Here is a 72,089-nt window from a genome sequence, read left to right on the forward strand (position 1 = left end):
TATTTGGTAATCTGTTGCATATTCATTTTAATAAACCAATCAATCTTTATATCTTTCGCGGGGGATTTAAATCCACCAACGAAATAAAGGGATCGCTGCGCGTAATGTTTATTTACATCGCGCTACATTGTCACGTGGTATTACCACTAACTCCATCTCGCCAACAGAGGGCGTACTTTTTTATGCGTGAAACTGCCGTGTTCTTGATGCATCCTGTTCATATGCATTGCAACCGTTAACTGACTTAAATTGTGTTCCAGATGAATTTTGTTCGTTCCGTTCTTCTTTTAACTCAAACATATTCTGAATCCACACCGCCCCCCATTAATGGATCTTTTTCTCACTCTTCAACAGTGAACAACTTTATTTACCGTGTGGAACGTCATCCCACCTCATGAATGGACTCCACCGTGACTACGCTTCTTGAGAGGTTGATATTAGCAGTGTTTTCAGCAGACTCTCAGGCCTGGATCTCGATTGGATTGAGCGCTTGAACACTTGAACACTTGACCCGAGTTGACGACCCCAAGGCCTTGACCCAATGGTGCGGACCCACGGAATTGGCCTGAGTCTTTGGCCCACGGCCATGCTCCGAGTATGTGGCGGTTTGACGGAAGTCGCCACACGGACTGGCCCGAGTCATCGACCATGCCTTGACCCGAGGTGCCAAGCTACGGACTTGACCAGAGCCGTTGACCCGCGGCCTTGTGCAACTTGAACACTTGAACACTTGAACACTTGAACACTTGAACACTTGACCCGAGTTGATGACCCCAAGGCCTTGACCCAATGGTGCGGACCCACGGAATTGGCCTGAGTCTTTAGCCAACGGCCATGATCCGAGTAAGTGGTGGCCCACGGCCTTGCGCCGGGGTGTCGTCCTACGGACTGGACCGAGTCATTGACGATGCCTTGACCCGAGGTGCCAAGCTACAGACTTGACCAGAGCAGTCAACCCGCGGCCTTGTGCAACTTGAACACTTGAACTCTTGAACACTTGACCCGAGTTGATGACCCCAAGGCCTTGACCGAATGGTGCGGACCAACGGAATTGGCCTGAGACTTTAGCCAACGGCCATGCTCCGAGTAAGTGGCGGCCCACGGAATTGGCCCGAGTCGGCGGCCCATGGCAAACTCCCGAGGTGCCGGCCCTCGGAACGGGCCCGAGTCGTCCTTCGGCTCACAGCCTTTTGCTGGGGTGTCGTCCCACGGACTTGCTCGAGTCGTCGGCCCACGGCCTTGCGCCGGGGTGTCGTCCTACGGACTGGCCCGAGTCATCGACCATGCCTTGACCCGACGTGCCGAGCTACAGACTAGACCAGAGCCGTCAACCCGCGGCCTTGTGACCACTACCGTGAATGCTCTTTGGAATTCTTGTGGTGAGTTTTATTTTAGAAACAAAAAGAGAACTGTATATGATGAAATATGATTTCTCGGGTGGTATTTTTACACCCCCCCCATGCAAAATATACAGTGCTTGATTTCCCATCAAAATATGTATTCAAAGTTTGCATTAAACTCGTTCTCAAATGCTATACTTTTCATTTCGAAAATTTCAGTAAAAACTGATTGTGTATGTCTTTGAAATGTCAGTATGAAATGGTGTACATAATAGATTTTGATAATTTTAACGATGGCTTTTTGTAATTTATGTGGCGGTAACCGAGCGGGCATTGCTACCGTATTGTATCTTGTTCGATCCTTGCAAATGTTAGCCAGGTTGTAGGCCCTTCAGTTTTCTCTGGTGCAAGGGGAATACCCAGCTTATTACTCAGTGTTTGAAATCCGACCAAATCCTGCACACGCTGTTGATGAGATGTTAAAATGATTAGAAAATCATCCAGAATATGGACTTTTGCAGAATAAATGGTTAACACTTTATATCTAGTTTAGATGGCACACATCCTGGGCCCACTTTCTTCAAAATTTTTATTGCGTCCTCCGTTGACGCATACTTGACTGTTGTGTTGCAATCTGGTATTCCATCGTTTACGGAACCGTGTTTAGGATGAGACAAATGATGAATTATTCAAAATGAACCAGGCTGTCTTTTAGGAATTAAACCAATCGAGCTAACGCAAAAATTATCAAGTGGCAAGTCTTGAAACGGCCCTGCGAGCCTACCTTGTCTAAGTTCTAACCCTAGTTTTTCAGAAACCACTTTTTTGATTTTGAAGAGCAGATTTTAAATTTGTTGCTGTCCTAAATTTTTGATTGCCTGTAAAACCTAAAAACAAATTGTAAAACCATGAATTAAGAATGTGTACTTAATGCCATCATAGCCTTGTAACATAGTTTGAAGCACATCTTTATTTACTGGTGTTATTGGTTTGTCCTGGGATAAATGAGGTCTGTCCCCTTCCTGTTCTGCTTTTAGGCTGTGTATAGGCCTCCTCTTAACAGGAACAATCAAGTCACATAACAAATTTAAATGGGCGATCTGACTCTGTTATTATGTTCGTGCACAAATGAGTTCTGGTAGCAGGGCTTTGCTTTGTGGGGTTAATTCAATGTTTTCTTTCCCCTTTCGAGCCCTGAACGGATGACCTGCTTGCTGGGCTACCCATTACTGATTCTTGAGGTTAGTTTTTAGTTACATGTACCTAAAGAATAAGCAGAAACAAGTTATCAAAATGGGTGATCTGGCGCTCTTCTATGTTCTCCCACAAATAAAGAGTGCTGGTAGTGTGCTGGTAGTGGGGCACTGCTTTGTGGGGTTAATTCGATCATTTCTTTCCCCCCCCCCACCTCTTGCTCTACCTTTCAGATATTTCTTAATAATGATAACCCAGTCAAAACCTAGAAAACTCAGAGTCATTGTGAAGATGTACCCTGGAGGAATGCTATCAGTCAAAACCTAGAAAACTCAGAGTCATTGTGAAGAATTATTTGATATTTTATAATGAGGATTTAAACGTACATACAGGCTGGACATTTGTCACAAAATGTCTCTCCCTGTTTATACATTACCCTAATCACATCATAAATTTGAAGCCATTTTGTAAACTGATATTCTCGTTTGACAACAATGTAAAATGGCTTAATAATGTAACTGGAAATGCCTATTAGAAACTGAATTTGTCCTAAGCACCTTTTTCCTAGCAGTGAAAAAAAAGAGAAAAAATACTAGCTCATCTTTTACCTTTATATGCAACATCCATAAACTTATGTAATTGGCCCATTAGAACCCTCCGATGCAAACATGCATACTCAGCCATGCTGTTACTCGGGTCAAAATCAGTCAAGTGACCGTTTTTTGACCCGATGGAATTCTATGCATAGTACTAAATTATTGACCTGTTTTGACTGCTTAAGTAACTGGCCATGAGAATGACTTGACCAACTGTGAACCGTAGAACAGTTGTTGATAATGAATATTTGCTGACTGTTATTGTCTCGTTAAAGTACTGTCATAGTCAGTAAGTTGATGGTATTGACTGTTTGAAACATGATCCCTGTCAAAACTGAGTGCTAAATTGCTGTTGACTGTTTTTGACTTGACAGTCCTTCTGATTTGAAAATCACAGGCGTGTGGAAAAAGGCACACCTGGACTTTTCTAGGTGTGTATTTTTTCTAGGTGTGTGATTTTCTAGGTGAGTGATCTGTGGTCCAGGGAAATTCAGGCATGCAATTGTTCACACTTCGCGGGAAGCTTTTAGGTGTGCGATGGTGTGGGGGTGTGATCGCACGCCTCAAATCAGAAGGACTGACTTGACAAAGTGCTGTCCACAGTTGGTGTTTGGTATTGACTGAAACATGATCCCTGTCAACCCCCCCTCCAACCCCCCCCCCCCCTACCTATTACCCTGTTTTCAAATGCCATGTAATTGGAAGCAGAACTTTTTGGGTGGGGGCCTATTGGTATTGTCAGCAATTAGTAAGTGGCTGGTATTATCAAACAGCTGTGGCTACTGTGTGGCTGTTGATTATTGTATTGACCAGATAAAGTATTGTCTGCAAGTGGCTGGTATTATCAAACAGCTGTGGCTACTGTGTGGCTGTTGATTGTTGTATTGACCTGATAAAGTATTGTCTGCAAGTGGCTGGTATTTTCAAACAGCTGTGGCTACTGTGTGGCTGTTGATTGTTGTATTGACCTGATAAAGTATTGTCTGCAAGTGGCTGGCATTGTCAAACAGCTGTGGCTGCTGTGTGGCTGTTGATTGTTGTATTGACCTGATAAAGTATTGTCTGCAAGTGGCTGGTATTGTCAAACAGCTGTGGCTGCTGTGTGGCTGTTGATTGTTGTATTGACATGAGTAATGTTATAGAGTGCAGCGCTACTAACTGGCGGCTCCTCGTCATGCTCTCCACCAATGTACTGATTTCCTCTTTCTTAGCGGTGTTTCCAGTCATGTCTTCATGTCAAGTTGAACTTTAGCACAAACTGATTAACTTGGTGAGCCAGAATATATGTAACATCATCTGGTTTGGGAGCATTTTAAGGGAGTTTTTCCTTCCTTTCCTGTGCATTTGGGGCTTTAGCAGTTTTTCTGCGCACCAAGACGTCAGGTATCTTTTGTGACTAGTAGATCACACCTTCTGCTGGTAACAATTGGATGTTCCTCCAGCACCAGTGCAGCACTTGATATGCTAATGAACCAATGTTGTCTCCCACTAAATTCAACAATGCCACTTAATGCAACAATGCCACTTAATGCGACTTACTTCAACTTTGACATGCCCATTGTAATTGGAAATCGCACATCAAGTCAAGACGGACCCCATCACCCTGATTACTTCAATCAAAATTCACCAGCCCAGTATGTAAATGCACACAAAACTTGGTTTATCCACATCAGTCTGTGACGGTCATACTAAAAAGCGTCAACACAGCATCAACACACTCCAAAGCGTCAACACAGCGTCAACACATCTAAAATGCATTAAAATTGACACAACCCATACAGTATGGACAGAAACAAGATTTTGGCTTAAAATCAATAGGTATAAACGTCCGAAAATTGCAATTTTCAGTTCAAGAAAATTGGCTCTCCGTGCCGCTAAGAGATCGGCTGCCATGTTGCCTCAGTGGCAGCACGAACCATTCCATTATGCTAAAGGGTGATAGCATCGTTCAATAAACCTCAGTCCCTCAGTCTCTCACAGATCAGAGTGCATCCTTCTGCATCAAGGCGCCCTCTGTTGTTTATGACAAGATAATGTCATAACCTACACACCCCTACTTGAAATGGTGTAGTCCAAGCTTTGTGCGAAGTCAAGATGGCGGACAACGGCCGCTCAAGTTAAAGGTCATTTTTTCGCGTGAAAATACTATATTTTTAACAACAAAATGGAAACTCAATCCAATGGAAATTCTCTTTTATTCTATGCTTTGCAATTCAGTATACCTTTTTTGGTCAATTCAGAATGTGTTTTGGATGTGTTGACAGTGTGTTGACGCTTCTGTCATGTGTTGACGCTGTGTTGACGCTGTGTTGACGCTTTTTAGTGCGACCTGTCTGTGAGATCTAAACCCTCATAAACTCAAGCTAGACACTACCTTCTGCATGATTAATGCCCGGTCAATTTGAAACAAGACAACAGAACTTATTGATTTTGTTTCTGAAAATCATCTTGATATCATTGGTATCTGTGAGACATGGTTATCCATCGCAATCTCCACAGCATTGATTTGAATCTCTTGTGCGCTGAGATTGAAGGCAACCATCTGTCAGCCCGATGCAGTGTTGCCATGTCAACGAGGCAGCCGACAGTTACAACTTCATACTGTCTCAACTCTTGGATACATTTGCACCAGTCAAGTCCCGATGTGTCACTATTCGGTCCGACACCAGTTGGTACACTGATTGTTCCAAGCTAAGCACAGACGAAGACAGCTTGAGCACAGGTGGCATGCATCCTCACTCGAGATTGACCGCCAACTACATCACCAACAATGCCAGCATGTGATCTCGCTGATCCGTAAGGCCAAAAGAACCCATTACTCAGAAATAGTCTCCTAGTGTTCCTGTGATCAAAAACAACTGTTTCCTGCCACCAACAAGCCTCTCCATAGGAATAAGGAATCTTCTTTACCACAAGTACGATTCCGACAAGTCACTGGCTGACCATTTCAGCCGTTTTTTTCACGTCCAAGATTTCTTCAATTCGTGATGCACTACCTCCCCTTGTTCCAGATACAGATACTTCTACCCCCACCCCACCAACACAAACTACACTGACCAGTCTCCGTTCTGTATCAATCCTTCAATCCATCTCAACCCAATGCTGTGTCTGCCCTGGAGAATCTTGAGGCTTGCATTGATGAGATCAAGACATGGATGATGACAAACAGTCTCAAATTGAATGACAACAAGTCTGAATTTATCCTGTGTGGCTCAAAACAACAACTCGCCAAGTTCAATGTCACCAGCATTAGGACTGGAGATTGCCACATCCATCCTTCCAACAAGTGTCGCAACCTAGGTGTCACTTTCGACCCCCACATGTCCCACATTGATCAGATATCAGCAGTGTCAAAATCAGTCAGATTTCATCTCCGTAATCTTGGCTTCATTCGGAAGTATCTAAATCGTACGGCCACTGAGCAACTAGTCCATGCATTTATAACTTCGCGCTTAGATTTTTGTAATTCCCTCATGTACAACCTGCCACAACACCAAATCAACAAACTTCAACGCCTCCAAAATGCCACTGCTCGCCTCATCACCTTATCCAGACGCACCACTCATATCACCCCGGTCTTCAAGTCCCTTCACTGGCTCCCCATCGCTGATCGCAAGATCCTCCTTCTCGCTTTCAAGTCACTACAAGGAACTTCACCGGACTACCCAACGGACAATATCACGAAATATCAGCCGTCACGTAGTCTTCGTTCGGCCGGAGTGCTACAGCTTACTGTTCCCTGCACCAATCACTCTTGGGGAAACCGGTCTTTCTCAATCACCGCTCCCGAACTCTGGAACAATCTACCCCTTGAAAATCGCCAGTCATCATAATTGTCTGTATTTAAATCTTCTGTGACAACTCATATGTTTACCTCACGTTTTTGTGTTGTTTTTAAATGAGTTGATGTTTATTACTTCTGTCACTAATTTCTGTTATTCAAATTTAACTTAATTTATACTGTAATTGTTTTGTATGTATTGTGCGCCATGAGCGTCTTGCTTGGTGGATATCGGCGCCTTATAAATGTTCATTATTATTATTAATATTTCCAAACATGTGTCAAGTGACACATTTTTGGAAATGTCTGTGAATTGCCCCCCCCCCCCCATGCATTGCTATTTGTACTTGGTTTGCAATAGGGCTTGCTCAATGACGTCCAAATCTGTAGGAGAGCTGCAACTGCGTATTTTACGCAATATATCATGCATTGCGCAGTGTTGAAAATGTTCCAAACATGTGCGCTTATTGCTTGAAATGTTTTTCGAATTTCGACGCGGCCGATACGCGTTATGCAATTGGATGCTCAGTATGTTGATGCACGCGGTTGGTCTGTAGGAAATGACGTCATTTTACAAGACCTATTGGGGAATGCACAAATGGGTGACAACCTTCTCGCATACTGCTAATTTCCAAACGTTTGTCAAGTGACACATTTTTGGAAATTTCTGTAAATCCGCCCTTCCCCCATGCATTCTAATTTGTAATTGGTTTGCAATTGGGGGATCCGAGAATGAGTGACAACCTTGCATGATGTCAATTTCCAAACATGTGTCAAGAGGCACATTTGTGGACATTTCTGTTTATCTGCCCCCCCCCCATGTGTTCTAATTCCCCCCTCCCCAAATGTGTCAAGCGACACATTTTTGGAAATTTTTGTAAATCCCCCCATGTGCTCTAATTTGTACTCGGTTTGCATTCGGGGGATTTACAAATGAGTAACAACCTTCTCGCATGCTATCAGTTTCCAAACGTGTGTCAAGTGACACATTTTTGGAAATTTCTGTTCTAATTTGTACTTAATTCACGAATGGTTGACAACCTTCTGGCATGCTGTCAATTTGCAGAAAACAAAATAAGATCCTTTCCAAAGATGTGTCAAGTGATACATTTTTGGAAATTTCTGTGAATCTGCCACCTCCCGAATGCATTCCCAATTTGTACTTAGTTTGCAATTGGGGAATCCGCGAATGGTTGACAACTTTCTGGCCATGCTCTCAATTTGAAGAAAACAAACGAAGATCATTTCCAAAGATTTGTCATGTGACACAGTTTTGGAAATTTTTGTAAATACCCCAATGCGTTGTTACAATTTGGGAAGCCACAAATGAATGACAACCTTCTCGCATACCTTCTTGCGTGTCAAGTGACACATTTTTGAAAATTTCTGTGAATTGGCTCCTCCCCCATGCTTCTAATTTGTACTTGGTTTGCAATTTGGGAATCCACGAATGGGTCCAAACCTTGCATGCTGTTAATTTCCATAGATGTTCATAGGAGTTATTAAGGAAAGTTCTGTGAATCTGGCCCCCTTCCCCAATGTGTCAATGGAAATTTCTGTAAATCCCCCCATATGTTCTAATTTTTGTATTTAGTTTGTTATCCACGAATGGTTGACAACTTTCTGACATGCTGTCAATTTGAAGAAAAGAAAAGACCATTTCCAAAGATGTGTCATGTGACACATTTTTGGAAATTTCTGTAAATCCCCTCTCCCCATGCACTCTAAATGCACTTGGTTTGCAACTTGGGAATGCACAAATGGGTGACAACCTTCTCGCATTCTATCAATTTCCAAACATGTGTCAAGTGATACATTTTTTTAAATTTCTGTGATTCCCCCCCCCCCCAAATGTGTTCTAATTGAGTGGTCCGGCAATAAAATCTTCTCAACAAAATACACTTAGGCCCCAGGCCTCTCTTGATATTCCTCAATGAAATCCGACTCAGCAGCCTGACTCCAAATATATCTTAAGATCCCCTGACTCCTGTCAGAGTCTTAATAATTAAAGATATCAGCTACAACTGATGTAAATCACAGTTACTAACTGTCTAGATATCCGCTCTCCGACTCTGGCTCCCCAAAGTTTTTCTCCCTACAACTTTGCTCCCCAAAACTTTGCTCCCCAGCTCAGCTCAGCTCAGCTCCCCAATTTCATCAAGTTGGCTCCCCCAACTCAAGTTGTAAAGATGACACATTCTCTAAGTATCTCAGCTCCCCAAACTGGCCAAAGCACTATGTGTAAATACAGTTAGAGATCAGCAGTAGAGTTTGCAGCTAGCAGTAGACCAACACCCATCAAAGAACCGTATCCAGAATGAACAAAATCTGCCCTATTTATACCCTATTGGCCCAGCGCGAAAATCAAAAGTACGCGCTAGTAAATAGGCCACGCCCATTTTGTAAAAATCACAGTATACTGAATTCACATAGCGATAGTTTCCCCTAAATTTCTCCAAAATTATACAGCAAAATATCGCACAAAAAGGCTTAAATTAATCTTCAAGACATGCCTTAAAGTAAATCTGTTGTAAAAGTGTGAATAAATTATACAGAATCCCCCAAATGCTCACTTTTACAAGTAGTGAATGAATGTAAACAAACCTTAAGTTCATTGAAGAAAATTCAGTGATGTCACAGATATGAATATTCATGAGACAGTCACTGACTTACCCAACCTCGTTCCCATGGGTACGAGATCTTGCTGCGCCATGTTGCCTCCCATCATGCCTTGCGCGATCTTAACCCCTGTAATTGTGTAATTTAAATGTATCAAAATGTGGCACATAATTAGGCAGCAGTTTATCCATTTTATGTGCTGACGCCATCTTTAAAATGTTAAAAGTTGTGATTTTGAAGAATCCATCCTTTTAAACATAAGGTTTGGACATTGTCCTATTTAGCGAAGATTTGTATTAAATGTATCAATCTTTGAAAGGTGTGCGCAGTACGCTCTGAATAGCCAGTCAGCATCGTTTATGTGTACATCACGGCTTGCAAGTTGCTTCAAATTAGACAACTTTACATCTAAAGAAGCTTCATAATTATTTAGTAAAACGTTCTAATAATATAAATTACATTTTAGAAGTCTCAGTTTGCTAGAAATAATTTTAGAACTTTCAGCCAATCAGAAACGTTTTAAGCGCTGCTCAAATGGCAGTCATGTTGGATTTTACCATCACACTATTTATAGCACAGCTGACATGTGTAAACAAACACGTGAGTGTACACACAGAATTTCAAAACTACCTAGAAATAATACCTGAAAAGACAACAGGAATTTTCTAGACAAAAATGCCAGATCTCTAGGAGGATATATGTAAGATTTAGAGTAATAAAACTTAAGTAAAAAGTGGGATTTGGGGGCATTTTCGTCACAGTATGATCCAGAAACCTAGTGTGAACTTGTACCATGTTACAAAGATGTTCTAAATTTTGTTATGTCATCATGACATCATCAAGTATCAAGTTACAAGCAATTTCAGGGCAAATTCTGACAAAATAGTTTGCGCTGTATCTTTTGAACTACATAGAGTATCGTGTTCGTTTTTTCGTGAGGTTGTAGACTATACCGTGAGAAACATTTCTTGTTCCAGACACAAAACCGCTTGACCTTCACTTCTGCTGTTACCGGAAGTGCAATAAAAACCGAATGCAAGTCAAAAGTGGAAGCATTTTACTATACACATATTATGAAAGTGAGGAATACCAGACACAAAAAAAGTGTGATGACATCATCATCCGAAAGGGCACCCCCTAGTGGCACATCAAATAGAGTTTTCTTTCTTTAATTTTAGAATTTGAAAAGGATCATATATCACCTAGACTTTTCACTTCAACACTAGAGGAAGCCTTCAGAAGCTTGGACTGGGAGAACAAGGGTGTCCGTGTTGATGGAGAACACCTTACCCATCTGAGGTTTGCGGACGACATCCTTTTATTGAGTCACGACCCAGAGGAACTGAATGGTATGATGCAAGAGCTCGATGCGGCAAGTAGAAAAGTTGGCCTTAAGATGAATATGAAGAAGACGAAAGTGATGTCCAATTCCAACACAGGCATAACACAATTTAAAGTGGGGAATGAAACACTGGACACAGTAGATGAGTACATATATTTGGGACAGAAGATCACATTTAAGGTTGGGAATTCAGAGGAGATTCAGAGGAGAATACAACTTGCATGGGCAAAATTTGGCAAGTTGAGTTACATATTCAAGGACAGACAAATACTGCAAAAGATGAAGCGTCAACTCTTAGACCAGTGCATCATCCCAGTTTTAACATATAGCGCTGAGACTTGGGCACCTTCAAAGAAATCAGAGCAAAAATTGCGAGTCACCGTACGGGCAATGGAAAGAATAATGATTGGGGTCACAAAGAGAGACAGAATAAGGAACGAAGATCTTAGAAGAAAGACAGGGGTGCAAGACATAATAGTTGAGATCAAAAAGAAAAAGTGGAGTTGGGCAGGACATGTCATGAGAAGAGACAACCACAGATGGACCCTGAAAGTAACGGATTGGACGCCATTATCATTGAAGAGGCGAAGAGGAAGACAGCCTAAGAGATGGCGAGATGAAATCTCTGATTTCATAGGGAAGAAATGGAAACAACTGGCAAGGGACCGAAAAGCATGGAAAGTTAGTGGAGAGGCCTTCATCCAGCAGTGGATTGAATTAGGCTAATGATGATGATATATTTAATTTAATTCTATCATTTGATCCCTGTCATATCTTCGTAGTCCAAGTAATGATATCCATTACAATGTTCATTACAATAACTCTAATGCTGTGATGTCATCAAACCGGAAGTTAGGTGTTATTAATAATACAAACAATTATATTTCCCATATTTTCATACATTATTTTCACTTCACAATGAAAATGTATCCTCTCCGAATTTATCAGTATTCACTTACCGCATTTGACTGATGATGTCATCAAATCAGAAATAACTTTTTTGCGCACATAGAATATTTACTGAAATTTATCACACTATTAAAGATACATTTTTTAACATAATCATTGATTGTACTGGAAAGGGAATTAATTTTGTGAACCTTTGTTCTACATAGACATATATTCCTAACTTAACTGGGCAGTGTATAACAGTTCAGTTTGTTCTTGGTTTTCAATTGGAGCATCCACAAATGGGTGAAACCGGCTGAATGAGAATCATGTCCCAATGCTGATTTGGGGAATGTGTCATGAGAGGGCGCAATTCAAAATATGACTCAGCAACTTTGGCATTTGAAATTCAGAATATTGTGGTTATGTTTGTTCAGTTTTCTTGAAATATAGAGCATTCATAGAGCCAAAACTTCATCAGGTTAGTTATTAAGCATCCTTGTTTAGATTTTAAGCACTAGTTTGCTGGTTGAAATGAAATTTAAAAAAAAATCACAAATTACACGTTTTAATTGAAAAACACGCTTTCAAGAACACGCTGCAAGAAACAGCTGTCGTATTGCAACTCGTTGTAACTGATTTTCAACTGTTGCCGTAGCTTCCACTGTAGAAACACGATGTAAAAAAACAGAATTCAATTTATTGCCTTCAAGAGAGAACTGCACAAAGATAGAAAATGTTTCATTTCCTTATGATTAACTGTTATTCCTGTTTTGTTATTTATGCTCAAACAGCTGATTGAAATCAACCAGTCTGAGTTAGTTCTCTTGGTTAGGGAGTTATTTGGGTGGTAACGAAGCAGTGGACCAGGCAATCAGTCGAGCACACCATTGAGACATGGATCAACCTCCACTGATTGACGGAGTTGTGCTGACTAAGATTGACACCATTGATGATAAAGTAAGTAGCAAGTTTATGTTCTGCATAGGCTTTGACCTTGGTTTGATTCCTCTTTTGTTCCATGGTGTAGCCTTAGTTATCCTTGAATGAATTGAAAAGTTTTTGGTTCATATCCTCTGCTTGATCCTCTGTTCTATTGATCCTGAGTCTTTGTACCCCCAGGTGACGATAACGCGACGCCATGTCCAGTCATGCAATGTCAATTCAGTTTGAGAGGTAGTCTGGTAAAAAAGGATGGTTGAATCGTGACATTACACTTTTTAACAAATTTAAAAATGTGATGACAGAATTTCAGAAAGTTGACTGGATATCGCCGCTAGGCATCATCATGCAGTTTGACTTCTCGTTGGTGCCGTGCAAGCGTGAAATTAAGGTTGTGATGCAAGATGTTTTTCCTAGGGATATCTTACATTGGGACGATGATGTTTGATGAATAAGATCATTCGGGAGCTCGTTTCAGTCTTCAATCGTCTTTGGAAACAAACTTTTGTGGTACGCTTGTGTGCGGCATTGCAAGGAAGCGTAGGGCTGATTATGTCTATTTCTTTGTTGTCGTTCTTCTGGGGTGATGTAATAAGGGATGTTAAGGGCAATTTCTTCATAGATGGAGCGGTAAAGCATAGTGACCCTGCTGACTGTTCTGTGGTGTTGGAGGCATGGGCTCACAAAACCAAGTGTTGTATTAGCTTTGCTTGCTATTTGATTGATGTGAAGAGACCATGACAAATCTTTTTGAATTTCAACTCCAAGGTATGGATGATTGGGTACAACAGAAAGGTTGGCATTCATCAATCTGTAGATATTATCATGATGATTTTTGCTTCTTGTCATATGTAGGGTGTGACATTTCTGTGGCTTAAATGACATCTGCCATTGATGAGACCAGCTCACAAGGCTATCCAGATCTTTTTGGAGTTGTTGTTGGTCATTGAAGTTAGCAATGCGTCGAAATAGTAGGCAGTCATCAGCAAATAACTTGATTTTGGTGTCTTTGCTAATGTTGTCACCAATGTCATTGATGTAGAGTAGAAACATCAAAGGGCCTAGTACGGTGCCCTGGGGGACTCCTGATGTAGGGTCTGATGTTTCTCCATCTACAACTACTTGTTGGGTTCTGTTGGTTAACCATGTTCTGATCCATGTCAAGGTGTTACCTCTAATCCCGTAGTGTTCTATTTTATGAAGTAATCTCTCATGGGCTACAGTGTCGAATGCTTTGCTGAAGTCAAGCACCTGCACATCTTTCTGAGCTTTGTTATTTTGATCTAGGTGTCGATGGATTTCTTCCATGGTGTTTATGAGTTGGGTTTCACACAAGTGATTAAAGATATGTTCCAGTAATTTGCAGGCTACCCACGTGAGGGAAACTGGTCTGTAGTTGCTTGGTGATGATTGGCCCCTCTTTTTGTATCCAAGGATTTGATGACTGTCACAAACCAGGTTCGACTTAAGAAATAGTTTTGGTTTCCGGGACACGTCACTGACAGAAAATTTAATGAATATTAAATATAAAGAAACAAAATTGCGCCCTCTTGCGACAATGACAGTTTTGTTTGGATCCAAGTTGGTAAGTGGCTGGTATTGTCAAACAGCTGTGGCTACTGTGTGGCTGTTGATTGTTATATTGACTTGATAAGGTATTATCTGCAAGTGGCTGGTATTGTCAGACAGCTGTGGCTACTGTGTGGCTGTTGATTGTTGTATTGACCTGATAAAGTATTGCATGCAAGTCGCTGGTATTGTCAAACAGCTGTGGCTACTGTGTGGCTGTTGATTGTTGTATTGACCTGATAAAGTATTGTCTGCAAGTGGCTGGTATTGTCAAACAGCTGTGGCTACTGTGTGGCTGTTGATTGTTGTATTGACCTGATAAAGTATTGCATGCAAGTCGCTGGTATTGTGAAACAGCTGTGGCTACTGTGTGGCTGTTGATTGTTGTATTAACCTGATAAAGTATTGTCTGCAAGTGGCAGGCATTGTCAAACAGCTGTGGCTACTGTGTGGCTGTTGATTGTTGTATTGACCTGATAAAGTATTGCATGCAAGTCGCTGGTATTGTGAAACAGCTGTGGCTACTGTGTGGCTGTTGATTGTTGTATTAACCTGATAAAGTATTGTCTGCAAGTGGCAGGCATTGTCAAACAGCTGTGGCTACTGTGTGGCTGTTGATTGTTGTATTGACCTGATAAAGTATTGCATGCAAGTCGCTGGTATTGTCAAACAGCTGTGGCTGTTCAATGGCTGTCTGGTGGCTGTTGACCAGTTAAAGTATTGTCTGCAGTTGGTAACAATAGGCCATATTCAGACACCTTGTTAGCTAAAATGGTAAAAGTTAAAATGGTCGCCCACCACAGGGGCCCATCGTAAAAATAAAACTGCCGAGCGTCCAGACATCATTTTACGTATAGCAAGTTCAACTCCAAGTAGTTTATCTCAATTTTTACGGTCACGTAGAACATCCGCCTTGGCAAAATCTGCGCGCTAAAATGAGCCTGAACTCTTCCATTTTCACAGTTGGCTACATGTAGTCTGAGCCACTCACCGTGTGATGTGAGTTGCCATGCCGTGTTTGACATCACAGCCTCGGCCGGTCATGTAGCATGGCACGCCGGTAAACATGACGACAGTCACTTGTCTACCGCTGCAATTTCCTCATTTTTTGGAAGTATCGTACATCGACCTTACATATACACCATTTGTGTTTACATTTTGGGGGCTGTTTTCTGTACCTTTCGTGGTACAAAAAAAATAAATATGTTTTGAAAAGTTGTTCGAAAACCAGTGTTTAAAACAAGACGTCACTGAACAGATTTCACTCAAGGTTTACTGCATCAACTTGCCCGCACAACATGTCAGTCACGTGAAAATACACGTGATATTAACGTTGCAATATTGACCATTCAACGCCAAGGTTTTCCTGGTAGTTGAATATATTAGTGTATTATGATAAATATGCTCTGGTTAGCGGTTGTTATAATAATAATTTGGGAGGCTAATCATCCTTTCTCACAGCTGGTATGCTGAATTGCGAAGGATGCGGCTACAACGTGGTCGGGCCGCTGGCAAGTAAAGGCGCCTATGGCTGCCGGCCAAATCAACCCATTATGACCACGGAGCACAGCCTGAGATCGAAAGTGTTTGATTTTTCCGGAGGGAGGAAAACCGGAGGGCCCAGAGAAAAACCCACGTGGCACAGGAGAGAACCAACGCACAACTCTACTCACATGCGATCCGCGGCCAGGATTCGAACCTTGGTCACCTTGGTGAGAGGCGAGCGCTTTACGCACAAGCCACCCATGCTACCCGAAGTTGTTGCGTTGGCATCTTCATGTTGCGTTGGCATCTACATGTTTGTCATCGCATCGTGAGTCGAGTACGTGCAAGTGAGCACGATGTGAAACTCGGACCATGTGGTCTGAAAACTTGCGGAAATTGGACTTGAAATTGGATTTTTTTAATGGTAGGTGAATTAGGACATTGTTAGCTTAATAGAAAAACACGCCACGGAGAAGGCGTTACGTAACTCCGGGTCACTGCGCTGGCTAAAACGGGCAGCGTTTTAGCTAAAATCGTTCAGACATTGTACTAGAAGATAAACTCATTCTGGTTATTTGCTAAACCCTCCCTCCGAGGGGGTTTAAGTTGCCGATTTATTTTCGAGTTGACCTCGATTCGGTCTAAATAAAAAAGCGTTCAGACATCATTTTGGCGAGAAAGTTACACTGAATCGAGTTCAACCAGTGTTTTAATGGGAATTCAAATCGGTGTCTGAACGACCCCATAGTGGCTGTTGTTTTCTGAATCATGATCCCTGTCAAAACAGTTGTGGCTCCTCTGAGAATTATCTGAACCCCAAAAACAAACACCCCCCATCAAACAAAAAACCCACAAAGGAAGTATTGTAATCCACCAAGCAATTACTCTGCTCTGTAAGGGCAGGCTTCAAAATTAACTGTTCGCGAGGTCAGCGAAGGTTCGCGAACTAATTTTGATCCCAAGTTAGGAGTAAACATCGAGCTCTCCAGGTCATTTGCATCGCATGACAATGCGCCTTTGTTATGCTAAAACTATGCTAATATGCTACAGCCGCTGAGTTCGCGAAGTGCGCGCGAACCTATCGTACGCGGAGTTCGCGTAACCAGCTACCGTTCAGTGCTCCAGTAATATTCAGGCTTTGTTGCATCGGCGGTATTTGTTATTAAACCAGCTAGGAGCAAGGCGCTGTGTTCCCGAATATTTTCCTGAGATTTGTTTTTTGATAGGTGGCAAATTTCCGACACATCGTTTGTTAAATGTTGACAAGTGAAATCGGAATGAAAATTCCACACCGCATGTTTCTTGACCCTGGCTTGGGCAATATTTTAACCCTGCAGTATTCATCAATTCCAAAGACTGCAATAATGTATTGTCAGGAAGCATTTTCCCTCAAAATACGATCTAATTAAATTATTTGTACATGAATTGCACTTCTTCTTTTTTATATAATTAAGACCAATTGTCGTGATACGGAAAAGTGTACTATCCATGGCTTATGATTTCTGCATTCTATTTTATTTATTGGAGATGTTATCTGCATGTAGTCCTTTCTTTTTTTCTTTCGTAATGTAGAATTAGTGAAGAATCCATCATGCCTAAATACGTTTATCAAATTAAAAACAACTTCAAGTTGCTCTCGATCCCCCCGGCCAAGCTCAGAGTTTCTCCTCGAAAATAAATACTTCCGTCTTTTTTGAAATGCCTTTTTTATAGCAATATCAAACAAATCCACTTTAGAAGGAGGTTTCAATATTAATTCTATTTTATTGCACCCAGACCAAATATTGGAGCCGAAAAATAATTCACTTTTATGCGTTATGACCGCAAATGCAATTAAAACATCAACCGTTATTTTAGAGGAATATTAAAAAGCCTCCAATTAGGATGGAATAAATCATTTCCCGTTTCTCCAAAAGAACATATGAAAATTTCGTTACAGAATTGGAAAGAAAATGTAATAGCAATAACCTGAAGAGGACGAGTAATCAACTTCCACCATGCAGTTTAGAAACTGTATCATGAACATTTACGAAGCCGACACACGTCACTAGATATCCTTGACAACAATGTTACTATGGTTATGCCTTGCACCAGTCAACTTATACATGGGATGTTAGGACGGGTCTTATTGCCTGCCAGTTTGGCGGGAACGTATTCACAGCATCGCATTGGTGGTGACATTCCGTCGTCATGACGATCTACCTGTCTGTCTTGTGCTAGATGAGTTCCCATGCTCTTGTTTTGGCTAGAAGCCAAACCAGCAATACCCTTTTCGCGCCAGCCATCTTTGGAGTTGCCGGCGGCTGTTTACTGTGCAGGCTGTTGGGCTCACGAACTACATGCTCAGCTCTGCTCCCGTAGTGATCCCTGCTTCAGTATAATATGGATTCTACTCGCCATGAAATTCTAAAGTATTTTTGTAATTAATTTACCATAACTAAGTTATCGGTATATTGTGATTCATCTTTTTTTCTTCTTCTTCACTGTGTTCAGGTGATTTGATGACGCTGAAATAACCAAATGTCCTTCCCTTCGACGTTTTCAAATTGCGGGGGGATGGATTTCGCCAGCTCATTAATTAGTTTTGTTAAAATGTCCAATTGTGCATTTTTGTATGTCGTTAATCAGCCAACTTTCATCAACGCTGCAGTCCCTGTCTGGAACAGACTGAGAATGTGCAGTTGGAGAGGTTAACATCAGAGAATGCTGGTGTTAAAAAGGCACAGTGCTTCGGGAGACCCATGGAGACCCATTCAGCTCTACTCTGTTGCGTATTTCCACTCCTTTGACTATTATTCACCCAGGCACTTTATATTTAAAAAAAAAACTCAACAGTAATAGATTGGCCTGTATTTGCTTTTGGATAGGGAAATTGTTAAAAACTAAAAATAAAAATCAGTGCTCAGTTTTTTTATTCTTGTATTAATTTTTTCCGGATTTTTTGGCTTTTCCGCAAAGTGTGGAAAAGCCTTTGTTTTTGTTCTCATTTTTTTTTTCCCTTCTTCTTTTTGTCGCCTAAACCCCATAGACTTTGTGCATGTTTTTTCTGGCCTCCACTTTTGGCATTAATCTTTGTCATACATCATTCAAAGTTTGCATAAGCATAGTCCTTATAGCAAAGATGTGTCCCGAAGATTGACGTCATGGTGACGTCATCGACTAATTTATTATAGATTTTTGAATATTTAATTTTTCCCATAGACTTTGTACACAGAAATTTAAAAAATATTGTCGCTTTTCAAAGGGCATTTTCGACTCTTTGCCAGTTATTCATTTACACCACTCTTTGTCCAAGCAAAGACCCTAATTCAAACAACATTGTGGAATGATGACGTCATGATGACGTCATCCTGTGTTTATTTATAGGCAATTAAATTGTGACACTTTTAATATTTAAAAATGCATAAGAAATCAACCGTACGCGTCCGCAGCATTCTGTTGCCGGCAAGTGGTAGAGTAGGTTTAGGTCTTCATTTCATTCAGTGTGCGTGCAATCACGTGACCCTTGCTTCCGGTCGAAAAAGGCCCAAACCGGAAGTGGCTTATTATTTGAAAGTGGTAATAGAAATAAACTTGCTTTTAACGGTGTTAGTCTCTTGGCCGATAGTATTCTTCAAATCATCTACCGATGACGTCATGCAATCTTCGAGCGCCCTCTAGCGACAGGTTGAAAATTAGCAAAAATGTATTTTGAATAGATGTCTGTGGCGAAGTTTGTCGGAATCGCCTAAATATTGGTGTATATAATGACCTTGACCCACTTAAGACGTGTGCGAAGTTTTAGGCGAATGACGTCATCAGACCGGAAGTTATAATGAAAAGACCCTTTTTCATTTGAAAATTCCTGAAAAATCAACCATGGCAGTTTTTAGCTGTTCCCAATTTCAATTGGGAACAGCTCTTGTTTTCGTTAAAGTTTTTTTTTTTCCTTTTTTTTCTTCTTTTTCTTTTTCCACTTTTCCCCATAGGTTTTGTACACGTTTTTATTCTACAAGCCACTTTGGCAATTATTTTAAATCCGATCAACTTTAAACTCAGCATAGTTATTAACCATCATCTGAGGCTGTGTCCCGGAACTTTTCGTCATGCTGACGTCATCACGTGATTTATTATAGAATTTTGAATATTTAATTTTTCCCATAGACTTTGTACACAGAAATTTAACAAAAAATGTCAATTTTCAGGGGGCATTTTCGACTTTTTGCCAGTAATTCATTCACACCAATCTTTGTCCAAGCAAAGACCCTTATTCAAACAACATTGTGTAATGATGACGTCATGATGACGTCATCCGGTGTTTATTGATAGGCAATTAGATTGTGACACTTTAAATATTTAAAAATGCATAAGAAATCAACCGTACGCGTCCGCAGCATTCTGTTGCCGGCAAGTGGTAGAGTAGGTTGAGGTCTTTATTTCATTCAGTGTGCGTGAAATCACGTGACCCTTGCTTCCGGTCGAAAAAGGCCAAAACCGGAAGTGGCTTATTATTTGAAAGTGGTAATAGATATGAACTTGCTTTTAACGGTGTTAGTCTCTTGGCTGATAGTATTCTTCAAATAGTTTGCCGATGACGTCATGCAATCTTCGAGCGCCCTCTAGCGACAGGTTGAAAATTTTCAAAAATGTATTTTGAATAGATGTCTGTGGCGAAGTTTGTCGGAATCGCCTGAATATTGGTGTATATGATGATCGTGACCCACTTAAGACGTGTGCGAAGTTTAAGGTGTATGACGTCATCAAACCGGAAGTTATAATGAAAAGACCCCTTTTCCTTAGAAAATTCCTCAAAAATCAACCATGGCAGTTTTTATATTAGTTTTTACTCTCATTGTCTATTTAAGGGTAGGTCTAAAACATTTCAAAGCCCCAAGGCAATAAGCAAACTCGGACATGCCCTGCGCACGCTTAAAACTTCAGGTTGACAATAACTCTGCTTTGAAACATGCACAAGACGACCACAATGTACATGTACATGTACATGCACGTACGTTGTACATATCGTATGTCAGTCAGCCCGCGCACTGCGCAGGTGTTGCTGAGGTCAAATCCTGTCCACAGTAACCGTTTTAGCCGATTTCCGGCTAACTTTGACAGATTTTATGTTCATGCATAGTCAGGGACGTATTATTGATAAAAACAAATCATAATGCGGAAAAGCCCTATGTTCTGTTGCAAACAGACAAAGATCTCTACTTATATGTCTATGGGTCCAACAGATAATCAATATTGGGAACAGCTCTGTGGTTGTTCACAACCACAATCTCTAGTTTTTTCTTCTTTTTCTTTTTCCACTTTTCCCAATAGGTTTTGTACACGTTTTTATTCTACAAGTCACTTTGGCAATTATTTTAAATCCGATCAACTTTAAACTCAGCACAGTTATTAACCATCATCTGACGATGTGTGCCGAAACTTTTCGTCATGCTGACGTCATCACGTGATTTATTATAGAATTTTGAATATTTAATTTTTCCCATAGACTTTGTACACAGAATTTTTTTTTAAAATGTCAATTTTCAGAGGGCATTTTCGACTCTTTGCCAGTAATTCATTTACACCAATCTTTGTCCAAGCAAAGACCCTCATTCAAACAACATTGTGTAATGATGACGTCATGATGACGTCATCCGGTGTTTATTTATAGGCCATTAAATTGTGACACTTTTAATATTTAAAAATGCATAAGAAATCAACCGTACGCGTCCGCAGCATTCTGTTGCCGGCAAGTGGTAGAGTAGGTTGAGGTCTTTATTTCATTCAGTGTGCGTGAAATCACGTGACCCTTGCTTCCGGTCGAAAAAGGCCCAAACCGGAAGTGGCTTATTATTTGAAAGTGGTAATAGATATGAACTTGCTTTCAACGGTGTTAGTCTCTTGGCTGATAGTATTCTTCAAATCATCTACCGATGACGTCATGCAATCTTCGAGCGCCCTCTAGCGACAGGTTGAAAATTTTCAAAAATGTATTTTGAATAGATGTCTGTGGCGAAGTATGTCGGAATCGCCTAAATATTGGTGTACATGATGACCTTGACCCACTTATTAAGACGTGTGCGAAGTTTAAGGTGTATGACGTCATCAGACCGGAAGTTATAATGAAAAGACCCCTTTTCCTTAGAAAATTCCTGAAAAATCAACCATGCCAGTTTTTATATTAGTTTTTACTTTAATTGTCTATTGAAGGGTAGGTCTAAAACATTTGAAAGCTCTGAGGCAATAAGCAAACTCGGACATGCCCTGCGCACGCTTAAAACATCAGGTTGACAATACCTCTGCTTTGAAACATGCACAGGACGTCCACAATGTACAGTACATGTACATGTACATGCACGTACGTTATACATATCGTATGTCAGTCAGCCCGCGCACAGCGCACGTGTTGCTGAGGTCAAATCCTGTCCACAGTGACCGTTTTAGCCGATTTCCGGCTTAGTTTGACAGATTTTATGTTCATGCATAGTCTGGGACATATTATTGATAAAAACAAATCATAATGCGGAAAAGCCCTATCTTCTGTTGCAAACAGACATAGATCTCTACTTATTTTATATGTCTATGGGTCCAACAGATAATCAATATTGGGAACAGCTCTGTGGTTGTTCACAACCACAATTTCTAGTTATATTTGTTTTTACTTTAATTGTTGATTGAAGGGTAGGTCTAAAACATTTCAAAGTTTCGAGACGATAAACACACTCGAACATACCCTGCGCACGCTTAAAACTTCACGTTGACAATACCTCTGCTTCAAAACATTCACAGGACAGGACGTCCACAATGTACATGTACATGCACGTACGTTGTACATAGGCACATACATCGTATGTCAGTCGGCCTGTAGCGCACGTGTTGCTGAGGTCAAATCCTGTCCACAGTGACCGTTTTAGCCGATTTTCGGCTAACTTTGACAGATTTTATGTTCATGCATGCGCATAGACAGGGACGTATTATAGCACTTTTGGCATTAATCTTTGTCAGATATCATTGAAAGTTGGCATAAGCATAGTCCCTATAGCCAAGATGTGTCCCGAAGAGTGACTTCATGGTGACGTCATCGAGTGATTTATTATGGATTTATGAATAATTAATTTTTCTCATAGACTTTGTACACAGCTTTCTCCACAAGTCTTTCCCTATACAACACTGATATATCTTACTGAGTAGTTCTGAACTTCGGCTGAGAATTACTATGAGAAGGAAAAAGAAATCGTATTTTTTTACGCCTGTCATTTGATTGAAAATATTCCCAAGAGTTAGAATAGCAAGTAATATTTTATAAAAATGTTTCAGTTTAAAGGAAAATCACGCATTTAAAGGTGCAGTTTTTCTTCTGTGGGATTTTTAACCTATTGACTTTTCCCCTTTTTTAAGCCACCATTTTCATAACTTGGCGATCTGGAATCGTCATCAAAGTTACAGCCAAGGAAGACCCTCATACAAAAATTATGCCAAGACTATGACATCATGATGACGTCATCATCAAGTGATTTATTATGGATTCATGAATAATTAATTTTTCTCATAGACTTTGTACACAGCTTTTTCCACAAGTCTTTTCCTATACAACACTGATATATCTTACTGAGTAGTTCTGAACTTCGGCCGAGAATTACTATGAGAAGGAAAAAGAAATCGTAGTTTTTTACGTTTGCCATTTGATTGAAAATATTCCCAAGAGTCAGAATATCAAGTAATATTTTATAAAAATGTTTCAGTTTAAAGGCAAATCACTAATTTAAAGGTGCAGTTTTTCTGCTGTGTGATTTTTAACCCATTGACTTTGAACAATGGGTTAACTTGGCGATCTGGAATCGTCATCAAAGTTACAGCCAAGGAAGACCCTCATACAAAAATTATGCCAAGACTATGACGTCACGATGACGTCATCACCTAATTTTTTTATTGATTTTTGAAAATTTACTTACATATTGTGAAGTCTTATATCTACAGAAATGTAAGTCCGATTGGGTTGAAACTTGGTATGTGGCTATACCAGGATGTGTTATACATTAAAAATGAGGTGATGTCATGATGACGTCATCCTGAGATTTATATGAATATTTATTTTTTTGGACCTTTTAGCCATATCTCCCAAACGCAACATGCAAAATGCTAAATTCTTTTTTGCATTTGGTCTGTTATGTAATAGCTATTCGCACAAAACTTGAAAAATGTGTGATGTCATCATGACGTCATCAAAATGCGATTTTTCCAAACTCATATGAGGAAAGGTCCAATTGTTTTGAAACTTGGTGGGTAGGTAGTTAATCATACTAGTATGCAAAGTTCGAAGTGACTTCACGATGACGTCATCAAAAAATTTATAAATATTTGTCGATTTTCAAAGTGCGTTTTTGACTCTTTGCCAGTGATTTACTTAGATCACTCTTTGTCCAAGCAAAGACCTTGTACACACGCACATACATCGTATTGCCGAGGTCAAATCCTGTCCACAGTGACCGTTTTAACCGATTTTCGGCTAACTTTGACAGATTTTATGTTCATGCATATTCAGGGAATATTATTGATTAAAAAAAATCATAATGCGGAAAAGCCCTATGTTCTGTTGCAAACAGACATAGACCTCTAGTTTTTTTTCCTTCTTCTTTTTGTTGCCTAAACCCCATAGACTTTGTGCATGTTTTTTCTGGCCTCCACTTTTGGCATTAATCTTTGTCATACATCATTCAAAGTTTGCATAAGCATAGTCCTTATAGCAAAGATGTGTCCCGAAGATTGACGTCATGGTGACGTCATCGACTAATTTATTATAGATTTTTGAATATTTAATTTTTCCCATAGACTTTGTACACAGAAATTTAAAACAAATTGTCGCTTTTCAAAGGGCATTTTTGACTCCTTGCCAGTAATTCATTTACACCAATCTTTGTCCAAGCAAAGACCCTAATTCAAACAACATTGTGGAATGATGACGTCATGATGACGTCATCCTGTGTTTATTTATAGGCAATTAAATTTCGACACTTTTAATATTTAAAAATGCATAAGAAATCAACCGTACGCGTCCGCAGCATTCTGTTGCCGGCAAGTGGTAGATGGCTTAGGTCTTCATTTCATTCAGTGTGCGTGCAATCACGTGACCCTTGCTTCTGGTCGAAAAAGGCCCCAACCGGAAGTGGCTTATTATTTGAAAGTGGTAATAGAAATAAACTTGCTTTTAACGGTGTTAGTCTCTTGGCCGATAGTATTCTTCAAATCATCTACCGATGACGTCATGCAATCTTCGAGCGCCCTCTAGCGACAGGTTGAAAATTAGCAAAAATGTATTTTGAATAGATGTCTGTGGCGAAGTTTGTCGGAATCGCCTAAATATTGGTGTATATAATGACCTTGACCCACTTAAGACGTGTGCGAAGTTTTAGGCGAATGACGTCATCAGACCGGAAGTTATAATGAAAAGACCCTTTTTCATTTGAAAATTCCTGAAAAATCAACCATGGCAGTTTTTATATTTGTTTTTACTTTAATTGTTGATTGAAGGGTAGGTCTAAAACATTTCAAAGTTTCGAGGCGATAAGCGAACTCGAACATACCCTGCGCACGCTTCAAACTTCACGTTGACAATACCTCTGCTTCAAAACATTTACAGGACAGGACGTCCACAATGTACATGTACGTACGTTGTACATAGGCACATACATCGTATGTCAGCCTGCAGCGCACGTGCTGCTGAAGTCAAATCCTGTCCACAGTGACCGTTTTAGCCGATTTTCGGCTAAACTTTGACAGATTTTATGTTCATGCATGCGCATAGACAGGGACGTATTATAGCACTTTTGGCATTAATCTTTGTCAGATATCATTGAAAGTTGGCATAAGCATAGTCCCTGTAGCCAAGATGTGTCCCGAAGAGTGACGTCATGATGACGTCATCATCAAATGATTTATTATGGATTCATGAATAATTAATTTTTCTCATAGACTTTGTACACAGCTTTCTCCACAAGTCTTTCCCTATACAACACTGATATATCTTACTGAGTAGTACTGAACTTCGGCTGAGAATTACTATGAGAAGGAAAAAGAAATCGTATTTTTTTACGCCTGTCATTTGATTGAAAATATTCCCAAGAGTTAGAATAGCAAGTAATATTTTATAAAAATGTTTCAGTTTAAAGGAAAATCACGCATTTAAAGGTGCAGTTTTTCTTTTGTGGGATTTTTAACCAATTGACTTTTCCCCTTTTTTAAGCCACCATTTTCAAAGCTTGGCGATCTGGAATCGTCATCAAAGTTACAGCCAAGGAAGACCCTCATACAAAAATTATGCCAAGACTATGACATCATGATGACGTCATCATCAAGTGATTTATTATGGATTCATGAATAATTAATTTTTCTCATAGACTTTGTACACAGCTTTCTCCACAAGTCTTTCCCTATACAACACTGATATATCTTACTGAGTAGTTCTGAACTTCGGCCGAGAATTACTATGAGAAGGAAAAAGAAATCGTAGTTTTTTACGTTTGCCATTTGATTGAAAATATTCCCAAGAGTCAGAATATCAAGTAATATTTTATAAAAATGTTTCAGTTTAAAGGCAAATCACTAATTTAAAGGTGCAGTTTTTCTGCTGTGTGATTTTTAACCCATTGACTTTGAACAATGGGTTAACTTGGCGATCTGGAATCGTCATCAAAGTTACAGCCAAGGAAGACCCTCATACAAAAATTATGCCAAGACTATGACGTCACGATGACGTCATCACCTAATTTTTTTATTGATTTTTGAAAATTTACTTACATATTGTGAAGTCTTATATCTACAGAAATGTAAGTCCGATTGGGTTGAAACTTGGTATGTGGCTATACCAGGATGTGTTATAGATTAAAAATGAGGTGACGTCATGATGACGTCATCCTGAGATTTTATATGAATATTTATTTGTTTGGACCTTTTAGCCATATCTCCCAAACGCAACATGCAAAGTGCAAAATTCTTTTTTGTATTTGGTCTGTTATGTAATAGCTATTGGCACAAAACTTGAAAAATGTGTGACGTCATCATGACGTCATCAAAATGTGATTTTTCAAAACTCATATAAGGAAAGGTCCAATTGTCATGTAACTTGGTGGGTAGGTAGTTAATCATACTAGTATGCAAAGTTCGAAATGACGTCACGATGACGTCATCAAAAATTTAAAAATAATTGTCGATTTTCAAAGTGCGTTTTTGACTCTTTGCCAGTAATTTATTTAGATCACTCTTTGTCCAAGCAAAGACCTTGTACACACACACATACATCGTATTGCCGAGGTCAAATCCTGTCCACAGTGACCGTTTTAGCCGATTTTTTTGGCTAACTTTGACAGATTTTATGTTCATGCATATTCAGGGCATATTATTGATTAAAAAAAATCATAATGCGGAAAAGCCCTATGTTCTGTTGCAAACAGACATAGACCTCTAGTTTTATTTATTATTATGTCATGGTGTCTGGGTCATTTTGGAAACTGCGAGAATGCTTTAAATTTTCACGGCTTGTATGCTACAATTTCTCTATAGAAGGATAATTGGGGATCTATGATTTGCATTCTGATGGACCTGATTGGCGTATATAACACTATTAAACACCTGTCGTTAAAAAATGCAAACAATTTCATCTTTAATACACTGATTACAAAATGCATGATGGCGAAATTGCCCACACACTATCACAAAACGAGGCATTTAACATTTAAACTCTGACAGCTTAGAACTGCAATGTGTATTGTTGGGGACGGATTTGAATATAAATTATAAATACATGCATATTACAATTTTTTTTCGTCAAATAATTATCTCCATTAGGGTCTGTGCATTTCTAATACATGTATGCTTAATTGTTCCTGTACACTTATTAGGAAATAAAGCTTAAATTAGTGTGTAGTAAGGACTCTGTTTCATTATGAGAACGAATAGACTCCTATAATAATTGTTTGTTTTAGGACCTAAACGTTTGGCTGAACAGTACATGTACTGTTATGTACATGTATATCGTCATAGTTCGCCAAGATAATGTTGAATGTCAGCTGGCTTAATTTTGTGGGAATAGGGAAGGTTATTTTATGAAGGGAAATAAAATATAAGGGCTGTCCTAAAGTATAATTATTACAATATACACAATTACTTTAAAATGTATAATTGATATACATGAACATTGAAGCTAGTAAAAAAAATAAAAATAACTCGTCACTGAGTCTCCGCAATTTCGTCAAGCACAACCCTGCCCGGTTGGCCCATATTTAGGGGTGTTGGGCAGTACCACAAGACAAGACGAGACAAGTACATTATTCGCATAATTGTGATGGCAACGGAAGGCATAGCAAGTCGTCATGTTTCCCTGCAGAGTTGGTCTGTAACTGCTGCTCGGCAAAATGAGTACATCAGCAAGTTCTTGATATGTAGCTCCACCTCGTTTATGATGTGAAGGCTCAGCAAAGAAGGCAAAATTCTGCACCTCATTCGTGTCATTTCTCACTGGACACGATGCCTCTTTGCTGCGTATGTTCGCGAACAAGTGGCCAGGGTGACCGTAAGGTCATGACTAAATTCTGCTAAATGAACTTCAAAAATCTGTCAGATTTATCAAAAATCAGCCAAATTCCACAGAAATACTAAAAATACACTATAAACACTTTAAATCCCATGGAGATGTTGTAGTATTGCCTTAATCAATGTTCAAATTACATTATAAACAATATATTGCGACAGAAAAGAAAATATGAAATTGAGTAATATCAGGCAAAACATGCCGGGTTGCATCACGACAAAATCCGGTTCCCAGTGAACCTCGGCACCTAGATCAGACAACCTGTCCCATTTTGCAAGGGTTTGTTTGAAAGATTGAAGCTTTTGTAAACAAATCAACCATATATTTTTGCAAATTTGTGTTTTTCTGTCAAGTAACCAAATTCGCAAAAAACTGCCAGAAATCTGCCAAAAAATCCATTCTGTCAAATTTTCTGTCAAACTCGTTTTATAACAAAAAATCTGTCAAAGTTAGCCGAAAATCGGCCGAAAATCGGCTAAAACGGTCACTGTGCAAGTGGCGCTGGCGGTCATTGTGTTCCCAGAATTGATAGGTACTCAATGCATGCATTAATGTTCGGCCCCGGTATTGGGAGCTGACTATTTCTCATCATTTTTGGCTAGCTATAATTTCGTGCACGTGGGAAAGTCCCGCGTTATTTACAACGGCTGTTTCATGTACATGTATTATATTCTTCATATAATCAGACTGCGTTGATTTTTTTTTCTATTAAGGCCGACAGTATAAATGAAATAAACTACTAAAAATGAACAAACATTGTTTTCACAATATATAATGTTACTAAATATGGATAAGTACCTTTAAACACCTACTTTCACCAAACAATTACTTTCGTGAATTTCATGAGTGAGTGTTTTTTTTGTCACGTCACTCTATGCCGTTCGTCAAGATATATTTGATAAAATCAATCATATTGATTGCGTTACCTTATCACCACATAAAGGTTATTGTCGATTTTTTTTATGTTTTTTTTTTAGAAACAAAGAGCAACTTTTTAACCTGATTTGTGATCCCATTTTCCGGCCAAAAAAAATCTGTCAAAATGGTTCCAGTTTTTTTTTCAGACCGTACGTACCCGTGCGCCGTCCGGTTGGATCGGCTTCTGGACGAAGTTCCAGTGATCCGGACTGCATGGCTTCCCTGCACTCAATATTTTGAACCAGCGGAATGGACTTACCTGTTTCAGTTCATTTCTTCAACCATGTTTTATTAGCATAATACGAGATTTTAAGTTCCAGCATAATTTATATCATCGTCAAAAACTAATCACAATATTATATTAAACTGAAGAAAATCGTTTTTTTCAACGTCGCCGTCAGCATTCGGTGTGAATCCTTAATCATTTTTTAATTTGTGTTTTTACATTCAGTTTTTCACTGCAATCGTGTTTCCTTCAACTGAATTTTCAACAGGCTAGTGCTTGCGCACTAGCCTTCCTAAAAAATATTAGGAAGTTGTCCCAATGTCCGTTAATGTTTTTGATTAACTTTTGCATTGAAAAAAAAACATCGCTATTTCACATGCCACTTATCAAAACCTTTCGCCGCTCGCGCTCGCGAACATTAATCTCTCAAATAAACCCCAATATATTTTGGGCACGCATGTTCGCTGACTTCACGTTATTAGACGTCCAAGTGCTGTGAATTATTCAGTACGAACATTAACATAACAAAGGCGCAGGTTTCGTGCTACCTCATTAACTTGACCACGGATGGATGAGTAGCTCCGCGAAGTTCGCGAACTGCTCTGCTCTAAGATATTCGCGAACATTCGCGAACAGTTCGCGAAGTCTATTTTGAAGCCTGCCCTAAATTATCTGAAGGCCCCCCCCCCTAAAAAATCACACCCCTCCCTAAAACACACCAAGGGAGTATTGAAATCCACCAGCAACCATTATCCTGTGAATTGTCTGTGCCCGCCACAAATAAAAAACACCTAACAAAACACCAGCAACTACCCGATATTATACTGACATAAATTATCTGAGCCCCCCCCCCCCCCCCCCCCTCCCCCCAAAAAAAAACGTAGAGGGAATATTGTAATCCACAATGCATTCACAATGAGTGGTACCTCTCACTGACTGTCCCACGGGTCAAAATCAGTCGACTGGTTTTGACCCACCTCTCATTGACTGTCCCACAGTGCATTCACAATGAGTGGTACCTCTCATTGACTGTCCCACGGGTCAAAACCAGTCGACTGATTTTGACCCGCCTCTCATTGACTGTCTCTCAGTGCATTCACAATGAGTGGTACCTCTCATGACTGTCCCACGGGTCAAAACCAGTCGACTGATTTTGACCCACCTCTCATTGACTGTCTCTCAGTGCATTCACAATGAGTGGTACCTCTCATGACTGTCCCACGGGTCAAAACCAGTCGACTGATTTTGACCCGCCTCTCATTGACTGTCTCTCAGTGCATTCACAATGAGTGGTACCTCTCATGACTGTCCCACGGGTCAAAACCAGACGACTGATTTTGACCCGCCTCTCATTGACTGTCTCTCAGTGCATTCACAATGAGTGGTACCTCTCACTGACTGTCCCACGGGTCAAAACCAGACGACTGATTTTGACCCGCCTCTCATTGACTGTCTCTCAGTGCATTCACAATGAGTGGTACCTCTCACTGACTGTCCCACGGGTCAAAACCAGTCAACTGATTTTGACCCGCCTCTCATTGACTGTCCCACAATGCATACACAATGAGTGGTACCTCTCATTGACTGTCCCACGGGTCAAAACCAGTCGACTGATTTTGACCCGCCTCTCATTGACTGTCTCTCAGTGCATTCACAATGAGTGGTACCTCTCATGACTGTCCCACGGGTCAAAACCAGACGACTGATTTTGACCCGCCTCTCATTGACTGTCTCTCAGTGCATTCACAATGAGTGGTACCTCTCATGACTGTCCCACGGGTCAAAACCAGTCAACTGATTTTGATCTGCCTCTCATTGACTGTCCCACTGTGCATTCACAATGAGTGGTACCTCTCATGACTGTCCCAGGGGTCAAAACCAGTCGACTGATTTTGACCCACCTCTCATATTGACTGTCTCTCAGTGCATTCACAATGAGTGGCTGGTATTGTCAAACAGCTGTGGCTACTGTGTGGTTGTTGATTGTTGTATTGACCTGATAAAGTATTGTCTGCAAGTGGCTGGTATTGTCAAACAGCTGTGGCTACTGTGTGGTTGTTGATTGTTGTATTGACCTGATAAAGTATTGTCTGCAAGTGGCAGGCATTGTCAAACAGCTGTGGCTACTGTGTGGTTGTTGATTGTTGTATTGACCTGATAAAGTATTGTCTGCAAGTGGCTGGCATTGTCAAACACCGAATCGAAAGGAGATGTAGAGGGCATACTTCAAGTAGGACACACGGCAGTTCCACATGCATAGCGCGCACACACACAAAGGTTCTGTTTGCGTTAGTTCTGTATTTGTGAACTCCAATGATGCCGGTGACGTCACACAACATAGCGCTGTCCACATACAGAAAAAAAACATCGATGTTTCGTCCCAAATAATGTCAAAATTAGACACTTTAGAAATACATTTTATTATCATAAATGACAGGCAATGACGGGATATGATGTTTTCTTTAGGAAATAAATGAGAAAGGGGTATAATTTATATGCCAAGGTGTGTTTTAGGGGAATATTCGCCAACATTTTTGCAATGCGGGATGAATTTATTCGCGTATCGAAGACTTTTAAAAGCCCTTCAAGAAAAGCGAAACGCAGTTTTTCAGAAGAAAGCTTTATGTTGATACGATTATTCAGTTATGAAAAAAGCCAAATCATACTTTTTCTTGGTCGGGTCGACATTTTAAAATAAAATATAGACGTTGAAAGTCAGACTACAATTCCAAAGCTTCGCTGTGAATTCGGGCTGCTGCATCGCTGGTTCATGATCTAGTATCCCACTAATACATGCAAACTGGCGCGCGGGTACCAACTGGCCTAGCGCCGCGTGTGTTGTGTACACAAAAGCGCCGTACAACGTGTACACATGTACATATGCGTACGTAAAACCATCGCATTTTACGGACAATCGCAAGACATTGAATAAAATTTAAAAATACATAAAATGCAAAACAGATTACATAGAAATAAAGAACCATCTGTCTTTAGCTGAAAACACTCACTGTGGACAAAATAAACACACAATCCGAAATTCACAAATGTTTAGTGTTGTACAGTGAGTGAGTGAGTGAGTGTTGTACAGCATATTAAAGCAGCACAATCCAAAACCAACATTAGAGACACACTCTCGGAAAAAATGGTTCGGATAACATTGTTAACTTATTTCTTATGATGGGACTGCGGTTTGGCCGAAGTCAATTGAGCGTGATCGGCTGACTGATAAGGTTTAGGTACAAAACCCCAAGACAACGAGGTTTTTGTATAGAAAGCTGCTGGACCACATTTTGCGAGAGTGTGTCCGTAATGGGCCTGCCGGTAATGCTGAGCCTGCATACTGCCAAAGTTACCAGTGGCATCCCTACATGATTTTCTCGTGCAAATAGGACCCATTTTGGACCCTAATTTTATCAAATCTGCTCTTAGATAATAGCCCAAAAGCTAGGGAGATGATCCTCGGCTATATTCGCACGATTCCACCGATTTTTTAACTAGACGGTCTCGTTTTTTGCAAAAAATTGTGGGGGCACTTTTTATGCAAATTAACGACGCGGACGCGTAGAAATTTTGAAACCCTAATCAAATTTATTGCGCCCGCTGTTGGTCTTATTGCGCCATTCTGATAAATCTTCTGTTTAGCATACCCCCCCCTCACAGCCACCCCCCCCCACCACCACACCGAAAAATAATGGTAATTAAATACTGTTAAAAATGTGCTCGTTTATTCAGAAATTCATGAAGCATATTCAAACTGATTGGATGTTTCCAAAGTGTCTTTCCCATTTGCAAAAGTTCTTTTTAAAAGCCCATCAACCATTAGAGACACACTCTCGGAAAAAATGGTTCGGATAACATTGTTAACTTATTTCTTATGATGGGACTGCGGTTTGGCCGAAGTCAATTGAGTGTGATCGGCTGACTGATAAGGTTTACGTACAAAACCCCAAGACAACGAGGTTTTTGTATAGAAAGCTGCTGGACCACATTTTGCGAGAGTGTGTCCATAATGAAGCATGAATTTGACATCAGTATGAGACACTCTATCCTCTTAATATTCTGGGGGAAGTTGCTGACAAGTAATTGGATCTATAGCTTAAACAAAACAATAACAAATAGGTTTTTGTTTGGCAATAAACGCATTCTTTATTTCACAACCAATCCATATCATTTAAAAAAAAACAGTTTCATTTACAGAAGTGAAACTTCACAACAGCCATATTTTATAAGTAAATAAAGTGCACATGTAATGCAGGCATGAACTCAACCAGTGAAATCAGGTTTGGCAAGTGATAAAACTATGAAAAGTCTGAAATATGAAATAGGGTAGTTGCAGTTGATTCAAGAAATTGATTCAAAAATTCAACTTTATGAAAGGGCAAATGGATTTAAGCATACCCTCACACCTGAAGACAGTAAAGGCTTTTTTTTATATTTATTTATTATTAATATTTTGTTGGAGAAAGGAGCTTGCAGTTCAACTGCACTATTTCATGAGTGGTGGTGATGGCAATTTCAGGTTTCAATTTTCGCTTCATTAAAATTTCACATACGTACGTGTACACGTACCTGGATGACCTGCACCAGATTTACAAAGCACATCACTTCACAATTTGATGCAAACACAGTCCACTGTGAAGTTCTTTTCCATTGTGAATGCATCATACATCATCAATTTTGTTAAATATTTTAGAAAAGTTTTCACAAGTACAATCGACGACTCTTTGTTGACTTTTCGACGACTATTTACTGTTCTTTGAATAAATACATTACATGAAAATACATGTACCTGTACATGTAGTCACCTTTTGTCCTTTGAATACACTACGACGTGTCGCACTTACAGCATATTTTGTGAAATGAATCACAGGATGCGTCATCCTAGGGATACAACGATGCATCGTAGGTTACAATAAGTGTCGTGAAATCAGGTACAGATTGTCACCGTCACTACGAACGACACTCTCGCATCCGTGTGTGCACTGTACGTGCGCGTGTTTACAGAACCGGGATATTTTGGGTTTTACGAACTGACATCCGCCACAGTGCGGCACTTTTAGAGGCAACAAGGCATATTTGTACACTTTTGTTTTCACGAACTGACACCCAAGTGTGATGCGGCAATACATCTATCCGTGTACTTGTGCGATTTTACATGTACACATTTTTCATTAAAAATGGATTGAATTGGTTAAAATTAAGATCAGTGTCAGTTCATGAAACCGAAAATGCATGGGTGCGCTCTAAAAGTGTCGCACTGTGGGGGATGTCCCGAATCTGTGAATACGCACGCGTGCAGCGCACTCATGTGTGCACAAGTGTCAGTTTTTGGTGACATTGACAACATATATAGGCTACCATCTGAAATGGCATTAACGACAAAACAGAAACTGTCCTGATCAAAGATTACCTCCAGTTATCTCCTAAATTCCCAAACTATCTCAATTCTCTCAACCCCCCCCCCCCCCCCTGTAAGATTTTCATTATGAAATGTTTACGTCAACTATGTTATTCAAGCATCTGGGACAGGGAGGCAGCAAACAGACTACACCTACCACTCCCAATTCAGATCACACTAAAAATACATGTACGTGTACTCCACACCATGGACTATCTAGAAAGGTTCAGAGTGGGGTTGGGCTGTTTGAATGAACATGGCCATGTCACGGCATGGTCAGGAACTGATACGGAGTTCAATCGCAATGGGTGGGTAGTACAGATCAGATGCGGAGGAATCCAAAGCTCGTCCATTATATGCGGCCATGCATGTCGTTGCCATCTTCAATCCAGAAATAGGAAGAAACTCTTCAAAATCTGAAAGCACAACATGAAATAACAAATGGAACAAAGTTAATGGGATACTTTGAGATGCATGGTGGCAGCAAATACACCAGTCCTTTTCTGGTGTTGACGTCAATTTGAACATGTGCACATTAGGTTAAATGTGACGTACAAAAAATGAAAAGGACAGGTAAAAGGAAGCGTCTCAAAAGTCTCTGTTGAAAATTATTGCCAGGTTATTTTCAATATTTTTGTCTGTGCCTAATTATCTTAAACAACTTTGCTGGGATTTTTCTTGCATTGAATATGAGTGTTAAAAACTATAGAAGATAAGAAAGTTTCATATTTTATCTTTTTCTATATGCACGGACATACATGTAAACATGTACTTGTACATACATGTACATGTACATGATGTATGTACATGCACGTGTACATACATGCCATGATCAATATCTAAGTAAAATAATATCAAGATGCTCACCGATGAAAGTTGTCAAATTTTCTGAAGGTATCCTTCGTCAGGGCAGGGTACGTCATCTGCGTGTCATGGTGGAATGCCGTACACTCCGCATAAGAAGAAATGTAGGCCAACCTCCTCCACAGCGTCCGAGAGACAACCAATAGGTCTAGATGGCAAATTAAAGTACACATTCAAGTTCTTGTACAGTTACGTGACTTTTGTGTTTTTACACAACAAGAACAAGAGCATGCATTACATGGGTTTGGAGTAAACTCGGTACCCAACAACCACAAGACTGTTAACGACTCGGTCCCTAACTGACGGGGTCTGACCGTCTGAGACAGCATGGCCAACTCAGTTCCAGGTCAACTTGGTCCCAGGTACAAATGTATAAAGTCGGTCCAATGTCAACTAAGTCTCAAGTCATTTTAGTCCCAGGTCAAATTTGAAATTAATGGAAAAAATACTCTACAATTATATGACTGAGGACGAAAAAGAAAAGCCTAATGACGGCCCTGGCAATGTAACCTACATGTAGGGCCTACATGTCAAATCCTTTGTTTACGCATTTAGAACATACAGTACACAGTTTCCTTGAGAAGTTTTCAAGAACATTAATTAAATGAGCAATGTCAGGCTCCTGCCTGCAAAGAATGACCTCCATTCCTCCATCATCATGTTCCTGCATGATGCATGCCAGCAAATCCTGACCACGCTGACTATACATGAAATGTAAAAATCATATTGAAATTGGAGGATTCAGGGCTGTTAGGATTAAGGAATGCATTGTGATTATCAGTGTTGGAGGTCTCGAGGCCGGCCTCGGCCTCGAGGCCGATTTTCATGGCCTTGGCCTCGGCCTTGGCCTCGGACGTGCAAGGCCTCGGCCTTGGCCTTGGCCTCGGAGCCTTCCGGCCTCGGCGAATCGGTCGAGGCCGGCTCGAGGCCGCCCATTTTGATGTGTTTTCTATTCTAATTAATTTAAATTTTTTACCGTATCAAACCCTCGAGATTCTGCCGCAGTGGGTTTCGTGAAACGAACGCATATACAATGTACGCACGAATGAACTGGAAATGGTTGCATTGAACGTACTCACGTACGTAGCATCTTCGCCTAGCCTGCGCTTCAGCTTTCCACGTGCGCGCGTGCAAGCGTTATAACTGTTACTACATAAGTCTGGCACCAATCCCATCTGCGTACAATAACTTGTGGTAGTAGACTGGTCTGGTTGCAGTGTTGTACACAATTTTCTCGTTTCGCCTCTGTACCCCGACCTTTAAAAATGATTTGCGGCAAGGTGCGGCAAGCTTAATCATTTCTTTTTATAGGCCACTGTTTCAGTAAAAGTCTGAACTTTCTGGGTACGATCGAGTGTACTAGTCCGTACCATTTTTTTCATAAAGATATGATAAAAACAGTTACGATTTATCAATTAGATTTTATTTTTACACGGTGATTTAAATGAAAATTCCGGCTCACACGGTAATGTTTGGCGCAAATGGTCGATATGGAAAGCGCGATTTCAGAATTCGTTTTTCCATCCAAATGAATGCGAAGTTCTGAATGAATGTTTTATTAATAGGAGTCAGTATTCCTCGTGGTACCAGGATACTTTTTTTGTATTTTTAGAGCCATGTTGATACTTATTACATGTGTAAGTACGGTTTGAAATTGACTAATTTTGCGTGGTTACAGATATACGGCCAAAACCTCTGGACTCCCTACCTCTTGCCATGATCTTAAAATTCTTCGAAGCCATTGGATTCTAATCGGATGATCCGAGAATTCATGGTCATTTTGAAGAACTGAGTGATATCATGCACGCATGTTCCGTGTTGCCGTGTTGTTTGAGCGGGATAATGCGTGGACACTTATCCCGTTGTGTGGAGCGGGATTGGAACTATGCTTTGCCCGTGCGTAACGGCGGGCCGTCTGGCATTGTCTGGTCGCATCGCGGTGTTTGCTCGGCGCGCGCCTGGACAGTGCGAAGGTCGGGGGAGGGGGTCGTAACTTTTTGGTTATGAGTGGTAAAAACCTGATGCAAAAATCAAGCTGTTGTTTATTTTATGGGGATTCCTATGATATTAAGCATTTTTGATAGGTTTTGAAAATAAGATTTATAAAACATGCTAAAAGTAAATAATGTAAATCTTACAGAATAGAAACTCAAAATTTGATTTAAATTGTTGTATCTCCAAAGGGCAAACACCTATGAGCCTGATTCAAACGCCATTGATTTTGTTGTGTAATATGCTTTCAGTGATGCAAAACTTGAGATTTCTTTCTTTAAAAAATAAAATTCGCCGGACTCCCTACAAGAGGAAACCCAATGCAAGCTGTAAATTGGTATTCCATCGTTTACGGAACCATGTTTAGGATGAGACAAATGATGAATTATTCAAAATAAACCAGGCTGTTTTTTAGGAACTAAACCAATCGAGCTAACGCAAAAATTATCAAGTGGCAAGTCTTGGAACGGCCCTGCGAGCCTACCTTGTCTAAGTTCTAACCCTAGTTTTTCAGAAACCACTTTTGGATTTTGAAGAGCAGATTTTAAATTTGTTGATGTCCTAAATTTTTGATTGCCTGTAAAACCTAAAAACCAATTGTAAAACCGTGAATTAAGAATTTGTACTTAATGCCATCATAGCCTTGTAACATAGTTTGAAGCACATCTTTATTTACTGGTGTTATTGGTGTGTCCTGGGATAAATGAGGTCTGTCCCCTTCCTGTTCTGCTTTTAGGCTGTGTATAGGCCTCCTCTTAACAGGAACAATCAAGTCACAGAACAAATTTAAATGGGCGATCTGACTCTGTTATTATGTTCGTGTACAAATGAGTTCTGGTAGCAGGGCTTTGCTTTGTGGAGTTAATTCAATGTTTTCTTTCCCCTTTCGAGCCCTGGCACGAATACAGCTCAATAATTCAAATGTTTCCTTTCGTTATTTGAATCCTTTCAGCAAAGTGAGGACCACTGACTGATGAGGGAATTGCTCTACTGAGATGAATTTGAGCCTGCCTCAAGACATCGTCAGGGCTCCGACAGCCTCATCAAACAGAAACCCGAGGAACCGGAAGCAGGGGGGAGGACCGACAGATGAACGGATGACCTGCTTGCTGGGCTACCCGTTACTGATTCTTGAGGTTAGTTTTTAGTTACATGTACCTAAGGCCCCATCTCGATAATGAATGCCCGTTATTTCCCGTTCTATCTGCGTTCCGGACGATCAGTCTGCAGTTGTCAAGGAGGGCGGGAATCTGCAGACTGGACGGGTGTGTTCACTCAAGCACGGCGACTTTAATGAGCAGGACCAGCCGTGCGCTTTTGTTATCTCAACAATGATGCAATGAATAAACACGAGTCACCGTAGACCTCATGAATACACACGGCTGGAACGCAGAAAGACGATCCGTTTTGTTATCAAACAAAATTGTTCATTATGATTGTGTGAGCAGGAACCGGCCTTTTAAATACAAGTGAATATAATAGCGAAGCGAACATCGAAGCGAATTTGTCATCTGCAATCATTTCCAGAAAGGTTTCTGTTAATATAATAATTTATTTCATGGCGAGAATTTGAAGTGTCGGTATATGAACATTAATTTCACCGAAACCTTTAGGCTTTAAACCGAGTTTTCTTACGAAGATCGTAACAAAAGCCGATGGTACATGGAACATATTCACTGCGTATAAGATAACTGCCAGGATAACAGCGTTTTTTTTGTGTCATTCTAACAAAGTATTTCACTGCATTTTACTCCCAGATTGCCGTATTTCAATGCAAATTAATGTTTCCGAAGTTCTCCACTTCATTATAAAACGATGTGTCACGTAAGTTTGCCGCGAAACTCTGAAGAATTGAGAAGTTTTATGCTTCTATAAGAATTACCATTTGGAAATTTAAACACAAATTGAGATGGGTAACATTCCGGGAAATAAATCACTGCTTAACGCTAGGAAAGAATTGTGAGGGTCTATTAAGTTTGCGTTTAAATTCTTCTTTATTTGACGTACATATAAAAAGGCCAAGGAGTAAAATGTTTTAAGAAAAGAATACATGAAACAGTCGTTTTGCTGGCGGGGATTTCCCCCAGCACGCAACGCAAACAGTCAGCTCCCAAATACAATTGTGTACTAATTCAAGTGGCTGTGATCCTGGTAACACGACGCATCGACGACACATCCAACCGGAACCGCACATGCAAGACGCAGAAGGACCTGACGCACAGATTTCGTGCACTCAAGTTTAGTGACACTAAAAGGGGACATTTTACTGCGTCGTACTACTGCAAGTAGTGGTACAGCTTCAACACCTTGGACAAATGGAATTTCTTTCTCCAAGTTGCACATTTAATTCGAATCCTGATGGCACTGACACTTTGGTATTCGACTAGTGAGTGAGGATCCGATGGAAGTTGACTCCTAGCCTTCTAAAACACATGCTCCACACCCTGTTGATGAGATGTTGAAATGATTAGAAAATCATCCAGAATATGGACTATTCCAGAATAAATGGTTAACACTTTATATCTAGTTTAGATGGCACACATCCTGGGCCCACTTTCTTCAAAATTTTTATTGCGTCCTCCGTTGATGCATACTTGACTGTTGTGTTGCAATCTGGTATTCCATCGTTTACGGAACCATGTTTAGGATGAGACAAATGATGAATTATTCAAAATGAACCAGGCTGTCTTTTAGGAACTAAACCAATCGAGCTAACGCAAAAATTATCAAGTGGCAAGTCTTGGAACGGCCCTGCGAGCCTACCTTGTCTAAGTTCTAACCCTAGTTTTTCAGAAACCACTTTTGGGTTTTGAAGAGCAGATTTTACATTTGTTGATGTCCTAAATTTTTGATTGCCTGTAAAACCTAAAAACCAATTGTAAAACCGTGAATTAAGAATTTGTACTTAATGCCATCATAGCCTTGTAACATAGTTTGAAGCATATCTTTATTTACTGGTGTTATTGGTTTGTCCTGGGATAAATGAGGCCTGTCCCCTTCCTGTTCTGCTTTTAGGCTGTGTATAGGCCTCCTCTTAACAGGAACAATCAAGTCACAGAACAAATTTAAATGGGCGATCTGACTCTGCTATTATGTTTGTTCACAAACGAGTTCTGGTAGCAGGGCTTTGCTTTGTGGAGTTAATTCAATGTTTTCTTTCCCCTTTCGAGCCCTGGCATGAATACAGCTCAATAATTCAAATGTTTCCTTTCGTTATTTGAATCCTTTCAGCAAAGTGAGGACCACTGACTGATGAGGGAATTGCTCTACTGAGATGAGGATGAGCCTGCCTCAAGACATCGTCAGGGCTCCGACAGCCTCATCAAACAGAAACCCGAGGAACCGGAAGCAGGGAGAAGGACCGACAGATAAACAGATGACCTGCTTGCTGGGCTACCCATTACTGATTCTTGAGGTTAGTTTTTAGTTACATGTACCTAAAGAATAAGCAGAAACAAGTAATCAAAATGGGTGATCTGGCGCTCTTCTATGTTCTCCCACAAATAAAGAGTGTTGGTAGTGGGGCACTGCTTTGTGGGGTTAATTCGAACATTTCTTCCCCCCCCCCCCACCTCTTGCTCTACCTTTCAGATATTTCTTAATAATGATAACCCAGTCAAAACCTAGAAAACTCAGAGTCATTGTGAAGAATTATTTGATATTTTATAAGGAGGATTTAAACGTACATACAGACTGGACATTTGTCACAAAATGTCTCTCCCTGTTTATACATTACCCTAATCACATCATAAATTTGAAGCCATTTTGAAAACTGATATTCTTGTTTGACAACAATGTAAAATGGCTTAATAATGTAACTGGAAGTGCCTATTAGAAACTGAATTTGTCCTAAGCACCCTTTTCCTAGCAGTGAAAAAAAGAGAAAAAATACTAGCTCATCTTTTACCTTCATATGCAACATCCATAAACTTATGTACTTGGCCCATTAGAACCCTCCGATGCAAACATGCATACTCAAAATCAGTCAGGTGACCGTTTTTTGACCCGATGGAATTCTATGCATAGAACTAAATTATTGACCCGTTTTGACTGCTTAAGTAACTGGCCATGAGAATGACTTGACCAACTGTGACCCGTAGAACAGTTGTTGATAATGAATATTTGCTGACTGTTATTGGCTCGTTAAAGTACTGTCATAGTCAGTAAGTTGCTGGTATGGACTGTTTGAAACATGATCCCTGTCAAAATAGCTGTGGGTGCTAAATTGCTGTTGACTGTTTTTAACTTGACAGTCCTGATTTGAAAATCACAGGCGTGTGGAAAAAAGCACATCTGGACTTTTCGAGGTGTGTATTTTTTCTAGGTGTGTGATTTTCTAGGTGTGTGATCTGTGGTCCAGGGAAATTCAGGCATGCAATTGTTCGAACTTCGCAGGAAGCTTTTAGGTGTGCGATGGTGTGGGGGTGTGATCGCACGCCTCAAATCAGAAGGACTGACTTGACAAAGTGCTGTCCACAGTTGGTGTTTGGTATTGACTGAAACATGATCCCTGTCAAAAAATCCCCCCCCCCTCCAAAAAAAAAACCCCTACCTATTACCCTGTTTTCAAATGCCATGTAATTGGAAGCAGAAATTTTTGGGTGGGGGCCTATTGGTATTGTCAGCAATTAGTAAGTGGCTGGTATTATCAAACAGCTGTGGCTACTGTGTGGCTGTTGATTGTTGTATTGACCTGATAAAGTATTGTCTGCAAGTGGCAGGCATTGTCAAACAGCTGTGGCTACTGTGTGGCTGTTGATTGTTGTATTGACCTGAGTAATGTTATAGAGTGCAGCGCTACTAACTGGCGGCTCCTCATCATGCTCTCCACCAATGTACTGATTTCCTCTCTCTTAGCGGTGTTTCCAGTCATGTCTTCATGTCAAGTTGAACTTTAGCGCATACTGATCAACATGGTGAGCCAGAATATATGTAATATCATCTGGTTTGGGAGCATTTTAAGGGAGTTTTTCCTTCCTTTCCTGTGCATTTGGTGCTTTAGCAGTTTTTCTGCGCACCAAGACGTCAGGTATCTTTTGTGACTAGTAGATCACACCTTCTGCTGGTAACAATTGGATGTTCCTCCAGCACCAGTGGTATCTGTGAGACATGGTTATCCATCGCATCCTCCACAGCATTGATTTGAATCTCTTGTGCGCTGAGATTGAAGGCAACCATCTGTCAGCCCGATGCAGTGTTGCCAGTGTTGTAGTCGAGTACTTTTTTCTGAGTACCGAGTACTACCGAGTACTCAGGGATGTGATTTCTCCGTTTTTTCCGGAAATTCGGTTTTTGGGGGTTCAAAAGTCCACCAACATGAATCGTGTGAATCCGTTGAGAAAATAGGGGGGTAGAATGTGCTAATTAATTATTCATAATGAGTTTTGCTTGCCGAAATATCCGAATTTACTAACAGACATTACTTCGTTGATCGATACGCACGCACATATTGAATAACCAATGCGAGAACGAGGTTGAAGACCATGCGTTGCCGTTAGCGCGATCATGTGATTTTTCGCTGGGGTCCGAGGTTGTGATTATTTAGGTCTAGTTCCTGTGTCGGTACCCAAGATGCACGTGTTGCGCTGGTCAGGTGTACAGACTAATATTGCTCAGCGTGCACAATGGCATACAGTACAGGGCAATCGTGTGGATTATGCACGTTGTTTCATGTGTGTCGAGTGTTTGTGTACGCGACGTGTACGGATGCTTCCAACATGGCTGCGCCCAACAAGTCGATATTGTCGCACGGAGATAAATCAGTGCGAGAGCTTGATAAAGAAGTGAAAAATAAGTTCCGGTGGGAATGGTTTCGGGACTCCGTTATTATTGACGGGCATCAGCATGAATTTCAAGAGTGTTTCGATAAAATAGCAACCGCTGGCAAGGTTTTTTGCAATGTTTGCAACGACACTATCAATTACACGTCGAGTGGAAAGAAATTGCTCGTATCCCATGTGAAACACCCGAAGCACATCATCATTGAGACTGATTAGTCTGGTGCTTCCAAAGATGGTATGTTCCATTCAGTTGTGGATGAAGCAAAACAAAGATTTGTGTAGAATAATCTTGTTTTATATATTTCTTCATGCTTTTACAATGGTTATTATTAATCACCATGGAGTATTTATAATTACAAATAAGTGACAAATCAATGATGATGGTGATGAACTGAAACAAAATGCAACAAAAGTGAAAAAAGGAATAACAAAATTGGCAAAATATTTTGGCTCAAATGATGGCCCAGAAAGGCTTAGATTGCACCACAGAGCATCTAAAATCTAAGCCTGTTGCGGGTACCCGGGTACCCGCCCGCGGAGGCCAAGAATCGGTTCCATTTTATCGGGTCGGGTACCCGTAACCGAATTTATAAATTTCGACGCAACGTCCGAGACAAAAAAAACACAAGTACGTGCATTCAAATATGACCAACAGAAGATTTACAAAGTTCAGAGTGAGTTTACCGACGATTCCAAAACTCCATTTTGCGGTTTATATTTTGTATTCAGTTTTATTTAGACTATCTTTGATGCGTCTCCAGAAGCCCGAAAGTGGCGAAACACGATAGTATCAACCCATTTTTTTGTGTTTGTAATAAAGCTTCTTGTAGCCGCTAGCCAGGAAATCATATTCTTTGATGCGCCGCAGATGGCGGGTAGTACCCATAACAAGTCCGTAACCTAAGATTTACAAAGTTCAAAGTGAATTACCGATCATTCACTGAAAACTCCATCTTGCGGTTTTTAGTTTGTATTCAGTTTTGTTGACTATCTTTGAAGTTTGAATTGATGTGTCTCCAGAAGCACGAAAGTTGACCCATCATGTTTGTAATAAGTTTCTCGTAGTGGGCCGCCAGGAAATGATCTTCTTTGATGCACCGCAGATGGCGGAATAAACAAACGTAGTCTAAGTGATTGGCGTTTGAATTGCAGTCACGAACAATAAAAAAAGATGACAAAATGTAAGCCCAAGTTACTTTGCTGTGTCTGTGTGATTATTTCTTGTCCCTGACATTCCCTGTCTCATAACCTTGCTGTCCGGTGATCATCATGCCATGTTCAGGAAGTAGCCACGTTTGGTCACATTTTGAGAAAAAGTCAAAACTGTTTAATAATTAATTGTTTTTCTTTAAGCCAATTTTTTTTGATGTACGATGTCTCAAAGCCTGAGAAAGTTTTAAGGGCATTTATAATTTCCTATGATCGAACAAAGTGTAGATAAAAAAATATACCTTTAACAACAAATGATATAATAAAAAAAATAACCGCGCGCCAATATTTTCTGCCGAACTGGCCAATCACAACGCACGTAAGAAGTGCAACTTGACTAGCGATTAGCGTAGTACAAGACGCATGCGCCAGGTCCCTATGATACAGCACGACACCATTTGTGCACGTGCTTTCACTTACCGTTAGTACTGACTGCCGTGCCGGTGTAGCATGAATTTAGGTTTTATGAAATACGGACTCATTGGTGGTATTGCGCATGCTTATGCATAGATAATTAGGAGAGGGACTGGTCACGTGAAAGGGTTTAACCAATAAAAGGGAAAAAGAGTCCGATTTTCATACGAGTCTGATTTTCATATGACACGGTCGTCGTACGCATGCCTAGCCGAGTAAGCCGACCACGCTGCGCGCGCTGCATGCATGCTACAACCAGCGCTGCAGTCAGTGTGGGCCACCTGGGCTGAGGTACGTGAAGGCAGGATGGACTCACTGAAGAATACACAGCGGGGAGCTCTTGGAAGTTCGCCGACTTTGTCATCGATGTCTTTAAACTCTTTATTAATCACCTTACGTTTCTTTTATTTCATAAACTCAGGTGCTGTATATAATAGACATTGAATTTGCAATTCCTATTTTTACTGACAAATCGACCATTTGCAAATCGGTATACCTGCACAGAAAGCATTACAGAACACAATGGGGTGTTTAGAAACGAAAGCACTTACTTCCAGGTTGGCGTTATAAATCAAAACACTTACTTCCGGGGTTTTTTTTTGGGGGGGGGGTGGTTTACGGGTACCCGGGTACCCGACCTTGACCGGGAAAGGGTACCCGGTTCCAGTCAAAACCGTAAACAGACAGGCCTACTAAAATCCAAAATTTTTCGGGGCCCTTAAGCAGGCCCCGGACCCCACGCCGTAATGGCTTCGCGCTCGCCAGATTTTGTACTCGTGCATAACATTTTGAGTTTTTTTTGGTCACATCCCAATCACATCCCTGAGTACTTACAGTACTGTAAGTAACCGAATAAGAGTACTTGTACCTCCGAGTACAAAGTGTATGAGTACTTATTCTTCCGAGTACGGTTACGAGTACTTTACTTCCGAGTACGAGTACAAGTAGTTGTATTCCGAATACAGCCATATGGCAAATGGTTGATTGTGTGTAATAATTGGCCCAGACCCAGTCAGACCGATATGCAGACCCAATCACGGCTAGCTGTTGTGTTTGTCTGGACGTGCACAGAGGAAAATCAGGAAACTTCAATTTCTCCACAAGCCAGTCAACCATTTCAAACTGAAAGTATTGATAAAATAAGGCCATGGTGTATAAAGTCAAGCTATACCATTTCCCCCTGAGTACTGCTATTCGAGTACGAGTACTTTGCTGCCTGAGTACGAGTTCCGTCATTTCTTTTCGGCCCGACACCGGTTGGTACACTGATGAGGTGTTGCAAGCTAAGCACAGACGAAGACAGCTTGAGCACAGGTGGCATGCATCTTCACTCGAGATTGACCGCCAACTACATCACCAACAATGCCAGCATGTGATCTCGCTGATCCGTAAGGCCAAAAGAACCCATTACTCAGAAATAGTCTCCAAGTGTTCCGGTGATCAAAAACAACTGTTACGTGTCGCCAACAAGCTTCTCCATAGGAATAAGGAATCTTCTTTACCACAAGTACGATTCCGACAAGTCACTGGCTGACCATTTCAGCCGTTTTTTTCACGTCCAAGATTTCTTCGATTCGTGATGCACTACCTCCCCTTGTGCTAGATACAGATACTTCTACCCCCACGTACCCGCCAACACAAACTACACTGACCAGTCTCCGTTCTGCCTCTCAAGATGAGGTTTGCACTGTTATCTTCAAATGCCCAGCCAAATCATGTGACTTGAACCCTATACCAACCTGGCTCCTTAAGCAATGTTCTGAATCCATCGTTCCTGCCATCACCACGATTATCAACCGCAGCCTGCAATGCAGTGTTGTTCCTTCTGTTTTCAAGTTGCCCACGTGTGTCCAGCATTGTTAAAGAACTCCAATACTACCGCCCAGTTTCCAACTTGCCGTACATCTCAAAGTTACTTGAGTGTGTTGCTATCTCCGGGCTGTCGATGCATTTACGGAATAATGATCTATTGGATAGTCGCCAATCTGCAAATCGTCAGAACCATAGTGTAGAAACATTACTTGTTCATCTGTCCGCGACCACATCCTACGACAGATGGATGTTGGCAAAGTAATGGCGCTTGTGCTTCTCGATCTGTCATCAGCATTTGACACCATAGATCACGCCATCCTGATCAGTCGCTTGCACTCTTTGGGAGTGCACGATGCAGCCTTGCAGTGGTTTGACTCATACCTTGCAGACCGGCAACAGTCTGTTAACTTCAATGGAGTATTATCTGCCCCTGCCTCCCTTGACTGTGGTGTTCCTCAAGGATCTGTTGGCGGTCCCATGTTATTCACCATCTACATTTTACCACTCGACCAGATCATCCAGAAACACAACCTGTAATATCACTGCTATGCTGATGACATACAGCTGTATCAATCCTTCAATCCATCTCAACCCAATGCTGTGTCTGTCCTGGAGAATCTTGAGGCTTGCATTGATGAGATCAAGACATGGATGATGACAAACAGTCTCAAATTGAATGACAACAAGTCTGAATTTATCCTGTGTGGCTCAAAACAACAACTCGCCAAGTTCAATATCACCAGCATTAGGACTGGAGATTGCCACATCCACCCTTCCAGCAAGTGTCGCAACCTAGGTGTCACTTTCGACCCCCACATGTCCCACATTGATCAGATATCAGCAGTGTCAAAATCAGTCAGATTTCATCTCCGTAATCTTGGCTTCATTTGGAAGTATCTAAATCGTACGGCCACTGAGCAACTCGTCCATGCATTTATAACTTCGCGCTTAGATTTTTGTAATTCCCTCATGTATAACCTGCCACAACACCAAATCAACAAACTTCAACGCCTCCAAAATGCCACTGCTCGCCTCATCACCGTATCCAGACGCACCCACTCATATCACCCCCATCTTAAAGTCCCTTCACTGGCTCCCCATCGCTGATCACATTGCCTTCAAGATCCTCCTTCTCACTTTCAAGTCACTACAAGGAACTTCACCGGACTATATAACAGACATTATCTCGAAATATCAGCCTTCAAGTAGACTTCGTTCGGCCGGAGCACTACAGCTTACTGTTCCCAATCACTCTTGGGGAGACCGGTCTTTTTCAAGCGCCGCTCCCAAACTCTGGAACAATCTACCCCTTGAAATTCGCCAGTCATCATCATTGTCTGTATTTAAATCTTCTGTGAAAACTCATATGTTTACCTCACGTTTTTGTGTTTTAAATAAGTTGATGTTTATTACGCGTATTTTATGCAATATATCATGCATTGCGCAGTGTTGAAAATGTTCCAAACATGTGCGCTTATTGCTTGAAATGTTTTTCGAATTTCGACGCGGCCGATACGCATTATGCAATTGGATGCTGAGTATGTTGATGCACGCGGCTAGTCTGTAGGAAATGACGTCATTTTACAAGACCTATTGGGGAATGCACAAATGGGTGACAACCTTCTCACATGCTGCCAATTTCCAAACGTTTGTCAAGTGACACATTTTTGGAAATTTCTGTGAATCCGCCCTTCCCCCATGCATTCTAATTTGTAATTGGTTGCAATTGGGGGATCCACGAAAGAGTGACAACCTTGCATGATGTCAATTTCCAAACATGTGTCAAGAGGCACATTTGTGGACATTTCTGTTTATCTGCCCCCCCCCCATGTGTTCTAATCCCCCCCCCCAAAAAAAATGTATCAAGTGACACATTTTTCAAAATTTCTGTAAATCCCCCCATGTGCTCTAATTTGTACTTGGTTTGCATTCGGGGGATTTACAAATGAGTGACAACCTTCTTGCATGCTATCAGCTTCCAAACGTGTGTCAAGTGACACATTTTTGGAAATTTCTGTGAATCCTCCTACTCCCCTATGTGTTCTAATTTGTACTTAATTCACGAATGGTTGACAACCTTCTGGCATGCTGTCAATTTGCAGAAAACAAAATAAGATCCTTTCCAAAGATGTGTCAAGTGACACATTTTTGGAAATTTCTGTGAATCTGCCACCTCCCGAATGCGTTCCAATTTGTTCTTAGTTTGCAATTGGGGAATCCTCGAATGGTTGACAACTTTCTGCCATGCTTTCAAGAAAACAAAAGAAGATCATTTCCAAAGATTTGTCATGTGACACAGTTTTGTAAATTTTTGTAAATCCCCCAATGCGTTGTTACAATTTGGGAAGCCACAAATGAATGACAACCTTCTCGCATACCTTCTTGCGTGTCAAGTGACACATTTTTGAAAATTTCTGTGAATTGGCTCCTCCCCCATGCTTCTAATTTGTACTTGGTTTGCAATTTGGGAATCCACGAATGGGTCCAAACCTTGCATGCTGTTAATTTCCATAGATGTTCATAGGAGTTAATATTAAGGGAAATTCTGTGAATCTGGCCTCCTTCCCCATTGTGTCAATGGAAATTTCTGTAAATCCCCCCATATGTTCTAATTTTTGTATTTAGTTTGTTATCCACGAATGGTTGACAACTTTCTGACATGCTGTCAATTTGAAGAAAAGAAAAGATCATTTCCAAAGATGTGTCATGTGACACATTTTTGGAAATTTCTGTAAATCCCCCCTCCCCATGCACTCTAATTGCACTTGGTTTGCAACTTTGGAATGCACAAATGGGTGACAACCTTTTCGCATTCTATCAATTTCCAAACATGTGTCAAGTGATACTTTTTTTTTAAATTTCTGTGATTCCCCCCCCCCCCTCAAATGTGTTCTAATTGAGTGGTCGGGCAATTAAATCTAATAGGCCCCAGGCCTCTCTTGATATTCCTCGATGAAATCCGACTCAGCAGCCTGACTCCAAATATATCTCAAGATCCCCTGACTCCTGTCAGAGTCTTAATAATTAAAGATATCAGCTACAACTGATGTAAATCACAGTTACTAACTGTCTAGATATCCGCTCTCCGACTCTGGCTCCCCAAAGTTTTTCTCCCCCAAACTTTGCTACCCAAAACTTTGCTGCCCAGCTCAGCTCAGCTCCCCAATTTCATCAAGTTGGCTCCCCCAACTCAAGCTGTAAAGATGACATATTCTCTAAGTATCTCAGCTCCCCAAACTGGCCAAAGCACTATGTGTAAATACAGTTAGAGATCAGCAGTAGAGTTCGCAGCTAGCAGTAGACCAACACCCATCAAAGAACCGTACCCAGAATGAACAAAACCTGCCCTATTTATACCCTATTAGCCCAGCGCGAAAATCAAAAGTACGCGATAGTAAATAGGCCACGCCCATTTTGTAAAAATCACAGTATACTGAATTCACATAGCGATAGTTTCCCCTCAATTTCTCCAAAATTATACAGCAAAATATCACACAAAAAGGCTTAAATTAATCTTCACTGAAGACATTCCTTACAGTAAATCTGTTGTAAAAATGTGAATAAATTATACAGAATCCCCCAAATGCTCACTTTTACAAGTAGTGAATGAATGTAAACAAACCTTAAAGGGAAAATACAACATTTGCAAACATCAAAAAATAAAACTACCAAATCATTTTGAAATACCTTGCTGGACTGTAAGTGTATGACAGTGTAAAGCATCCTGTAAAATCATGGCACCTGGTATACTGTCATTTTCAAGAAAAGTGATATTCTTGTATCAATTTCCAACGCTGGTCGGCTGACCAGCGTTGGAAAAAACTGGCTTTTTTTTCCAAATACTGGCCCCAATTGACCATCGCACTTGTTTGCAATCAATTACACACCTATGAATGGGTACAAGCCAGCTAGACTGGTTCTCTGACCTTACAATTCCCCAATGTATGTAAACTGCTCTGTTTCTTCTCATATGGAGTGAGGGAACCAGACTACAGGAAAATGATTGTTTTTCTTGGTTTTTATAGCATTTTTGAACCCAAAACCTCAAAAGGTCAGTGTAACTATATTTGCTATATATTTCCAAACCCCCCAATTCCATTCATTTCTGAAAATTACAGCAAAAGCAAATGATGTATATTCCCTTTAAGTTCATTGAAGAAAATTCAGTGAGGTCACAGATATGAATAATCATGAGACAGTCACTGACTTACCCAACCTTGTTCCCATGGGTACGAGATCTTGCTGCGCCATGTTGCTTCCCATCATGCCTTGCACGATCTTAACCCCTGGAATTGTGTAATTTCAATGTATCAAAACATGGCACATTATACGGTAATTAGGCAGAAGTTTATCCGATTGACGTGCCGACGCCATCTTTAAAATGTTAAAAATTGTGATTTTAAAGAATCCATCCTTTCAAACATAAGGTTTGGACATTGCGTTATTTAGCAAAGATTTGTATTAAATGTATCAATCTTCGAAATGCACGCGCAGTACGCTCTGAATAGCCAGTCAGCATCGTTTACGTGTACATCACGGCCAGGGGTTAGTGAAGGAACACGCACGCGCCCATGGAGTCGAGGCTGTGACTTACCAGAGGAAATCTGACAGAAAAGTCATCAAAACTTGCCCAACTTTCAAAGTTGATTCAAATTAGACAACTTCACATCTAAAGAAGCTTCATAATTATTTAGTAAAACGTTCTAATAATATAAATTACTTTTTAGAAGTCTCAGTTTGCTAGAAATAATTTTAGAACTTTCAGCCAATCAGAAACGTTTTAAGCGCTGCTCAAATGGCAGCCATGTTGGATTTTACCATCACGCTATTTATAGCACAGCTGACATGTGTAAACAAACACGTGAGTGTACACACAGAATTTCGGCAGGAAAATACGCATAACTACCTAGAAATAATACCTGAAAAGACAACAGGAATTTTCTAGACAAAAATGCCAGATCTCTAGGAGGATATAGGCCTATGTAAGATTTAGAGTAATAAAACTTAAGTAAAAAGTGGGATTTGGGGTCATTTTCGTCACAGTATGATCCAGAAACCTAGTGTGAACTTGTACCATGTTATGAAGATGTTCTAAATTTTGTTACGTCATCATGACGTCATCAAGTTACAAGCAATTTCAGGGCAAATTCTGACAAAATAGTTTGCGCTGTATCTTTTGAACTACATAGAGTATCGTGTTCGTTTTTTCGTGAGGTTGTAGACTATGCCGTGAGAAATATTTCTTGTTCCAGACACAAAACCGCTTGACCTTCACTTCCGCTGTTACCGGAAGTGCAATAAAAACCGAATGCAAGTCAAAAGTGGAAGCATTTTACTACACACATTTTATGAAAGTGAGGAATACCAGACACAAAAAAAGTGTGATGACATCATCATCCGAAAGGGCGCCCCCTAGCGGCACATCAAATAGAGTTTTCTTTCTTTAATTTTAGAATTTGAAAAGGATCATATTTTTAATTTAATTCTATCATTTGATCCCTGTCATATCTTCGTAGTCCAAGTAATGATATCCATTACAATGTTCACGTTTGGATAACTCTAATGCTGTGACGTCATCAAACCGGAAGTTAGGTGTTATTAATACAAACAATTATATTTCCCATATTTTCATACGTTATTTTCACTTCACAATGAAAATGCATCCTCTCCGAACTTTATCAGTATTCACTAACCGCTTTTGAATGATGATGTCATCAAATCAGAAATAACTTTTTTGCGCACATAGAATGTTTACTGAAATTTATTACACTATTAAAGATACATTTTTTAACATAATCATTGATTGTACTGGAAGGGAATTAATTTCGTGAACCTTTGTTCTACATAGACATATATTCCTAACTTAACTGGGCAGTGTATAACAGTTCAGTTTGTTCTTGGTTTTCAATTGGAGCATCCACAAATATGTGAAACCGGCTGAATGAGAATCATGTCCCAAATGCTGATTTGGGGAATGTGTCATGAGAGGGCGCAATTCAAAATATGACTCGGCAACTTTGGCATTTGAGATTCAGAATATTGTGGTTATGTTTGTTCAGTTTTCTTGAAATATAGAGAATTCATAGAGCCAAAACCTCATTAGGTTAGTTATTAAGCATCCTTGTTTAGATTTTGAGCACTAGTTTGCTGGTTGAAATGAATTTAAAAAAATCACAAATTACACGTTTTAATTGCCAAACACGCTTTCAAGAACACGCTGCAAGAAACAGCTGTCGTATTGCAACTCGTTGTAACTTATTTTCAACTGTTGCCGTAGCTTCCACTGTAGAAACACGATGTAAAAAACAGAATTCAATTTATTGTCTTCAAGAGAGAACTGCACAAAGATAGAAAATGTTTCATTTCCTTATGATTACTGTTATTCCTGTTTGGTTATTTTTGCTCAAAACAGCTGATCGAAATCAACCAGTCTGAGTTAGTTCTCTTGGTTGGGGAGTTATTTGGGTGGTAACGAAGCAGTGGACCAGGCAATCAATCGAGCACACCATTGAGACATGGATCAACCTCCACTGATTGACGGAGTTGTGCTGACTAAGATTGACACCATTGATGATAAAGTAAGTAGCAAGTTTATGTTCTGCATGGGCTTTGACCTTGGTTTGATTCCTCTTTTGTTCCATGGTGTAGCCTTAGTTATCCTTGAATGAATTGAAAAGTTTTTGGTTCATATCCTCTGCTTGATCCTCTGTTCTATTGACCCTGAGTCTTTGTACCCCCAGGTGACGATAACGCGATGCCATGTCCAGTCATGCAATGTCAATTCAGTTTGAGAGGTAGTCTGGTAAAAAAGGATGGTTGAATCGTGACATTACACTTTTTAACAAATTTAAAAATGTGATGACAGAATTTCAGAAAGTTGACTGGATATCGCCGCTAGGCATCATCATGCAGTTTGACTTCTCGTTGGTGCCGTGCAAGCGTGAAATTAAGGTTGTGATGCAAGATGTTTTTCCTAGGGATATCTTACATTGGGACGATGATGTTTGATAAATAAGATCATTCGGGAGCTCGTTTCAGTCTTCAATCGTCTTTGGGAACAAACTTTTGTGGTACGCTTGTGTGCGGCATTGCAAGGAAGCGTAGGGCTGATTATGTCCATTTCTTTGTGATCGTTCTACTGGGGTGATGTAATAAGGGAATTAAGGCCAATTTCTTCATGGATGGAGCGGTAAAGCATAGTGACCCTGCTGACTGTTCTGCAGTGTTGGAGGCATGGGCGCACAAAACCAAGTGTTGTATTAGCTCTGCTTGCTATTTGATTGATGTGAAGAGACCATGACAAATGTTTTTGAATTTCAACTCCAAGGTATGGATGGTTGGGTACAACAGAAAGATTGGCATTCATCAATCTGTAGATATTATCATGATGATTTTTGCTTCTTGTCATATGTAGGGTGTGACATTTCTGTGGCTTAAATGACATCTGCCATTGATGAGACCAGCTCACAAGGCTATCCAGATCTTTTTGGAGTTGTTGTTGGTCATTGAAGTTAGCAATGGGTCGGAATAGTAGGCAGTCATCAGCAAATAACTTGATTTTGGTGTCTTTGCTAATGTTGTCACCAATGTCATTGATGTAGAGTAGAAACATCAAAGGGCCTAGTACGGTGCCCTGGGGGACTCCTGATGTAGGGTCTGATGTTTCTCCATCTACAACTACTTGTTGGGTTCTGTTGGTTAACCATGTTCTGATCCATGTCAAGGTGTTACCTCTAATCCCGTAGTGTTCTATTTTATGAAGTAATCTCTCATGGGCTACAGTGTCGAATGCTTTGCTGAAGTCAAGCACCTGCACATCTATCTGAGCTTTGTTATTTTGATCTAGGTGTCGATGGATTTCTTCCATGGTGTTTATGAGTTGGGTTTCACACAAGTGATTAAAGATATGTTCCAGTAATTTGCAGGCTACCCACGTGAGGGAAACTGGTCTGTAGTTGCTTGGTGATGATTGGCCCCTCTTTTTGTATCCAAGGATTTGATGACTGTCACAAACCAGGTTCGACTTAAGAAAAAGTTTTGGTTTCTGGGACACGTCACTTTTTAATGAATATTAATTATAAAGAAACAAAATTGCGCCCTCTTGCGACAATGACAGTTTTGTTTGGATCAAAGTTGGTAAGTGGCTGGTATTGCCAAACAGCTGTGGCTACTGTGTGGCTGTTGATTGTTGTATTGACCTGATAAAGTATTGGGCAAGTTCGCGCAAGGACCATTAGTCGACCAATGGTTGATTGGTGTCAAACGGTGTCACACAGTGCGCATGCGCTGTAACATCAAAGCGCGAACGACTTTAGTCGAACTATTGTCAACCATTGTTAAATATGGCGGTCACGAGCACGACAAGTATGTTTGGATTGTTTACGTTCTTTGACCTGTTCAATGAACCGGAAGATATCTCCGAGGCCCACCAGCGGGAAGTGCAACTCGCTACGATGATTTGCGACAGTGCACCAGGTGTATCGAGAAAGGAGGGATTACATGCCCAAAATACATGGCAAGCTTTTTTAGTTTTACGTAAATAATCAGCCGGTCAAAGCCGGCCCAAATGCGACCAAATCTTCGATCGTGTGTTCATCATGTTCCTACATTCATGACATTTGTAGCTCCATGTTTTGATTGATCATGCTCATTCAATTCATTTCATAAGTTTAAGATTAAACTTTAAAGAATACTGTTTTTTCATAATTTTAATAAGATTAAACTTTAATCATGTTAATCATGAATACTTTTTTTTGGTTATGAATATTGCAGTATTGTCATGATTGGTCGACATTCTTTCCCAGGGCAAGCTGACACAGTATTGACTAAGACTAGTTTGGAAATACATGTACTGTAGTCGTGTTCCCTAACGCATGGAGGAAGGAATGCCTAACGTGGCGCACTTCAAAGCTTACCCGACGTTCCTTGTCTAATGTTGCCAAACCTCTTTGTTGACAAACCTCAAATTCATGCAGTGAAATACTAGTACTTTACCTTATTGATGCTTGCTATTTAACCAGAGTGAAAAAAATCGGTTTCATAAAATTAATCCGAAAGTCAAAAATGGTGGCGTCTGAAAATTGGGCACAAATTGGCGGAGTGTTCCTGTTCCCTAACGTGGCGCACTTGAATAAATCTCGGACAATTCCAAATTAGCATTTAAGAATTTCTTTAAACTTGAAAAATTCTGATAAATAATTAATTATTATCTCTACTTATACCCAGCCAGATGTTTGTAAGAAAATTTCTTTCTTAGTTTTCGCGTCATTTTCAATGGGTTCACTTTGCACTTGAAAAAAAAATTGGAAAATCACGCCAAAATAAATTGTTCTTCTAACTTTCGTGACTTTGTTACGGGTAAATAAACTCGCGATTTATGAACAGGAGTGTTTGGAACTTGATGAAATTTCACTTTTTGTGAAATTTCAGTTAAAACTTTTGCTCTAGCTAGGCGCTACAGACGAAAAATCAAAGTGCGCCACGTTGGGGGCCGCGCCACATTATGGTACATCAACAATATTATTACTCTCTAGTACTAGTACTGGATGAAACTTCAGTTGAAAGTGAAAAGTTTGTGTCAGGATTCAGGAAACTAGGCAGATTGCCCTCTCATCGTCGACCACTGGACTTTCAATCATTAAACAACAATAAGCGAAATGTGTTGTTCTAGTGTCACTGTTTTTCAGTGCAGAGTTGCTTACATGTAACTGTCAAAATTATTGAGGTCTCGTGCGGTGAAAAAACAGACTCGTTGTTCAACATGTAGTTATACAGCTCTCAACATTTTTGTTTTGGAGAGCAATAGGGGGCTTTACTCAGTTGGCCTAACATTTAGTTATATGAAGAGATGCCCCCATAAGATTAGTTATGGGCCTGAAAAGGTATCCCATCTTTGTGCTTGGTGCCACATGAAGACAGTCTTTGGGATGTTATTTTAAAAAAGCAGCATAAATTGGGCTAAATTTTACATTGTTGAAGGCGTAGGGCCAGGAGGTATTTAATGCTTTATTAAACAAAATTCTGGCGTCTCGTGGAAAAAGGGGAAAAAAGAAAACAAATTAAAACTTGGTGTTTTTCTTGTAACGTTTGCCCTACATTCTTTCTCAGCAATTGTGTTTTCCATTTTAAAGGCAAAAACAGCTGGTACATCTGTGAAACAAAACTCAAATGATAGATACGGTTAAATTTATCAACACTTTTTCTTCTTTATTTACTTTGAGCATACTATCCCCAAATTTGTCTCTTCTAAAAAATCACCTACAATTCCAAATATTATGAATGATACTCTGAGAGTTGATGTAAAAACCAGTAAATTGAATTGATACAATACAAAGTTTGGTTAAAATCGGTCAAAACATATAGGAGCATAGACAATGTGAATGTTTGTTACAAACAAACTAACTAACAAAAGTAACAAATGGACTAAGGCCAAAAAAAAACAAAACACATGTTTCTCGTCGGGGTTTTTGAAAAAAAAAGGAGGAAGCGGGGCTTTTTATTTTTTATTTTCTTCATGATGGCCGCCAGTTTAAAATTTCCTGCAACCGTTGGTGTTTCCACTGTTCAAAGACACTTTTAAAATGAAAGACAAGTTGGACGAGAGAACTGAACATATTTAGTGTCAATTAAGAGTTGTATTGGTCTACAATGAACAGTTTTAGATGCATTTGACTTTTCGGTTTTTTTTTTTACTGCATTTTTCAAAAATTAAAAAATTCATAAAAAAATCCAGGCGGCCTCCAAAAAGAAAGCGGGTGGGGACGAGAAACCTTTTTTTTCTTTACTTCGCCTAACAGAGAGACATGGGTACTTGTAGAGCTGCTCAGCCACTACTAAAAAATTCAAAACAAAAAAATTCCGACCTGCCTACCCTTTTTTCAAATGCCATGTACATGTAATCGGAAGCAGAAATACTTTTTGGCCTAAGTATCAGTGGCACAAGTATTTAAAGGATCTTTTTTTTTCACATACACATGAATATGAATCATACATGTACTCATTTCACAGGCTATGCTGTACCAAGGTACAGCATTGATGACTTCAGATATCACTATCGTTTGTCAAGGGATGCTTTTGAAAGCTTGGAGCAACAGCTTTCGCCTCATTTAGATACACAGCATCGAGGCAGTGAAGAGAAAGTAGACCCTAGGAAGCAGCTGCTTGTCTTCTGCTGGTATATGAGTAACCAGGAGAGCATGAGAGAGATTGCTCAAACATTTGGCATTGCCAAATCAACGACACATGGCATCATCCGCACAGTTACTGATGTGTTCTGCAAGCACATGTCACATAATGGGATGATGACAACATGGCGACTAGCATGCAAGCCTTGTGCTGTGCTCTCACTTTTGTACTTAGTCTTGCTGTCCATAGCTCTCAAAGTGAGTTAAATTATATACCACATGACAGAGTATTGATCACTGATCAAACTGATCACTTTCATCAAGAAATTCCAGTCAGGGTGAGTGAAATCTGGAGTGATTTTCATCAAGATTTTCAGCATCTTCAGCCAGTAACTCAAGCCAATTGCTCTATTCAGTGCACGCTTGAGCGAACCCATTGTGCCAACTGTGTAGAGCCAATCATCCTTTGTTCTCCCCTGGCATCAGTGTGCTACACCAAGCTAAGATGGCGGACCTCTGAAGTGAAAATCATCACTTCAAAACGCAGTAAGTTTGGTAGAGCCCCAGTTGCTTACTATCCCAACTCCACATCTACATTTAATCTCCCTCTGACTGTCTCTGGAGACATTGAACCCAACCCAGGTCCAATCAAGGATCCCTGTGGTGGATGCAACCGTCCTGTAAAATGCAATCAAAGATCCCTCCTCTGTGAAGACTGCAACAAATACTGGCACCAGAAATGTCTCCCCGATGTGTCCATCGCCCAGTACTCGACACTCGTATCAAGCACAATTGACTGGTTCTGCCCGGGCTGCACCCCACTATTGCCCTTCATGTCATGTAGTGATACATCATTCCAGGACATCTACAGTGGCCCAACGGACCATGACGCATCACTGGGAATTGCCCCTAATCTCGACCCACACGTACCTCCCAAGAATACTCACAGTAACTCAGTTTCCGGTATTCTCATCAATGCTCGCAGCCTCCGCAGCAAACAGCAGGATATACAATCATATTTGGAACTCAACCCCTTAGATATTGTCTGTATCACTGAAACATGGATGTCAGCTGATGACACCGATTTCCTTTCTTGCTTGACGGGATACTCATCTATTCGACGGGATCGTGACGGTCGGGGTGGTGGCATCATGGCACTCGTCAATGACATGCTACTCCCTTTGCAGCTCAAGCACCTTGACAATAAAGACATCGAACTGGTCTGGTTTTCCATCACTGTCAAGTGCTCCAAATGGATTGTAGGGGTTGTTTACCGACCTCCTAACTCTGGCCCAACATTCTTGCAATCTTTACAAGATGCTTGTGATGCAGTCCAGTTGGATCTTCCCCAGTATGAAGGCATTATCCTGCTAGGTGACTTCAATATCAACTGGCAAGTTGATACTACTTCCACTGCTAATCTGCGGGATGTCACTGACTCCATTGGCCTCACTCCGGTAGTGGAAGATGTGACCCGACCCTCAAGCAACTCCACCTCTACAGGAACTACTATTGATCTCATCTTCACCAATCGACCCGAGAAGTTTTCTGAGGTGGAGTCCGCTGCAAACCCAGTCTGTAGTGATCATCACGCAGTGTCCTTCCTATTTAGTGCCATCAAAGCTCCTCCACAACCTGCAGTTATCCGCTCGTTTCTGCAGTACAGAAAAGGTGACATGGCGCACCTGGAGACTCTCCTACATTTGGCTCCATGGTCAGCTTTTATGGATGATGACAATCCCGATGCATCATGGGAAGGCTTCATGGACATCTTCGAAGCAGCAATCCATGACAGCATACCCCGTAAGCAGTGTCGTCGTAGTAAAATCTCACCTTGGATATCACAAGATCTTAAGAAACTTATTCACCTAAAGCATAAGCTATTCAATAAAGCGAAATACTCCAAATCCAGTTCCGCATGGCTCGATTACAAGAACGCCCGGAATCAGGTGAAGAATTCGACTAAATTAGCCTACACTAACTATGTTGATGGTCTATTTGCAACTGCGGACAACAAGCGAAGTTTCTGGTGCTTTGTGAGAGACCAAAGAAAATCCAAGTGTCCTCCAGCCTTCCGTCAAGCCGACAAGGTGATCCACAAGCCTGCTGATATTGCTGAAGCCTTCAATGAGTTTTTCACTTCAGTTCATTCGCCTGCAGTCAATTGTCCAGCGACTCCACCGCCGTGTTCCCTCCCTATCCCCAAACTCCCTCCAATAAGAATCAATCTAGGATTTCTGACCAAATCGCTGCTAACTCTCAACCCTCATAAAGCACCAGGCCCTGATGGAATCTCACCCACAATCCTACGAGCTACTGCATCATCAATTGCTCCCCCATTGTTGCGCTTGATGAATTCCTCACTTGCACAGGGTGCTCTCCCCATGGACTGGAAACTTTCAAACATCACACCTGTGTTCAAGTCCGCCAACCGAACTGATATTACGAACTACCGTCCAATTGCCCTAACTTCTGTTGTGTGTAAGGTGATTGAGAAGGCTGTGGCAGATGGTATTCATGATCATGTGTCCTCCTTTTGCCTTGGCAATGATAAACAACATGGTTTCTCAGCCCGAAAATCGTGTGTGACACAGCTAACTAATGCCATCCACGACTGGGCTACAATCCTGGACAAGCCACGCCCACCTAGAATTGACATTGCTTGCCTAGACTTTTCTAAGGCATTTGACATGATGCCTCATCACACGGTACTAGAGAAACTCGCTCGCAATTTCAACATACGAGGTCAACAATGGATGTGGTTGAAATCTTTTTTGACTGGGCGTCAGCAACGTGTTATGTATCGTGGCTCTTTTTCATCATGGTCACCAGTCACATCCGGCGTCCCCCAAGGAAGTGTGCTCGGCCCTCTGCTATTCAACCTGTTTATCACCGATATATCTAATAACCTTTCTTCCAAGTGTCTGCTTTTTGCAGATGACACCCTCATTTACCGGCCAATTCTTTCGCCCCAAGATGAACTCAACTTCCAATCGGACCTTGATGCTCTTGCCCATTGGAGCATAACAAATGGAATGAAACTCAACCAGGGAAAGTCCAAGATAATGCACATGACGCGTTCAAAGAAAACAATAGTCCTCCCACACTACACTCTCCAAGGAATACCCCTCACAGTTGCCCCTACCTTCAAGTATCTTGGAGTAACCGTGAACAATAAGCTAACATGGAATGACCATGTCGATGCTGTTGTGTCTAAAGCTAACAAAACTTTGGGCTTCATATGGCATATCGCAGGTGGATCATCGTCCAAGGCTCTCTTGTCACTCTACCAAACCCTAGTCCTGCCTGTGCTTGAGTATGGGTTGCCTGCCTGGTGCCCATACACAGCCACGTTGGCTGCCAAACTCGAGCGAGTGCAAAGACGAGCCACTAGGATGATCCTAAAGCAACAGAGAGGAGCCATGACCTATGAGGACAGACTGCATACACTGAACTGGTTAAGCCTTGAAACTAGACGACACAAACTCACTGTTCAATTTACCATTAAATGTTTGTTTGGCCTCATTGATTGTCTCAGTATTACATCCCATACAGTAGTCAATACCCGTCACCTGGACACAGTTTCATTTAATCACCATTACGCCAGAACCCTAAGTTTAAGGAATTCCCGTGTTCATACTTTTCCTCGTATATGGAGTAATCTCCCAACCCACGTTAAGGACTCATTGATACTTGATTCATTTCAGTGTTTTAATCGTGCATTATGTGCTCATTTTATTGATGGTTAAATGCCTGTAATGTTTTGTCTACTTGTTGCTTTTGATCTAAATTGTGTTTTGGATATTGGATGAGCGGGGAGGTTTGGCCGAGTCGGGATTCGGGCCCGGGACCTCTGTATTGCTGTTCCAGAGCTGGAACGGTAGTCCAGGGGTCTCGGGTTCGGGTCCTGGTTCGGTCAGATTTCTTTGCTCAACTAATATTCATTTCAAATTTTTCCAGTCAGTTTTCTTTCCTTCATGAATCATTTAATTTTTTTTTTTTCGTATAGAGTTCTCTTATTAACTTTTGGTTTGTTTGTTTGTTTGTTTGTTTGTTGGGGTGTTGGGCTGTTTGTCGTTTGTTTGTTTTTTGTTAATATGTTTTGTGTGTGTGTGTGTGTGTGTTACGTTTGTACATGTATTAGACTGTTCGTATAATCGTAACTTTGCTTGTCTGTTTGCATGTGTACGGTATCTGTTATGTTTTTTCTGTATGGTTTTATCTGATTGTTCTCGTCTTTGTTAAGATGTTTTTTCAACTCGTTTGTATGTTTCATTGCTTACTTGTTTATCACTTATTGTGTTTCTTACTGAATTATTTTATTTATGCTACTGTTTTATTTTCATTTAAATTCATTTACATATTTAGCAGATATTTATTTACCCATTTTTTATTCATATATATTACCCTCCATTATTAAAGCATTTTTAATTTCCAGATATATTTTTAACTTCTCATATTACTTGTATATAATAGATTTATTTTAAAGTTATTTTATGTTACCAACCTAGGATTGGATGAACAGGCTTTTGAGTCACAGTGTTTTCACTTTTGTTCATCCTGGCCATCTTAGATTGGATTGTCTTTACTCTGCTTGTTGAACTCCCTCCCACTTCCACTCTTCCCCAATCCGCTCCCCTTCTACATGTATACATTCCTCATCCCCACCCCCAATTCTTCCCCATCTCATTCTTACCTACTGTACCTATACACATCTATTCTTTTTGATTGGTATTTGTTACACAATTTATCTTTCATCTTGACTGTCCTTGATGTATGACATTTCTTACATTGTATGTACATGTACATGTTTGTATTTTGAATGTTTTGGCCGAATAAATAATAATAATAATAATAAACATGTAATTATACTCAGCTTTATACACAGACTTAGTTAAGGCCAAAAAAAAAAAAATATCCGGTTTCTGGTATGGAGCTTGCCCAAAAAGTGGTGCGGCGACGCGTTTTTTTTTTTTTTTTACCTGTTTTTTTTTTGGCTTCAAATGTCGGCGGATGATTGCAAAATGGTGCCCGACTAAACTTAGTGCAAATATATGAGAGTCCAGAGAGGCCACATAAAGCTTATTCTCGACCATAACCCAATCTAAAAACACGTTAAAATTGTGCTGCAGCAGGATTCCAGTCAAACCAGTGAGTTTGGCGGTTTTGAGACATCATCTTTCATTGAAAAAAAAACTGTTTCATTTTGCCGACGCGCATGGCTGCGGCGACGCGCGCACATACCAGAAACCGGAGACTTATTTTTTTTGGCCTAAAGGGAAAATACAACATTTGCAAACATCAAAAACAGAAACTACCAAATTATTATGAAATACCTTACTAGATGTTAGTGAATGACAGTCTACATGTAGAGCATCCTATAACATCATGGCACTTTGCTGTAGTCTGGTTCCCACGTAAGATGAAACGGAGCAATTTATTGACGTCAGGGACCAGTCTAGCTGGCTTACCTGTTCATAGGTGTGTAATCGATTGAAAAAAATGCGGACTAACTGAATATGTTAAATTAGGGGCAGTATGCGAAAAAAAGCCAGTTTTCCCCAACGCTGGGAATTGCAAAAAATACCATTATTATTTTTTAAATAACAGCACACCAGGTGCCCGATAGTTTTTTGGTTTTTCCAGCATCTACGGTATGAACACAAAACTTCAAACAAGTCAGTGGAACAATGTTTCCTATGAAATACTACCCCCCCCCCAAATCCATCGCATTTCTGAAAATTACAGCAAAAGCAAATGTTGTATATTCCCTTTAATGTAAATCATTAAAAGACCAATTCAATCAATAAATCATGTCTCAGCATCCGGCCAGAAACGTTCAACTTGGCATTTCACCTTCCCTCAGCCCTTGTGAATTCAAGCTGACCAAAGATATCTTCAAACCCTTCCTATACTTGAGCACTGTGACCTTGACATTTGACCTGATGACGTCCCTAAGGGCAACACCCAACCCAAGTTACAATTCCAAATGTCACTTTTAACTGGTTAATACACACGACAAGTTTTGCCACCAATCAGAGTACATAAACTTTATGAGATGACTGACTTCTATTGTCTTAAAAATGGTGTGTAAAAACCTCCTTTTGGGACAGCTTGTGAAAGGAGTTAGTGCATAAGGTGATTAATCCTGAATGAATGAATGAAATCATCAGTTGAAATAAATCCTGTTTTGTTTGTGTTTTTCAAAGTTAAATCATGTTTTGTTAATGTTTCCATAAGTTTCATTGTGTGTTCTTCATGTTTAGTCAGAGGTGAAATATCCCTTGATCCATTCCAACTGGAACGTCTTTTGTCTGGATTTGCTCTAACTGTCCCAAGGAGCTTTTTACACACCAATTTAAAGACAATAGAAGTCAGTGATGCATGGCCAGAGAAATGCAGGCAAAATATCACCGCAAAGATTATTACCCCTACTTTCAATAATAAATCATAATACAATGTATTGGCCATTCTGTAGGTTGGTCATATGTTTGTGGGTTGCCTTATTGGGGAATACCCTGAAAAATGCATTTCAAGCAACACGTCTCCAACAATAATAGTTCACACATGTTTATAACCTGTGCAACAATAGAGCCTTTCCATGAAATATGTAAATCGCACGTGCACACTAACACTACTGGTTGGCAAAATGAGGGAACATCGCACTTCAGGGGTTATGGTGGTGTGACACATGAACACACGTTTGTGTGTCTGCCTAGTGCACGACTAGATGGTGTTTAAAAACCAACAGTGTCTGTACGCATGGTGAATGTACTGTAATAAGCATATTGCACAGAAAGGGCTTATTTCAAAAGCTGCAACATCAACAATCAACAAAAGACTCAAGCCAACAATGAACAGATGAAGTAAATTTGCAATAGACCAATCCATTAAAGCCCCGCCCACAAAACAGCACACCATGCCACACACAAAATGCACAATTCAATAATTTGAATGGTGGCACGTTTTAACATGTCCGACTTTTTGGCATGTATTTGTGATTGGTCAGATCATTCAGGGGCGGAGCTTAATGTATCTGTCTATTAATACCTAATAATACCTTTCCATAAACCACATAATTGAAATATTGCCTGAAATTATTTGGTTCATAGTTTTTCATATCATGATGAACGGTGATTATATTTTGAAATTTATCAATGGAGTGTACATGTATGTACTACTGGACTTACTAAACAGACGTGCGTGCAACTTTGTTTTCAAAAGACGAAGCAAAAACTTTTCATTTTGATCTAAATGGTATGTTAGGTAATTAGCTGGCCTGATGCTCAACAGCAACAGCGAATTTCAAATGAAGTGGAGGCGACATGTGGCATTCCTGGTGTGGTAGGGTTTGTGGATGGAACTCACATCAGAATACCATTCTGTCCAGGAGGTGATGCAGACTACATCAACCGAAAAGGATTTGCATCAGTGGTGATTCAAGTATGTTCAACCTTAACCCCCTTTTCCCTCGGAGTCCATCCCAAATCCTCCAAAATCAAAAACTATGGCTAAAGCAAAAAAACAAAAAAAGGGGAAAAAAAGGAATAAAGCAGAGAGAAGTCATATTAAGGGCACCAGATTTCATGGGAGTTCAAATTTCATGTGACACTGGAAAAGTGTTTAAGACCTAGCCATGTCTTTATCATCCATTTAAGACCGGCCACGTGACGGGCTCGCGACCAATAGGAATGCGTGAACTGTCTTTTTATGAATATCTATTTAATACGCATTTAACAAAATGGGTGTCTGCAGGTGTCAAATGTCTCCCGCCCACCCTGGAACAAAATTATCAACTGAAAATATGCTAGAGAAAGTAAAAGGAGTTTTGGGAAAAAGTGTGCTTTGCCACCCCCCACCCCCCCCCCCCCAAAAAAAAACCAAGTAAAATCCTGGCGATGCCCATGACCTATGCTGAGGCCCTACAGGACCATCATCAAAGTCACGCAAAACCAGGTGATGGATTATGATGGATTTGGGATGGTATGAATCCATAAATACATGTACTTCTTTAGAAATGCAAATGTAGATATTGACAAAATAGGGAGACTGCTGACATAAAGCTCAGTTGGTAGAGCACACGCATATCATCCCAGAGGTAGCAGGTTCAAATCTGCTCTAGTCAATGGTTCTTTTTTCACCCCAATTGATTGAAAACAATGCAGATATAACATTTGATATACATGTAGTGTCTTCCACCTTATGTCATGACCTAGTTTTGTCTAGAAAGTTTATAGCATGCTTCAATACATGTATTAAAGTAGGAGATGGGGGTTAGTTGGAACGCGGGTTAAGTTGAAACAGATTTTCTCCCAGGTCTATGATTAATTTCACGAAACTGTCCCCCTTTTCAGTGGTTGATCCCTTTCATTATGTTTTGCATTTTTAAACAACGACCTCAAATGACCCCGTAGATGACCATTGTCCTCAAATTTTGGAAAACTTGTGATGAACCCCAACCTAAGGACCACTCCATCCAAGTTACATAATCTTTTCTGTGAACACAGGTGGTTGTTGACAACAGAATGCTGATTCTTCACAGCTATTCTGGCTGGCCAGGCTGCACTCGTGATGCGCGAGTGTTAAGAAACAGCTCCCTTTTCGCTCAGGCTGCACGACTTTTTACACCGTGCACATTTCTCTTAGGAGACACAGCATACCCTGTCAAGAACTGGCTCCTAACCCCATATAAGGACAATGGTCACCTCACTGACCAACAACGACGATTTAATAGGAAAGTGTCGTCTGTAAGGCAGGTTGTTGAGAGAGCCATTGGCCACCTTGCATAGTCGAACTATGGTTAACCATTGGTCAACAATAGTCCTTGCGCGAACTTGGCCTTGTTTCACACCAGACATTTTTCTAATACATTCCTACTATCTCCAAGAAAATTATACGCAAGTTGAACTGTGCATGTTTTTTTCCTTTATGGAGATTGACTGGAACTGGATTGCCTGTAAATTGCCCTGTGTAACATGGCCCTTATCCTCACTGATTAAAGCAACATTATATTTGCTGAGGGGCCTTTATGAGAAACCCCAGAACAGAACTGATACATATACATGTATGTGATTTGGTTCATTTGTTTAGGAATACAGATCAACAAACTCTTCACTAATTAGCATGACCCCGAACTGTCGACAGTCCCAACTCTTACAGTACGGTACCTATGGAGATGGTTTGACATAATTTTAAAAACCCTTTGAATGGTCTTCATTTCACCAAACAAAAACAAAACCTTACCATCACGACAAATTAAAACGCATACAAAATTGACATTTTACCTTGAACTTTTTGTAAAAAGCGAATAACTAAATGGGGGAGTGCCCATGAAAAAAAAATGAAATAGTGGCAACTAAAAAAAAATCTAGTTTTACAAAAATCATAAGACTGTCTAAAATTCAGGAGCATACTGATTAATTAGTAAGAAAGTATGTTAAGCCTTATCTCCTAAATTAATGAGCTAAATCACATTATAATTTTAGTTCTGGGGTTTCTCATAAGGCAAATCAGTGTACTGAATTTCACTTCAATCGATGAAGGTAAAGTGAAATTTTTTTGCTAAATTGACACCAAATGAGCTATCTCTTAAAATTTTTCAAACTCCAACTATGTTAAAATGGTGTTGCTGTAAAATGCCCTCATCAATGTTGACTGTTCTGTGCTACCCTTACTTTTCACAGACTTCTCAAAAATGTCCAAGAACCTGTCCATCCTGGCAAGTTTGGCATCACTAGATTTTTTGGCATCCTCTGCCAAGTTGTTTGAAATTTCCAACATGGACTCCATAACCTCAATCTGTCTTTCGGAAGTTGTCTTCCGAGGTGGTTTTTGAGGTTCAGAGTTGTCATCAGATTTCCTGCTACGGGCAGAAGCACTTTCTCCTGTCATTGAGTCAATGTTGAAAATGGGCTCTGTTGAGGCCCTCTCACCGTACAGGGTATCAAATTCCTCCATAAATTTGAACTTCTTCTTATTGTTACCAGCTTGTCGGTTGTAGTCCTTCACCTATTTGTATCTTTTCTTGAGTTGATTCCATTTGTTTATTACTTGTGTCTGTGTTGCATCTATTTTGAGGGCTTCCATTTCACATTTTACTTTTGCCCATAACTGGCGATGATCTTTGAATCCAGAGGAAAATTCAGTGTCCTTGCTTGTGCAAGGACAAGGGCTTTTTCTTCTGCAGTTGTCCAGATTTTTGGAAGCTGTTGCTCGATGCCCTTTACAGGATCTGAAAAAAAAACAACAATATAGAGTTGCATTACAGAACTTCTTGAAATTTGTGGAAGACAAAATGCCCTTGTCAATGATTTAAATGAGAAAAGTGGTACAGAAAGGTAAATGGAAATAATGACGGTTATGGGCTCTGTGCACCAACAAAATGGGGCGTTTTTTACCCACTTTTGAGTGCTCAGTGGACGTGCTGCATACGTACGTATGTGTGTGTGTGTGTGCATACTGAACTTGGGTCGTGCGTGAATTAAGTACGCACGACTTCCTGGATGTGCCAATAGCCAAAGCATCTTCGCTGGAGCGTCAGACCTCGTCATCGCACAAATATGTTCGAATTTAACTTGCGATGGTCTCCAAAACTAATACCTCCCCCCCCCCAATAACTTTGGATCATTCAAAATACGCAGTGGATGGACCAGGAACCAGTACAGTTCTCCCCAACTCTCCTTTTCTGGGCGTTGAAGGGGTACTTGTGCACGGAGCCCATATTGAAAATGCAAATTTACTTCTAGAAAGGTACATTGTACTATAGCAAGACAATCTATCCAGCTGAAATTGGTTAAATTCAAGGTAAATTACTAAATTATGAATATAAATTATATGATTGACAATCATCAAAAAAATTCAAATTAGTTCTGATGTAAACTCCCTGATTATGAAGTTCATACCAGATTCAATCATCGGCAGATATGATTTTGTCAGAAATACTGTCAACGTTAAGAAAATGGCATTTGAAGACCCCTATTGCTTATTTTGGCCGGGTCAATCAAAATGAAGACAATGTACATGTATTTACATTCTCAGTTTACAAAATGTGCATGGTTTTTACTTTTGTCTCTTGTCTCAGAGTAAGCCCACATTTCCACAGGTTTGTTGTTTCATGTATACGGGAATATGTTGAATATATATGTGGAATCACACATTTTTAAATTGCAAATAAATTAACATTTCAACTTTGACATGCAATACCCTCCCCACCACAAAAAAAACCCAGATCATACAGGGTGAGTAAAAAAAGCGAAACCCACATGTCGGGACCATTGTTCTAGTGAAGTTCTGCATGTAGCACTTTCAAAATCTAGGATATGCAGAACTTCACTAAAACAATGGTCCTGACATTTGGGTTTCTTCTTTTTACTCACCCTGTACACACAGATCATACAAGCTATACATTTACCATTTGCCATCAACTGTTGCCTATCTTCGCTGCTACTGGTAGTACAAGGTTTCTTTCTTGGTTGCTGAGTTTCTTTGGTGCTTCTAGGCAAAAGCTGTGGCTGACTAGTACATGGTTTGTTTCTTGGTAGCCCCGTCTCTTTGGTGCTACTAGCACCAGGTTGGCTTGGCTGACTTGTTGATGCTATATGAATTAAACGTAAAATATGGGATTGATAAAGCTGACAGTGCAGTATTCTTACTTTGTATGATTTAACACATACATGAGAAAAAAAACAGACCTGTGAAAATGTGTGCTCAATCTGTTATCTGTTATCTGAGTCAGCAGAACATACAGAAAAACAAGGCACATTTTTCAGCATGTACAGTTGTTTACACTTTGTCCTTAAGTTGGATTGATACAATTGGAATTATCATGTAGAATGAGGGTTTTCAAATGCTATTTTCTCGAGTCTGACAGCATTTCAGACAAGAATATTTCTTTGGTCGATTGGTACTATGGCCAAGTTCGCACAAGGACTATTTGTCGACTAGTGGCTGATATTAACTAGTGCTCATGCTAAAAAACAAAAGGTAATTTTGATCTCCAGTTGACAAAATGTGCAAACTTTGCCCTGTTATGAACGTCATAATCAGTTAGCTGTCAGACTGATACTAATCATTTTTTATTCCACTATAATGTACCTTTACATATATCATATAAATGTAATACATACCTGAGGTTACACAAGGTTGCCTCATGACTTGTTTCAAAATGTCCCTTTGCAAAACAGGATCTGTACATAGTGTAGAAAAGAATGCATAAACAAGAGACTGTAATTGTCCTTTCAAAGTATTTTTAAATATATTTATAATTGTACATGTTGTAACAACTAATGCATTTCAAATCAATTTTATAATATATGTTTGCCCACTTTTTTTTTTTGCAATTAAATTGCACATTAGTGTATTCCATTTTGACAATAGGGTAAGACGGTGGGTAGGGCATTAATTATTTTTTTTGGGGGGGGGGGATTTTTTGTGTGTATACGATCATATGGAGGCGTCTGCGTGGGTGTTTTTCTCATTTTTTCCATGAAGAAAATTGGGTAGGGGCTGTCAGAATAGGGTACGTAGGGAAACTGGAAGCAGAACTATTTTTTTTACCTAAACTATGTTAGCCCGAAACTCTTATCTAGTTTGCGATGATTGGACTCATTGCTCAAACTAGTCTTAATCATAATGGTAAAACTTGTGTTAGTTTCTCAAGTTACCGGTATGCTGAATGCAACAAAAGAACAAAAGATCTTCTGTTCTCTGCTGAGGGCAGCAATAAGAAACCAATTTTTACATTGTTACATCTTGAAGATTTAAGCACAGTTAAGGTTTTCAAAAAAGTTAATTCTCACAACCCTAGAATGTGTACCTGTACATGACTGGAGGAAATGCAAAATCGATGGTGCAACGGTAATGCTGTGCACTTTCCCATCAAATTTGAAAAAAACAAAAACATAAAAAACACTAAACATGTTAAACATACTAAATCTGAAGGGTGCACATTAATTCTGTCTGTAATCTTTGAGAAAGATATGTGAATAATTTATTGTAAATTTAATTGAATTGGTTAATTTTTTTTAAATGGGGGGGGGGGGTGTTAGCCTCATTTTGGAATCACTTGACTTCTTTTTCATGTGAAAAAAATTGAAGAAAAGTCTCCTTTACAAATTGAGTTCAAACTTGGTTGGTAAAATACTGATGACCTTCTCTTTGCCTAATGAAAATTTTGGAGAATTTTGTTGGCTAAAGAGTGAGGACAGTTGGCCTGATTTAATTTTGCATGTTTTTCAGCACTCAAGGTCCCAGTCTGGGTTTTGATGTCTGGCCGTTGTTGTATTACAAAAAGCCAAATTGACTAATCAAAAACTTAGTCCAGAGTTCAGAATGAAATGACGTCATGATTTAGTAAAGTCAACTGCGATTAGCTGGGGCACGGGGTTGCATAAATATGCATGTGTGTAGCTTCCCCCCCCCCCCCTTTTCCTGGTATTGCATCCCCCGTTTGTTTATTTTAGCCCTCGAGAACCCCCCCCCCCCCCCCTATAAGAGATGGTCATGCCACATTCAGTTTTTGGTGAGTTTTCATTACTTTTCTTTTTACTGTATAATTCTATTTTTAGATTTGCCTTCATGATACTCATATTATCCAGTTCAGTATCATTTTAAAACTGTTTTTGTCTCCATTCTTTTCTTAGAAGTCGTTTTAGCAAGATTTTCTGTTTAGAAACTTTGAGACTTTTGATTTAATACTGTTATAAGTTTTTATTCCAACTTGATTATTCTTTTGGCTCATTTCTAAACATTTGAAGTGTTCTTTTCTCTTGAAGTATTGAAGTTGCGTGATTCTAATAAGTTGTGTAATATAAGTTCATCCAGGTTTTGATTACTTGAGTCTAGGATTACCTGCATTAAAGTTTCATGTGTATGTTATCCTCAGAGTTTAAGTTCCTTTTTCTTGCATTTTGAGGTTGATTTTTATAGACATGTATCCATATGCATTCCAATGGTTTTGGAACTTGGTTTCTTTTTTTTTTTCAAACAGAACTTTCTATACAATTCTGGAAATAGTTACTAAAAAAATGTTTCAAAAAAA

The 72,089-nt window shown here is 40.2% G+C and overlaps 1 long non-coding RNA gene across 1 annotated transcript; it reads left to right on the forward strand.

Annotated features, from left to right (window-relative positions):
• Positions 1–2,539: 2,539 nt before the first annotated feature.
• Positions 2,540–38,705, forward strand: LOC119733347. The gene is made up of 3 exons (XR_005271788.1): positions 2,540–2,581; positions 12,555–12,720; positions 38,666–38,705. It is a non-coding gene; the product is annotated as an uncharacterized LOC119733347 (long non-coding RNA).
• The last annotated feature ends 33,384 nt before the right edge of the window (positions 38,706–72,089 follow it).

The sequence above is a fragment of the Patiria miniata genome, unplaced genomic scaffold, assembly GCF_015706575.1.
Source record: "Patiria miniata isolate m_02_andy unplaced genomic scaffold, ASM1570657v1 HiC_scaffold_25, whole genome shotgun sequence".
In the NCBI taxonomy this organism is placed as follows: domain Eukaryota; kingdom Metazoa; phylum Echinodermata; class Asteroidea; order Valvatida; family Asterinidae; genus Patiria; species Patiria miniata.